This window comes from Bombina bombina, chromosome 6 (genome assembly GCF_027579735.1).
Source record: "Bombina bombina isolate aBomBom1 chromosome 6, aBomBom1.pri, whole genome shotgun sequence".
In the NCBI taxonomy this organism is placed as follows: Eukaryota; Metazoa; Chordata; class Amphibia; order Anura; family Bombinatoridae; genus Bombina; species Bombina bombina.
In genome coordinates, this window is record NC_069504.1 from 716877857 (window position 1) to 716949945 (window position 72089).

General features: G+C 38.4%; 1 protein-coding gene across 3 annotated transcripts; it reads left to right on the forward strand.

Moving 5' to 3' along the window:
• The first annotated feature begins 9471 nt into the window (after window positions 1-9471).
• On the forward strand, window positions 9472-38870 carry UBL5 (ubiquitin like 5). Of its 3 annotated transcripts, none has more exons than XR_008402876.1 (5): window positions 9472-9558; window positions 18493-18556; window positions 20309-20392; window positions 36498-36535; window positions 37439-38870. XR_008402876.1 is itself a non-coding variant. In XM_053717904.1 (5 exons), the coding sequence occupies exons 1-5, from the start codon at window positions 15353-15355 to the stop codon at window positions 37480-37482; spliced, it is 255 nt and encodes an 84-aa protein (XP_053573879.1). In that variant the 3' UTR covers window positions 37483-38870. The 3 variants fall into 3 exon arrangements, 1 of the variants encoding a protein (XP_053573879.1); XR_008402877.1 differs by lacking the exon at window positions 9472-9558 and adding an exon at window positions 9635-9709; XM_053717904.1 differs by lacking the exon at window positions 9472-9558 and adding an exon at window positions 15353-15377.
• Window positions 38871-72089: the final 33219 nt, after the last annotated feature.

The following is a 72089-nucleotide window of genomic DNA, read 5'->3' on the forward strand; positions in this document are numbered from 1 at the left end:
CACAAGAATTGGGGTGTACTAATAGAGGTGCAGTTAATGAGGTTTAGAGGGTTACGTGTGCAAGGTGTATGAGGTGTCATTTGGGGTAGTGATCTGAGGGAAGCAGAGGGTGGACCTGGGTTAGGCGAAACATCCCCAGCTGCAAGAAGAAGAAAGATGGTGAGTGAAAGGAGATGAGAATGTGTCTTATGTGAGTGTTTAAGTTTAGGATCAGTAAAGCATGGCTGGCTGAGGGATGTGAGATAGGAATAAAGTTCATGTGTGTTGTAGAGGGGGGAAGGTAGAAGGGAAGGAGAAATATGAATGTTCTGAGTGCTGTTTGTGAATGGAAAGATGTGACTTTAAAGAGAAGGGAGGAAAAGGTTAAAGCAGACATTAGGAAGTGTAGCATGTTTGCATTTAATTGTTGGAATTTGAAAGTACTTATTTCTGTTATCCACTCCTTTGTCTAACTTCGTTGTTATAACTCTCTCTACACTTATGAACTAGCACACTTAGGGAACTACACACAGTGCTGCTATGATCTAACAAGCTAAGCTTGATGTAACAAGCTGGGGATAGACTCATTACATGCAAAGCAAGATAGTTCAAGCCGTGATTTGTCATAATTGTGATGATTATGGCTTACAGCTCATGAAATCCCCAAATCCACAATCTCAGAAAATTAGAATATTACATGCAATCAATAAAACAAGGATTGTACATACCTGTAGAACAATATCGGACCTCTGAAAAGTATAAGCATGCATACTGTATGTACTCAGTACTTGGTTTGGGCCCCTTTTGCAGCAATTACTGCCTCAATGCGGTGTGGCATGGAAGCTATCAGCCTGTGGCACTGCTGAGGTGTTTTGGAAGACCAGGATGCTTCAATAGCGGCCTTCAGCTCTTCTGGATTGTTCAGTCTCATGCCTCTCATCTTTCTCTTGGCAATGCCCCATAGATTCTCTATGGGGTTCAGGTCAGGTGAGTTTGCTGGCCAATCAAGCACTGTAATCCCACTGTCATTGAACCAGGTTTTGATGCTTTTGGCAGTGTGGGCAGGTTCCAAGTCCTGCTGGAAAATGAAGTCAATATCCCCATAGAGCTCGTCTGCGGAAGGAAGCATGAAGTGCTCCAAAATCTCCTGGTAGATGGCTGCGTTAACCCTGGACTTAATGAAGCACAGTGGACCAACACCAGCAGATGACATGGCTCCCCAAATCAACACAGACTGTGAAAACTTCACACTGGACTTCAAGCATCTTGCAGTGTGTGCCTCTCCATTCTTCCTCCTACTCTGGGTCCTTGGTTTCCAAATGAAATGCAAAATTTGCTCTCATTAGAAAAGAGGACTTTGGACCACTGAGCAACAGACCAGGTCTGTTTTTCTTTAGCCCAGGTAAGACGCTTCTGACGTTGTTTGTTGTTCAGGAGTGGCTTGACAAGAGGAATACAACGTTTGAAGCCCATGTCCAGGATCCGTCTGTGTGTGGTGGCTCTTGTTAAAGTCCCCAACACTTTTGAATGGCCTTTTTCCTGACAATCCTCTCCAGGCTGCGGTCATCCCTGCTGCTTGTGCACCCTTTTCTTCCACACAACTTTCTATTAATGTGCTTTGATACAGCACTTTGGGAACATCCAACTTCTTTTGCAATTACCTTTTGAGGCTTTCCCTCCTTATGGAGGGTGTCAATGGTGGTTTTCTGCACAACTGTCAGGTCAGCAGTCTTTCCCATGATTGTGATTCCTACTGAACCAGACTGAGAGACCATAGGCTCAGGAACCCTTTGCAGGGGTTATGGCTTAATAAGCTGATTAGAGTGGGACACTTTGAGCCTAGAATATTGCACCTTTTCACAATATTCTAATTTTCTGAGATTGTGGATTTGGGGTTTTCATGAGCTGTAAGCCATAATCATCACAATTATGATAAATCACGGCTTGAACTATCTTGCATGTAATGAGTCTATCTCATATATTAGTTTCACCTTTTAAAGGGACACTGAACCCAATTTTTTTCTTTCGTCATTCAGATAGAGCATGCAATTTTAAGCAACTTTCTAATATACTCCTATTATCAATTTCTCTTTGTTCTCTTGCGATCTTTATTTGAAAAAGAAGGCATCTAAGCTATTTTTTGGTTCAGACCTCTGGACAACACTTGTTTATTGGTCGGTAAAATAAATCCTCCAATCAGCAAGAACAATTCAGGTTGTTTACCAAAAATGGGCCGGCATCTAAACTTACATTCTTGCTTTTCAAATAAAGATACCAAGAGAATGAACATTTGATAGTAGGAGTAAATTAGACATTTGCTTAAAATTGCAAGCTCTATCTGAATCACGAAAGAAAACATTTGGGTTCAGTGTCCCTTTAAGTTGCATTAGTGAAATAAATTAACTTTTGCACGATATTCTAATTTTTCGAGTTTCACCTGTATGTTATCTTAAAGGGACAGTAAACCTAAAAAATAATGTTACTATATTTTTGCACATAGTGCAGAATTATATAACATTATTTTACTGCTATAGTTATAAAACCCTTTTTTCCCTTTTAATATTTAAAAAACATACAGCTTTTACACACCCGCTCTCTGCTCTCTGCTGAGCGGGTCTGTTTTTTTTAGTCAGCGCATCGGGCCAGCTGTATAGTCACAGCCCGGCCCGACCGCGCCATAAGACTAAGTGCAGCTCGCTCCTGCTCTGTCTGACAGCAGGAGCGAGCTTCACTTAATGCTATGGCGCGGTCGGGCCGGGCTGTGACTATACAGCTGGCCCGATACACTGACTAAAAAAAACAGACCCGCTCAGCAGTGAGCAGAGAGCGGGTCTGTAAAAGCGGTATGTTTTTTAAATATTAAAAGGGAAAAAAGGGTTTTATAACTATAGCAGTAAAATAATGTTATATAATTCTGCACTATGTGCAGAATTATATAACATTATTTTTTAGGTTTACTGTCCCTTTAACCCCATGATTACCATACCACAAGATTGTGAAAGCATGACATTTTCATAACAGAAATAATACTATCCTTTAGTTTTAGGGCTGAACTATTCCACAAACCCAGTATATCCCCATAAAAGAGAATATTTAAAAAAAAATGCACATATCTTTAATACTATAAAATGCATCAAAAGGTGAGTTTAAGGCTTGGAGTGCGTTCTTCTGAGAGTGTATGCTAGATAACCTAGGGATTTGCATAAGGTTAAAGGGACAGTCTAGACAAAAGTAAATTTTCATGATTCAGATAGGGCATGTAATTTTAAACAACTTTCCAATATACTTTTATCATCAAATTTTCTTTGTTCCCTTGGTGGTATTTTTGAAAAGCTAAACCTAGGTAGGCTCAAACTGATTTCTAAAACCGTTGAAAACCGCCTCCTAGCTCAGAGCATTTTGAAAGTTTTTCACAGTTAGACAGTACTAGTTCATGTGTGTCATATAGATAACATTGTGCTCACTCATGTGGAGTTAAATAGGAGTCTGCACTGATTGGCTAAACTGCATGTCTGTCAAAAGTACTGAGGTTAGGGGGCAGTCTGTAGAGGCTTAGATACAAGGTAATCACAAAGGTAATATGTGTATAAATATAACAGTGTTGGTTATGCAAAACTGGGGAATGGGTGATAAAGGGATTATCTATCTTTTTAAACAATAAAAATTCTGGAGTAGACTGTCCCTTTAAAAGAGCACGTGGGGTGAGCATAACAGTGAGAAAGCACCTGAAGGTGTTTGGAGGAGAACCTGGGGCAGTGTAAGAGTAAGAGATAACATTAGGATGTGGGTTTAAGCGTGGGAAAGAGAGTCTGGATGTGTGCATAAGTAGGAGAGTGTGCATAAGATCAAAACTCCTGGGGGATATAAGCATCAAAAGAACGCATGTTTGTGCATTAATAAGGTAAGGAGTGCTTGAGGTTTTGCGAAAAAAGGTAAAGTATACTGTGGGTATACTTAAGAGAAGGGGCCTGATAATCTAAAACTCTCCACTCAGGTGAGATTATCTAAGAAGTCTCATCAGCGCTGTGAGGTCCCTCAAAGAATTTTTAGAAATGCAAATTTTAGCTTGAGAGATGTTTATCTTGCTATACACAGTTCTGGATGTGAAGGGGATACTTCTAAATTACAATATAAGGTGTAAAATAATCCCAAAGGTTTTGTATGATTTTTCCCCCTTGCCAGCAAGTTTTTCATCATCGGGAGAGTGCATAAAAGTGGGAGGAGTGCCTTCTTGTGTAGGAGAAAATGACTGAAGGTGGGAGAGCACCTAGGTTGTGTGAGAAGACTGGAAGGGTGCATGACAGTTGTGTGTAAGAGCAGAATAGCACCCAGGGGTTATGTAAGGGTGGGCAGAGTGCTTCTATGTAAATATGCTTGGGCCATTGTGCGTAAAGGGCCATAATACCCAAATGTTTAAACACTTGAAAGTGATGCAGTATAGCTGTAAAAAGCTGACTAGAAAATAACTCCTGAACATCTCTATGTAAAAAAGAAAGATATTTTACCTCAAAAGTTCCTCAGTAGTGACCTCCCATTGTAAAGGATTTCTAAGCAGCATTTTATTGTGTCTGTCCTGGGACATCTTAGGGGATGAGCCTCGTGCACTCTCATATTATTTCCCTATTCAGCTTACTATGAAATCTCATGAGAGTTAAGTGAAATCTCATGAGATCACAGTAAAAGAGTTCATGACCTCAGCACTGCTGATGCTGATTGGCTGCTGTTCATTTCTTCATTTTTTTTAAAAAAAATTTACCTACAGCTGGGAAGAGCTGAGTATAACTTTTTACACAGAACTTACTCTGCTGAGCTGAGGAAATTGTGAGGTAAAATATCTTCCTTTTTTACATAGAGATGCTCAGGGGATATTTTCCTGTCAGCTTTTTACAGTTATACTGCATCAGTTTCAAGTGATTTAGCATATGAGTATTATGTCCCTTTAAGAGTGGGGGAGCAACTTGAAGGTGTGCATAAGAGTGACAGAGTACTTGGTGTGCATAAGAGCAGTGTCTGAGGATGTGGGTAAAGATGGATGAGAACCTGATGTGTGTAATGGTGTGAAACTACCATGGGTGGCTGACTGCCGTGACAAGAGATTGTAAGGGTGGAAGAGTGGCATGGGATATCTCCCTAAGGGTGGGTGTTAGGTTTCATATTTTACATTGAGATCACCTCTCCCAGCAACATGTGTAGTTTTCGTACAATTTATTTTACTGTGATTGGCCCTGAAAGCCCAATTTCTGGAGCATGGTAAATTAACAATTTTAGCACTCTAGGGTTTAAACACTGGGAAAGTCATCATAAAAAATAGTAATCTGATTGTTTCACACCATTAAATACACATCTATTTAGTTTTTATTTGTAATCAGTAGCAATCAAGGCCTCTTCAGAGCACAGTGTGTATGGGTAGTTCATCTATTAGCAACATTTTGGGTATCATCATCTCAGAGGAATTTGAATTTGGGATTTCAGACCCTACTGCAATGGGGCTGACCAGATGCTATAGTAGAAAGAAACTGAGTGTTTACCAATAATTAGATATTGAAAACATGTATACACACACCTCAATATACAAAAAAAGGATATGTGCAAATCTGTGTTTTTCTTATTTCTAAAATCTCTAAAAGCCTCATTTAACCTTTCTTCATAAAATGCGTGTTTTTAGAACTTAAATTTCACTGGCATGCCTGTTAATAACAGACAGGCTCAGTTTCCCCATAGGCACAAACAGGAACACTAGGGAAAATCCTCTTTATTAAAACTACTTGACAATTAAAGATATAAATATATATATATAGTTTTTTTTAAATCACTGCTTAAAGGGCCATAATACCCAAATGTTTAAACACTTGAAAGTGATGCAGTATAGCTGTAAAACTAGAAAATATCACCTGAACATCTCTATGTAAAAATAAATAATAAAGATATTTTACCTCAAAAGTTCTTCAGTAGCCACATCCCATTGTAAAGGATTTCTAAGCAACATATCAATATGTCTGTCCTGGGACAGCCGAAGGGATGAGCCTTGTGCACTCTCATGTAATTTCCCTATTCTGTGTAAGGAAGTTTACAATGAAATCTCATGAGAGTTCAGTCAAATCTCATGAGATCACAGTAAAAGAGTTAATGACCTCAGCACTGCTGATGCTGATTGGCTGCGGTTCATTTCTTCATTTATTTATTTTTTACCTGCAGCTGGGCAGCAGCTGAGTATAACTTTTTACACAGAACTTACTCTGCTCAGCTGAGGAAATTGTGAGGTAAAATATCTTCCTTTTTTACATTGAGATGCTCAGGTGATATTTTCACTTTTTAGCTTTTTACAGTTATACTGCATCAGTTTCAAGTGATTTAGCATATGAGTATTATGTCCCTTTAAGTAAGTAAATAAAAAATATAATCTTATTGTACTGAGTCTATGGTGGGCATTTAAGAATCTGAAGGCAGACAATGTTTCAAGCTAAAGGACAGAGCAGCAAATACTTGTGGAGCCCCACTCCCTGCTCTTGCTCAAACAATTGCGTGAGAGCATGACTTGTCAAGCATCCCAGACAAATAAATCTGGTTTTATTTAAAGGGACAGTAGAATTTAATTTTAACACAATTGTACAGTATGTGCACAATAATAAGCACAGGTACTTAACTTTTAAAAAATAATTTTTCACTATATTTAGCTTCCCCCCGTTTAATCTTCATAGACTACTTGTCTAGTTCTGCAATAATAATAAAAAAAATCATCACAGGGTTGTTGTCAAATCACTACGCACTTAATTGCACTGTTCACCTTAAAGGGACATGAAACCCAAAAAAATATTTCATAATTTAGACAGAGCATACAATTTGAAACAATTTTCCAATGTGCTTATATTTTTTAATTTGCTTGCTTTTCTTGTTATCCTTCACTGAAAGGTTTATCTAGGTAAGCGCAGGAGCAGCAAAGAACCTAGGTTCTAGCTGCTGATTGTCATTGGCTCACCCATTGTGTTCAGTTAGAAACACAGTAGTGCACTGCTGTTCTTCAACAAATGATACCAAGTGAATTAAGCAAATTTGATAATGGAAGTAAACTGGAAAGTTGTTTAAAATTATATTCTCTATCTGAATCTTGAAAGAAAATATTTTGGTTTCATGTCCCTTTAATCTAGCTTGCTCCCACGATGGATAAGGCAGCCAATAGCTTTATCCACAGGAAGAGAGTACTACATTAAAGTGGCATGATTGAGTGTGTTGTGATTTGACAACCCCGTGAAGCAGTTAAAAAAACAACATAGAGCCAGAGAGGCTAACCTGGGTTTTTGGGGGCAAAACATAGTTTAAAAAAAAAAACTTCTTAAAAGGTGAGTCTCTTATTATGCTTATTAATTGTGCACATACTGCACAATTATGTTTAAAATCAATTAACATTTACTGTCCCTTTAACTCTGCCACCATTAGGTGGCAGAGAGGTTAGGAAGCTGCAGTCTTAAAGGGACAGTAAAGTCCAAATTAAACTTTCATGAATCAGATAGGGCATGTAATTTTAAAAAACTGTCTAATTTACTTTTATCATCAAATTTGCTTTGTTCTCTTGTTATTCTTAGTTAAAAGCTAAACCTAGATAGGCTCATATGCTAATTTCTAAGCCCTTGAAGGCCCCCTCTCATCTAAATGCATTTCACAGTTTTTCACAGCTAGAGGGTGTTAGTTCATGTATTTCATATAGATAACACTGTGCTCATGCACGTGAAGTTATTTAAAGGGACACTGAACCCAAATTTTTTCTTTCATGATTCAGATAGAGCATGAAATTTTAAGCAACTTTCTAATTTACTCCTATTATAAAATTTTCTTCATTCCCTTTGTATCTTTATTTGAAATGCAAGAATGTAACAACCTGGGTTGTTCTTACGGATTGGTGGATAAATTAATCCACCAATAAAAAAGTGCTGTCCATAGTCCTGAACAAAAAAACAGCTTAGATGCCTTCTTTTTCAAATAAAGAGAGCAAGAGAATGATGAAAAAATGATAATAGGAGTAAATTAGGAAGTTGCTTAAAATTGCATGCTCTATCTGAATCACAAAAGAAAAAAAATTGGGTTCAGTGTCGCTTTAAGTCATAACTAATTGCCTGAAATGCAAGTCTGTCAAAAGATCTGAGATAAGGAGGCAGTCAGTAGAAGCTTAGATACAAGGTAATTACAGAGGTAAAATGTATATTTCTATAACAGTGTTGGTTATGGAAAACTGGGGAATGGTAAATAAACAATAAGATTTTTGGTGTTTACTATCCTTTTAAGACCACACTTTCATAATTTGCCATTTGCAGCCTCATGTGAACAAACCTGTACAGCAAAGGCACCAGGCAGTTTTCTTGTCTTGATAAATGGAGACCTACATTTCAAGTTGCATTTGAAGATGGCAAGGGATTAATTTGCATCAATTGTTAAATGCCCAGACCTTTTCTGCAAAACTTCACACAACCCTACTTACAACTTACTTATGATGTAATGTCCCCTACAACAATAATTTCACCACTTACCTGGCATCTTTCTCGACTTTAGTATGAGATTTAATGTTTATTTCTGGTATTTTTGTTCGTGATTTAATTGAAACACTTACAGATATTATGGTGTTGCTTTTGGGAGCAGATTACACTTGATCCACACTGATGAGAGATTTGTCTGCATTTATGCTCTTTGGTACTAAATGGTTTTGTACTTTAATTAGTGGCTACTTGCTTGGTGGTAGCCTAACATCAGTGGTGTATATAAAATCCAGTCCCATCACACTGGTTGTGAGCTAAAGAAGCTGAAAAAGGGCAAATCTTTTCTGGCATCAGGGTATATTGTGCTTGACTTTCATAACATCCAGGCAGACATTACCAGCTTTATTGGCAGGATGGGGATTCATTTGTATAATGCAGGTTTAGACATATTTTGGACAATATCTGGGATTGTTTAAATTGTGTTACTCATGATGTGAAGTCCCACCTTTTGCGCTTTGCATTTTTGGGCATTTCAAACTTTAGTTGGATGGAGCAATGTGGTTTTTCAGCAGAAACACTTTATTTCGGTTTTGCCAGGCTTAATATTAGTCGTCCGTTGTTATAACCTCTATTAGATAGTATGCAACAATATTATTAAACAATATAATAAGCCTTTTAAACTTCCTTTTATATTGATATTTGTATTTCATATTTTATTTTACAAACATACACTACATAACCAAATATATATATATTTTATTTTTAGTAAGGGTAACCTGCAATGCTAAAACAGCTGGCGACTTTTAACTGAATCATGCGATAGCTTTAGCTTAGATGGATCTCATCTTGCTGATAAAATAAGACAAAAATATTTCAAAGATGCCATGTGACGAAACACTCCACAGTCTAAGAATACTCGCCATCCATTAGCCACTGCCAGTAACTAATCCAGCCCTACCCCTGTGCCTCCCACACACAGCCAGTCACACCACGCATGCGCACAATGGGGGAACTTCCTGCCTCTCACTACTAGATTGCTATTAGTAGCCTTTGTTCTGTACATGCGCATCGCTTGTTGCAAGGGGGAATGATTTAAAGACTGGACCAATTTCCGGTACGGAACTTCAACTGGCAAGTGGCAAGTATATTGTTGGATAGCTAGTAAATGCGTTTTTTTCTCCTACCAGATGTCGTTACACACGAGGTTTCATATTTCTCTGTGAACTCGCGTAGTGCTCTTTATAGATTGTCGTAGAGTTTAAGGGGTATATTTACCACCCCCTTCTAGTGTGCCTGCATGACCGTACTATCCGTTTGTTGACTGTAAAATAATGTTTTATATGATCCTGTTCTAGATCAATATGGTCCTCAACCCAGTGTATTTGTATTAGATGCTTTCACTTTTGAGATAACTTTGTTTTAAAGGGACAGTCAACACCAGAATTTTTGTTGTTTAAAAAGATAGATAATCCCTTTATTACCCATTCCCCAGTTTTGCAAAACCAACACTGTTATATTAATACACTTTTTACATCTGTGACTAGCTTGTATCTAAGCATCTTCTGACCGCCCCTAATCACATGACTTTTAGTTATTATCTATTGACTTGCATTTTAGCCAATTAGTGCAGTGTCTGCCACTAGCCACGGGCGTGATCACAATGCTATCTATATGGTCTACATGAGCTCACTCTCCCCTGCTGTGAAAAGTAAATAAAATAGAGGCGGCCTTCAAGGGCTTAGAAATGATCATATGTGCCTCCCTAGGTTTGTTTTCAACTAGAATACCAAGAGAACAAAGCAAAATTGTTGATAAAAGTAAATTGGAAAGTTGTTTAAAATTACATGCCCTATTTGAAAAATGAAATATTTTTTTTTGGACTTGACTGTCCCTTTAACGTTCTGAATTAAAGGGACAGTCTACACTAAAATTGTAAATGCTTAAAAAGATAGATAAAGCCTTTACTACTCATTCCCCAGGATTGGACATCCAACCTTGTTATATTAATATACTTTATAATATTTAAACCTCTAAATTTCTGCCTGTTTCTAAGCTACTACAGACAGCCTCTTATCACATGCTTTTTCATTTGCTTTTCACAACAGGAGACTTACTAGTTCACGTGGGCCATATAGATAACACGCCTGCAAAGTTATTTAAGATTTAGCACAACACAGTATTAAATGCAAGTCAATAGATGATAAAGTCATGTGATCAGGGGGCTGTCAGAAGATGCTTAGATTTATATACAACAGGTAATCGCAGAGGTAAAAAGTATATTAATATAATTGTTGGTTATGCAAAACTGGGTAATAAAGGGATTATCTATCTTTTAAAACAATAAAACTTATATTGTAGACTGTCCCTTTAATCAGCAGGTTTACTTTACATAAAATATATCAGGGGTTGAATACAGCGCTGGTCACAATCTTATCAAGGTTTAGAACAAGTGGCTGGCATAAGGTAACAAAAATCAGGTTTGTCAGATTTTGTCTCCTCCATAGACTTAGGTCAGGTAGGTATTTACGTGTAGATAGTGCAGCTTACTGTCTTAAAGTGAAGGTAAATTTCGATGACTTAGTGCCCGGTTTTTAATAATCCTATTAAAAACAAGGGTACTTTAATTCATCAAAATTGACATTTCACTTGTTTTCTTCAAAAACTTACCTTTTAATCCTGACAGCCGCTCCAGCGATTCCCCCGGCGGTCGGAAGCCTCTTCATACGTCATACAGATTTGTGAAAGGCGCTTGGAAGCTGAGGGATATGGTATGATCTGTCTATGACAATTTAAAATATTAAGTCTTTGACCAATTGAAAATATTAGAGATGAATTATTGTGTACCAAAGTATATATATATGGGTGTATATAAGCCCATACGTAGAATTAAAGCAATTTGTATAATGAATCCAATCACTGTGTTTAAATAATAAATCTAACAACTCTGTTAAAATAATAAATGGAATTTAATCAATATAAAAATACATGTAGATTTAAAGTTCAATAAAATAAAGTTGTGGCCACAACTAATAAAAATAAGCTTGTTGTAAAACGATAGGACAATTCTCTATATTAATTCATCTAATCCTTAGATAGTAATATATATTGGGCTCTTTATCAGATTTTACAATCTGCTCAAAAACGCATCCTGTCGAACTATAAATGACACTTATAGTGAAGATTTATTCATAGGGTGACACTTTCTAGTGATGAAAAACACTTTATAGTGAAGAATTTAAAAAGTCTCTTAAAAATGAAACAGCCGTGAATTTGTTATTTTGTAATTGGGTGATTGTATCAAAACATCACAAGTCTCTTATAAACATTGATACAAATTTTAGTAATGTGAAAAAGCTGGCTGTTCTCCAGCAGTATTGAAGAGAAAATGACAGGTGCAATAGATCCACAGAGCTTTATCAAGCTTGATAAAGGCACTGAGTGCTGAAACGCGTAGAAGTAATCTGTGGATCTATTGCACCTGTCATTTTCTCTTCAATACTGCTGCATACTGTAGGAGGAACCAGTCTATAAGTGACTTGCAAGGCTAAAGGTTGACAAATCCACACGGAAAAGACCACACAGAGACAGTGGAGGAAAAACCGGGCTACACCAGACAGTGAAGTGGCTGCGAGTACTTCCGCCGTGTAAGGACAACGCCGGCCAGGGAGCGCAGCAAGGTAAGTCTGTCATAAAGCCACAACATCGCATTATACTTACAAGTATACTAATACTTACAGAAGCGAATTGCCATACATATTTGGAAGATAATAACTGACTTTGAACACAATCACTGTTTCACGTAACATATAGTTGCACAAATACTATCATCGGATAATGAAATACTTAAGATCGGATAAAATACACATCGATCTTAGTATCAAACAAGTTGGAACATACTATAATATAACGTCAAAGTTGCAGTAACGACCATTCTTTTCTCTCACAAGGAAAACGGAAATAGGAGCAGCATTTATCTATATATTTTACACTTTTTATGTGAAAGGTGTTACAACTGAATTTGGGTACAAACTGCACTACTACACTTCAGTCACAGCCTAACACTGGAGAACAGCCAGCTTTTTCACATTACTAAAATTTGTATCAATGTTTATAAGAGACTTGTGATGTTTTGATACAATCGCCCAATTACAAAATAACAAATTCATGGCTGTTTCTTTTTTAACCCCTTAATGACAGAGGACGTACCAGGTACGTCATAGGAAAATCTCCCCTTAATGACAATTGACGTACCTGGTACGTCCTCTGTTGTTTGAAGTGCTGGAAGCGATCTTGATCGCTTCCAGCAGCTTACAAGGTATTGTAGTGATGCCTCAACATTGAGCCATCACTGCAATCCCATATTCTACCCCACCGATGCAGAGAGGGCCACTCTGTGGCCCTCTCTGCATCGGCAATTGCGGCTAATACATTTGTTGGGTGGGTGGGAGCAAATCCCTTCTAATTGCGTTTCCTTTTTGTTTTTTTTTCACTTACTTCTTGCCCGATCGGCTCCAAAGTATTACTCTCGGCGGTTTGCGGCGGGGGGGGCCTCTTAAAGATGCAGTTGTAGGAACTGCACGTAAGGGATCTGGGAGGGGGAGGGATGTAGGTTATTGAGGGGGGGCCAGCTACACTACAGAAACTAATGTTTTAAATAAAAAACTAAAAAAAAAAACCTATTTTTGGGGGCAAATTGGGTACTGGCAGACAGCTGCCAGTACCCAAGATGGCGGCAAATAGGTAGGGGGGAGGGTTAGAGAGATGTATGGGGGGGGATCAGGGAGGTTGTAAGGTAAGGGGGATCCATCACTGCAGACTGTATGAAGAAAATAATTAAAAAAAAAAAATGCTTTTTATTTCAGTACTGGCAGATTTTCTGCCAGTACTTAAGATGGCGGGGACAATTGTGGGGTGGGGGAGGGAAGAGAGCTGTGTGAGGGGGGTCAGAGGGGATCAGGGGGTGGGATGTGTCAGATGGGAGGCTGATCTCTACACTAAAGCTAAAAATTAACCCTACAAGCTACCTAATTAACCCCTTAACTGCTGGGCATATTACAAGTGTGGTGCGCAGCAGCATTTAACGGCCTTATTATTACCAAAAAGCAACGCCAAAGCCATACATGTCTGCTATTTCTGAACAAAGGGAATCCTAGAGAAGCATTTGCAACCATTTGTGCCATAATTGCACAAGCTGTTTGTAAATAATTTCAGTGAGAAACCTAAAATTGTGAAAAATGTAACAGTTTTTTTTTTATTTGATCGTATTTGGCGGGGAAATGGTGGCATGAAATATACTAAAATGGGCCTAGATCAATAATTTGGGTTGTCTACTACACTACAATAAAGCTAAAATTAAACCTAAAAGCTCCCTACAAGCTCCCTAATTAACCCCTTCACTGCTGGGCATAATACACGCGTGGTGTGCAGTGGCATTTAGCAGCCTTCTAATTACAAAAAAGCAACGCCAAAGCCATATATGTCTGCTATTTCTGAACAAAGGGGATCCCAGAGAAGTATTTAACACCATTTATACCATAATTGCACAAGATGTTTGTAAATAAATTCAGCGAGAAACCTAAAGTTTGTGGAAAAATTTGTGAAAAAGTCAACAATTTTTTTTATTTGATGGCATTTGGCGGTGAAATGGTGTCATGAAATATACCAAAATGGGCCTAGATCAATACTTTGGGATGTCTACTAAAAAAAATATATATACATGTCAAGGGATATTCAGGGATTCCTGACAGATATCAGGGTTCCAATGCAACTAGCACTAATTTTGAAAAAAGGTGGTTTGGAAATAGCAAAGTGCTACTTGCACTTATTGCCCTATAACTTGCAAAAAACATGTAAACATTGGGTATTTCTAAACTCGGGACAAAATTTAGAAACTATTTAGCATGGGTGTTTTTTGGTGGTTGTATATGTGTAACAGATTTTAGGGGTCAAAGTTAGAAAAAGTGTGTTTTTTTTTTTTTCAATTTTTTCCTCATATTTTATATTTTTTTTATAGTAAATTATAAGATATGATGAAAATAATGGTAACTTTAGAAAGTCCATTTAATGGCGAGAAAAATGGTATATAATATGTGTAGGTACAGTAAATGAGTAAGAGGAAAATTACAGCTAAACACAAACACTGCAGAAATGTAAAAATAGCCATTGTCATTAAGGGTAAGAAAATTGAAAAATGGTCCGGTCATTAAGGGGTTAAGAGACTTTTTAATTCTTCACTATAAAGTGTTTTCATCACTAGAAAGTGTCACCCTATGAATAAATCTTCACTATAAGTGTCATTTATAGTTCGACAGGATGCGTTTTTGAGCATATTGTAAAATCTGATAAAGAGCCCAATATATATTGCTATCTAAGGATTAGATGAATTAATATAGAGAATTGTCTATCGTTTTACAACAAGCTTATTTTTATTAGTTGTGGCCACAACTTTATTTTATTGAACTTTAAATCTACATGTATTTTTATATTGATTAAATTCCGTTTATTATTTTAACAGAGTTGTTAGATTTATTATTTAAACACAGTGATTGGATTCATTATACAAATTGCTTTAATTCTACGTATGGGCTTATATACACCCATATATATATACTTTGGTACACAATAATTCATCTCTAATATTTTCAATTGGTCAAAGACTTAATATTTTAAATTGTCATAGACAGATCATACCATATCCCTCAGCTTCCAAGCGCCTTTCACAAATCTGTATTTTGTTAAACATTTTTGACTAAGCGGAGAGATCTTAGTCCTATCTGAAAGGCTTAGAGGGTGAGATAGTGTCCAGACTTTTCTGTATAATTTATAAACCTCTTCATACGTCAGAAATGACGAATCCAGCTTCCTCCAATTGGACCCGCGAAGAGGGCTTGTGACGGGCGGAGGAAGTGATGCAGCGGCTGTCAGGATTAAAAGGTAAGTTCTTGAAGAAAACAAGTGAAATGTCAATTTTGATGAATTAAAGTGCCCTTGTTTTTAATAGGATTATTAAAAACCGGGCACTAATTCATCGAAATTGACCTTCACTTTAAAGGGGGCTTAGAACTCCCCCACCAATATTGTTCTATTTAAAATGTCTAAGGAAGATAGGTGACATGGTATACATTTTTTTTTTTTTTTATATATTATTATTTAAAAAGAACAGCCCTTCAAATAAATAAATATGCACCAACCAGCAGAGGCACCACCATTACTGTTGTAATGCCACTTGACCTAACACCCTAAGCCTTAAATAAACAACCATAATAAATATATATAGTGCAAGGAACAAATAAAATTGTCTCTCTTGTACGCTTCATGTCTTTATTCATGTAATATGCATGTACCTTTATCAAGTGAAGCGAGAAGACCTTTATCTAAACCTCTTTCATTACTGCTTTTACCCAAGCAAGCTCTTAAAGACTGTTCTCAACTTTCTATTCTGCCCCTATGTATTTCCTAGTAAAATATAGCAGATCATTTACAACTATAACCTTGTTTTGTTCCATACTTGTATGGCTATAGCTGTAGTGGCAAACCTTGGCACTCTTGCAAAGGTAGAACACACTTGTCTTGCAGTGCACCTTTTGGGCTATTGCTATGTTGCTTGCAAGACATTTATTCTTTTAAAGGGACAGTCAACCTCAAAATTGTTTTTGTTTAAAAAGATAGATAACGCCTTTACTACCCGTTCCACAGCTTTGCACAACCAACATTGTTGTTATATTAATATACTTAACATTTAAACCTCTAAATTTTTGTCTGTTTCTAAGCCACTACAGACAGCCTCTTATCACATGCTTTTTTATTTGCTTTTCACAGCAGGAGACTGCTAGCTCATGTGGGCCATATAGTAAGCATTGTCCTCACGCCCGAGGAGTTATTTATGAGTAATTGGCTAAAATGCAAGTCAATAGATAATAAATAGCTATGTGATCAGGGAGCTGTCAGAAGAGGCTTAGATACAAGGTAATCACAGAGGTAAAAAGTATATTAATATAACCATGTTCGTTGTGCAAAACTGGGGAATAGGTAATAAAGGGATTATATATCTCTAAACAATATATTTTTTGGAGTAGACTGTTCCTTTTAAAGACGATTATTGCTAACTTGGGCAAATATCCTCCCAAAAAGGTGCACCACACTTGGTCCAGAGGGTTTACTTTTATCTTTTGTTTTCTGTTTTGTACTCTGTCCACTCATAGCTACTCACCTTGCATGTGATCTGTTTCTGGAGGTCCCATATTTTTATTTTTGTAGTTATTTAGGACCCTACTTTAATTAAATGGACATAAAACCCCTAAATATTCTCTCATGTTTCTGATAGAGCATACAAATTTAAGCAACTTTCCAGTTAACTTCTATTATCTAATGTGTTTTGTTCTCTTTGTATCTTTTTTTATTTATTTAAACATACCTAGGTAGGCTTGAGCAGCAATGCACTACTGGGGACTAGCTGCTAATTGGTTACTGCAGTTATATACCTACTGTCATTGGCTCACCTTATATGTTCAGTTAATTCTCAGTAGTGCATTGCTGCACCTTCAACAAATGATACCAAGAGAATGAAGCAAATATGATAATAGAAGTCAATTGAAAAGTTGTTGAAAATTGTATGTTGTGTCCGAATCTTTCTTTCTTTCTTTCTTTCTTTCTTTCGCTCTTTTTTTTTTCGCTCTTTTTTTTTCGCTCTCTTTTTTTTTCGCTCTCTTTTTTTTTTCGCTCTCTTTTTTTTTCGCTCTCTTTTTTTTTCGCTCTCTTTTTTTTTCGCTCTTTTTTTTCGCTCTCTTTTTTTTTCGCTCTCTTTTTTTTTTCGCTCTCTTTTTTTCAATAACTTCACGTGCGTGAGCACAATGTTATTTATATGAAACACATGAACTAACGCCCTCTAGCTGTGAAACTGTCAAATGCAGAGGCGGCCTTCAAGGGCTTAGAAATTAGCATATGAGCTTATCTAGGTTTAGCTTTCAACTAAGAATACCAAGAGAACAAAACACATTTGATGATAAAAGTAAGTTAGACAGTTGTTTAAAATGACATGCCCTATTTGACTCATGAAAGTTTAATTTGGACTTTACTATCTCTTTAACTAGAGCACAGGTGAACTGATCAGCTGATGGGTGAACTGATTATTTCCATAAATAAAGAGAGAAGCGCTCAACCTGGGAACGAATAATAGCTTGTTCTATGGCTAGTTACCACCCTAGAAGCAGCCTCTTTTTGCTCAATATGTGCCTTCCACAGAGAAGAACTTTCCTGTAGCATATCAGTCTGATCCTGACTTCACAGTACAGTCCAGCCCCGAAATAACAGGCAATCCCTGTCTGAACAAGAGAAACAGCAAAACCCCAGACGTACGTTTTGGCCTATTGTGGGCCTCGTCAGTGAGATGCAGCCATATCCCTCTAGGCACACTGAGCAAGGAAGTCTCCCTAAGTGTGATGCCGGAATCCAGATGTGGACCCGTTGCTCAGTGTGCATAGAGGGATATGGCTGCACCTCACTGACGAGGCCCACAATAGGCCGAAACGTACGTCTGGGGTTTTGGTGTTTCTCTCGTTCAGAGAGGGATTGCCTGGTATTTCGGGGCTGTACTGTACTGTACTTAAGGAAAGTTCTTCTCTGTGTTGGGCAAAAAGGGGCTGCTTTTTGGGTGGTAACTAGCCATAGAACAAGCTATTATGCTATTGTTCGTTCTCGGGTTGAGCGCTTCTCTCTTTTTATTTATTTGAACTGATTATTTCACCTTTGCTCTAGTTAAGATAGAATGAATATCTGGCCTGTTAAGGGTCCTGAGGACTGGGTTTGGGAAACAACTGCTTTAAGCCTTAACTTTGCTCTAGTTAAGATAGAATGAATATCTGGCCTGTTAAGGGTCCTGAGGACTGGGTTTGGGAAACAACTGCTTTAAGCCGAAATAAAGGTCTTTTTTTAAAAATAAGTTAGGCTGAATTTTATTTAATTTGCAGCTTATCACAGTCTCAGCTGACACTTTTTTTTCTTTTTCTCTACGTGAAATTTAGTTGTGATAATGTAATCTGTTTCTTTTCAGAACTAACCATGATCGAGGTTGTTTGTAACGACCGCCTGGGGAAAAAAGTGAGAGTAAAATGCAAGTATCCTTTTATGCTGTTAATTTAGAAATTAAAGGGACACTGAACCCACATTTTTTCTTTCGTAATTCAGATAGAGCATGCAATTTTAAGCAACTTTCTAATTTACTCCTATTAATTTGTCTTCGTTCTCTTGCTATCTTTATTTGAAAAAGGCACCTAAGCTATTTTTGGTTTAGGACTCTGGACAGCACTTGTTTATTGGTGGGGGAATTTATCCACCAATCAGCAAGAACATCCCAGGTTGTTCACCAGAAATGTGCCGGCATCTGAACTTACATTCTTGCATTTCAAATAAAGATAATTAAGAACATTTGATAATATGAGTAAATTAGAAAGTAGCTTTAAAATTGCATGCTCTATCTGAATCACAAATGAGAAAATTTGGGTTCAGTGTCCAGTTAAAACTAATGCAAGATTGTAAGGCTTCACATTACTATGTACAAATTGATTCCAGCTTAATACAATCTCAATAAGAAGAAAACAAGACATTTACAGTGTTTGTACAAATACAATGGAGTTGGTGAAAACATGATTCTGCTACTATAAAATATCATTATATAAATTTGCCTTTAAATATGAACTAGAGTTTTTGGCGCCACTTCTCAATAAGGACTTTTCAGAATTTGAAACCATTTAGAGAAGGAAAACGAATGAAACCATAAAACATTTAAAGAGCCGTTATAATGGGAAAAAAGTAAGTGCTCTAATCTGTTACAGCGTGTCATTTAACGACTGTCGACCTAGCAGAACTGTGTGTTTAACCCCTGCAATGGGGTTAAACACACATTAGAAATACTGCTTGGGACTCGCAGGGCACCGCTAGTCCTGAGCGGAACTCACCACTGATCTAATTACAGGGAAACAAATTAAATTTCATGGAAACAAAATAAATAATTGCAATATACTTTTATGTATTTAATACACATAATGAAACATTTTATGTTACAATCTCAGTGTTTAATGTACTTTTAAAGTGATGTTAAACTCAAGCATATTACAAAGGCTAGGATTTACCATCACTAAAAATAAATGAGTTTCTCTCATCGTTTTGGAAAATACAGCCTTACACTCACCCTAGCTGTTAACCTTTTACCGCCGTTATAACGTATTTCGTCCAAACGGCGCTGGGCTTTAGCCGTTGGATGTCCTGAAGCCAACTGCGCTTCCTGGATTTGATCGCGATCTGGAGGGCATTCCTAGCGTCATAGGGAAGCCCCCCAGACCTGATCCCATAATTGAAATCTCGTGATTTCAATTTGTCTACATCGGAACGTCTTTCCGATGTAGACATTTATGACCCTGTCATGAAAGGGTTAAGAAAGCATATCGCAAACACAGTGCTTTCTTCAATGAGGTGACCTTGTCACCTCTAGACTAATAGCCGTGCGTGCCAGCTGACATCCTAGCACGGCTAGTGGTGTAAACGTTGCCTCGTTTGTGAAGAGCACTGTGCCGTGGACGGATGGATGGGCTGTGTTTGCGATATGCTTTCTTAATAGCTAGGGTGAGTGTTTGGGCTTTATTTTACAAAACGATGAGACAAACTTATTTATTTTTAGTGATTGTAAATCCTAGCATTTGTAATATGCTTGGATTTCTTATCACTTTAAGTCTCAAAGAAAGAAGTATTTTGGAGTTTATTCCTAAAGTTTCCTGCTATCCCTTCCTTGATACAGGGATTACCAAACCATTGGAAAGTTGTTGTGTGTGTTTTTTTTTTGTCTACTGTTTCCTTAACTAAATTGTTTTTAGCTCAGAAGACACTATTAAGGATCTGAAGAAACTTATTGCAGCGCAGACAGGCACACGTTGGGAAAAAATTGTGCTGAAGAAATGGTAAGTTAAAGGGACAGTCTAGTCAAAATTAAATTTTCATCATTCAGATAGGGCATGTCATTTGTAAACAACTTTCAAATTTACTTTTATCAAATTTGCTTTGTTCTCTTGGTATTCTTAGTTGAAAGCAAAACCTAGGTAGGCTCACATGCTAATTTCTAAGCTTTTGAAAGCCGCCTCTTATATGAATATATTTGACCGTTTTAAGAGCTAGAGGGCATTCGTTCATGTGTACCATATAGATAATATTGTGCTCATGCTGTGGAGTTAAATGCAAGTTCGTTTTTAAGGCACATGTAGGAGTTACAAACACAGAGTTGCAGGGTTGATAGTGATTAAATTACATGCTGTAATTGATGAGTGCATGCAATTTTTTTATTTGCCTTTAATATGTTCCACTGCATCATTTATTAAGATGCCTGTTCAAAACCAAGCAAACTTGCCAATTTGTGTGTCGTATATCTGTGTAGAAAAAAATTATATATATATATATACACACACACACACCCACCCCTTATACAGCGGGTTAGGGACCAGAGCCCCGCTGTAAAGTGAAACAAGACAGTTTTAGCTTTCTTTTCACTTGAAAACATGTTTGAACTAACATATATTAGGAGTGCAATAGTGCTACATTTAGTTTAACACTAGCACAGCACAGTATTCAATTAGTATTCAATGAAAAATGTACATGTAAAATAGTGGCATAAAATTTGCAAGACTATAGCACTGAGACACATATTGCACTGTAATGCTGTAAACAGAGTGAACTAAGCATAACAAAATGGTGCCATTCACTTTTCTCACAATGATTACAGCACTATTTCAAAATCCTTGGAGGTTGAACTCCAGCTCCACAAAGCGCTGTATTGGTGAAGCGCTGTAAATATATATATATATATATATATATATATATATATATATATATATATATATATATATATATATATTATATATATATAAAAGACCACTATTGTCCAGCACTAGATTATTGCTCTATCATAAAATACCCCACATAAAGAACAAGAGGGTGAAGGAGAGAAAAATATATGCCCCCAGTTAGTGCATAATACAAATTTATTGTTGTAACAAGAGGACAACATATATATTTGTCTACTGCTAGTCTGCAACAGGAACATATCAGTATAGAACATGTACATTTTCATATGGTTCATACATCTGACCATCTGTATAATGTTCCAAATATAATCACAACGTTTTAGCTTTAAAGCTGCAATATGTCCAACCAAGAGAAAAGTTTATTAGAGTTCACACACCACCATAATAAGTTCATATCCCGGATCACAGCATAAACAGGCTGTATTTGTAATCCAAGGGCATGGACATTTGTGGTATTGTCTCAACAAATGGCAGATATATACAGATATATATCAGATATATACAACTGATTATAGGTCATCCATCCAAACTGCTGATGTTGCAACAATTCAGGCGAAACTTTAACCCTTTCAACCTCGGATACATAACATGATAAACAGCAAACCGCTATATTACTTTTGTCGATGTAAGCTCTTCTGTATTGCCTTCACATTATCGCCATTTTCAAGTTGGCTGGGGTTTTAAGCTGTATTACCTTACGTCATGTATACTTGTCTCGTTCTTCCGGAGTTGGATGTTTGCACTGTGCCTCTGAAATGTTCGTAACCACTTTGGCATCTTAAAAGGAATACTTGTGGCAATATGATAGAGCAATAGTCTAGTGCTGAACAATAGTGGTCTCTCTTCTCTTTTGTTTAATCTATTCATATTACTACCACTACCGTGCACCCTTGATAATGTATCTCTAGTCTAGGGAATATTATATCTGTGACTACTCAAGTAGATTATACTTTCTGTGCTGATTTAACATTGTAATTTTCTGTCATGTAATTGGCAAGAGTCCATGAGCTAGTGACATATGGGATATACAATCCTACCAGGAGGGGCAAAGTTTCCCAAACTTTAAAATGCCTATAAATACACCCCCTCACCACACCCACAATTCAGTTTTTACAAACTTTGCCTCCTATGGAGGTGGTGAAGTAAGTTTGTGCTAAGATTTCTACGTTGATATGCGCTTCTCAGCATTGTTGAAGCCCGATTCCTCTCAGAGTACAGCAAATGTCAGAGGGACGTGAAGGAAGTATCACTTATGAATATGATGATTGCCCTAACGGGGGTCTATTTCATAGGTTCTCTGTTATCGGTCGTAGAGATTAATCTCCTACCTCCCTTTTCAGATCGACGATATACTCTCAATTTACCATTACCTCTACTGATAACTGTTTCAGCACTGGTTTGGCTATCTGCTATATGTAGATGACTGTCTTTTTGGTAAGTATGTTTTTATTATTTAAGACACCTCAGCTATGGTTTGGCACTTTATGCATTTATATAAAGTTCTAAATATATGTATTGTACTTATATTTGCCATGAGTCGGGTTCATGTATTTCCTTCTGCAGACTGTCAGTTTCATATTTTGGGAAAATGAACATTTTTTTTTTTTTTAAGAAATTTTTTCTTACCTGGGGTTTAGTCCTTTTTCTAATTGACTACTTCTTGCAAATTGCGGGCGGTATTAGGCCCGCGGGTGCGTCAAATGCTAGACTTTATTGCGTAATTTTTGGCGCAAAATTTTTTTTGGCGTGAAAAATACGTCTGACGCAACTTCGTCATTTTCGGCGTCATAGTTGACGCCGGAGTCTTACACAAGGTTGCGTCATTAGTGACGCGAGTGTGTCATTTCCGGTTATTATTGGCGCCAAAAAAGTTTTCAGTTACGTTGTGCGTCATACTTGGCGCCAAACTTTTTCATTATTTTAATACCCCATTGATGTTTGCCTTTTTCTCTATCAGAGGGCTATGCTTTTTGCATTTTTTCCCATTCCTGAAACTGTCATATAAGGAAATTGATAATTTTGCTTTATATGTTGTTTTTTCTTTTACATTTTGCAAGATGTCTCAATCTAATCCTGCCTCAGAAGTTTCTGCTGGAACATTGTTGCCTGACATCGGGTCTACCAAAGCTAAGTGCATTTGTTGTAAGATTGTGGAAATTATTTCGCCGAATGTCATTTGTAATAGTTGTCATGATAAACTTTTACATGCAGATAGTGTGTCCATCAGTAATAGTACATTGCCAGTTGCAGTTCCTTCAACTTCTAATGTACATGATATACCTATGAATTTGTTTCTGATTCTATCCAGAAGGCTTTGTCTGCATTTCCACCTTCTAATAAACGTAAAAGGTCTTTTAAAACTTCTCATTCAGTTGATGAAATTTCAAATGGCCAACAACATAATGATTTATCCTCCTCTGATGAGGATCTATCTGATTCAGAAGATCCTTCCTCAAACATTGACACTGACAAATCTACTTATTTAGTATATGCGTTCTTTATTAAAAGAAGTGTTAATTACTTTGGATATTGAGGTAACCAGTCCTCTTGACGTTCAGTCTAATCAACGTTTAAATGCTATTTTCCTATTCCTGAGGCTATTTCTGATATGATTTTTAAGGAATGGAATAAGCCAGGTACTTCTTTTATTCCTTCTTCAAGGTTTAAAAAATTGTATCTTTACCAGCAAAATCTATAGAGTTTTGGGAAAAAATCCCCAAAGTTGATGCGGCTATTTCTACACTTGCTAAACGTACCACTATTCCTATGGAAGATAGTACTTCCTTTAAGGATCCTTTAGAGATAGGAAGCTTGAATCTTATCTAAGGAAGGCCTATTTATATTCAGGTCATCTTCTCAGACCTGCAATTTCTTTGGCTGATGTTGCGGCTGCATCAACTTTCTGGTTGGAGAATTTAGCGCAACAAGAATTGGATTCTGACATATCTAGCATTATTCGCTTACTGCAACATGCTAATCATTTTATTTGTGATGCCATTTTTGATATTATCAAAATTGATGTTAGATCCATGTCTTTAGCTATATTAGCTAGAAGAGCTTTGTGGCTTAAATCTTGGAATGCTGATATGACATCTAAATCTAGATTATCTCTTTCTTTCCAAGGTAATAATTTATTTGGTTCTCAGTGGGATTCTATTATTTCAACTGTCACTGGGGGAAAGGGAGTTTTTCTGCCTAAGGGTAAATCTAAGGCTTCTAACCTTTTTCGTTCCTTTCGTCAAAATAAAGAACAAAAACTCAATCCTTCCCCCAAGGAATCTGTTTCCAATTGGAAGCCTTCCTCAAATTGGAATAAATCCAAGCCATTTAAGAAACCAAAGTCAGCCCCTAAGTCTGCATTAAGGTGCGGCCCTCATTCCAGCTCAGCTGGTAGGGGGCAGATTAAGGTTTTTCAAGGATATTTGGATAAATTCTGTCCAAAATCAATGGATTCAGAGCATTGTCTCTCAAGGGTATCGAATAGGATTCAGAGTAAGACCTCCTGTGAGAAGATTTTTTTTTCTCTCGCGTATCTCAGCAAATCCAGTAAAAGCTCAGGCTTTCCTGAAGTGTGTTTCGGGCCTGGAGTCTTCAGGGGTAATCATGCCAGTTCCTTTTCAGGAACAAGGTTTGGGGTTTTATTCAAATCCTATTAATTGTCCCAAAGAAGGAAAATTTATTCAGACCAGTTCTGGATCTGAAAATTTTGAATTGTTATGTAAGAGTACCAACTTTCAAGATGGTGACTATAAGGACTATTCTGCCTTTTGTTCAGCAAGGACATTATATGTCCACAATAGACTTGCAGGATGCATACCTTCATATTCCGATTCATCCAGAACACTATCAGTTTCTGAGATTCTATTTTCTAGACAAGCATTACCAATTTGTTGCTCTTCCATTTGGCCTAGCAACAGCTCCAAGAATCTTTTCAAAGGCTTTACAGGCTCCTCCATTTGAGCCTATGCATTCTTTGGACATTAAACTACTTTCTTGGAAAGTGTTGTTCCTTTTGGCGATCTCTTCTGCTAGAAGAGTTTCTGAGCTATCTGCTCTTTCTTGTGAGTCTCCTTTTCTGATCTTACATCAGGATAAGGCAGTTTTGCGGACTTCTTTTCAATTTTTACCTAAGGTTGTGAATTCTAATAACATTAGTAGAGAAATTGTTGTCCCTTCCTTGTGTCCTAATCCTAAGAATTCTTTGGAAAGATCCTTACATTCTTTGGATGTGGTAAAAGCTTTGAAATATTATGTGGAAGCTACTAAAGATTTCAGGAAGACTTCAAGTCTATTTGTTTTATTTTCTGGTCCTAGAAAAGGTCAGAAGGCTTCTGCTATTTCCTTGGCTTCTTGGTTGAAACTTTTGATTCATCAAGTTTATTTGGAGTCGGGTAATGCCCCGCCTCAAAGAATTACAGCTCATTCTACTAGATCAGTCTCCACTTCGTGGGCCTTTTTAAGAATGAAGCTTCAGTTGATCAGATTTGCAAAGTGGCAAATTGGTCCTCTTTGCATACATTTACTAAATTCTACCGTGTTTATGTATTTGCTTCTTCAGAAGCAGTTTTTGGTAGAAAAGTTCTTCAGGCAGCTGTTTCAATTTGATTCTTCTGCTTTTGATTTAATTTTTTTTTCTTTCATTTATGAGAATAAACTTTTTTTTTCTTTTTTTTTGGGGGGGTTGTGGATTAATTTTTTCAGCGGAATATGTTTTTTCTTTCATGTAATTAGCAAGAGTCCATGAGCTAGTGACGTATGGGATATACATTCCTACCAGGAGGGTCAAAGTTTCCCAAACCTTAAAATGCCTATAAATACACCCCTCACCACACCCACAATTCAGTTTTACAAACTTTGCCTCCGATGGAGGTGGTGAAGTAAGTTTGTGCTAGATTCTACGTTGATATGCGCTCCGCAGCAAGTTGGAGCCCGGTTTTCCTCTCAGCGTGCAGTGAATGTCAGAGGGATGTGAGGAGAGTATTGCCTATTTGAATGCAGTGATCTCCTTCTACGGGGTCTATTTCATAGGTTCTCTGTTATCGGTCGTAGAGATTCATCTCTTACCTCCCTTTTCAGATCGACGATATACTCTTATATATACCATTACCTCTGCTGATTCTCGTTTCAGTACTGGTTTGGCTTTCTACAAACATGTAGATGAGTGTCCTGGGGTAAGTAAATCTTATTTTCTGTGACACTCTAAGCTATGGTTGGGCACTTTATTTATAAAGTTCTAAATATATGTATTCAAACATTTATTTGCCTTGACTCAGAATGTTCAACTTTCCTTATTTTTCAGACAGTCAGTTTCATATTTGGGATAAATGCATTTGTTTCAATCATTTTTTCTTACCTTAAAAAATTTGACTTTTTCCCTGTGGGCTGTTAGGCTCGCGGGGGCAGAAAATGCTTCATTTTATTGCGTCATTCTTGGCGCGGACTTTTTTGGCGCAAAAATTTTTTTCTGTTTCCGGCGTCATACGTGTCGCCGGAAGTTGCGTCATTTTTTGACGTTTTTTTGCGTCAAAAATGTCGGCGTTCCGGATGTGGCGTCATATTTGGCGCCAAAAGCATTTAGGCGCCAAATAATGTGGGCGTCTTTTTTGGCGCTAAAAAATATGGGCGTCATTTTTGTCTCCACATTATTTAAGTCTCATTATTTATTGCTTCTGGTTTCTAGAAGCTTGTTTACTGGCATTTTTTTCCCATTCCTGAAACTGTCATTTAAGGAATTTGATCAATTTTGCTTTATATGTTGTTTTTTTCTTTTACATATTGCAAGATGTTCCACGTTGCAACTGAGTCAGAAGATACTTCAGGAAAATCACTGCACAGTGCTGGAGCTACCAAGCTAAGTGTATCTGCTATAAACTTTTGGTATCTGTTTCTCCAGCTGTTATTTGTATTGCATGTCATGTCAAACTTATTAATGCAGATAAAATTTCCTTTAGTACTGTTACATTACCTGTTGCTGTTCCGTCAACATCTAATTTTCAGAGTGTTCCTGATAGCATAAGAGATTTTATTTTTTAAATCCATTAAGAAGGCTATGTCTGTTATTTCTCCTTCTAGTATACATAAAAGTCTTTTAAAACTTCTCTTTTTTCAGATGAATTTTTAAATGAACATCATCATTCTGATACTGATAATGGTTCTTCTGGTTCAGAGGTTTCTGTCTCAGAGGTTGATGCTGATAAATCTTTGTATTTGTTCAAGATGGAATTTATTCGTTCTTTACTTAAAGAAGTGTTATTTGCATTAGAAATAGAGGATTCTGGTCCTCTTGATACTAAATGTAAACGTTTAAATAAGGTTTTTAAATCTCCTGTAGTTATTCCAGAAGTGTTTTATCTCCCTGATGCTATTTATGAAGTAATTTCCAGGGAATGGAATAATTTGGGTAATTTATTTACTCCTTCTGGACGTTTAAGCAAATTATATCCTGTGCCATCTGACAGATTAGAGTTTTATGTGGCTGTCTCTACTCCTGCTAATGTACTATTATTCCTACGGCAGATAGTACTTGATTTAAGGATCCTTTAGATAGGAAAATTGAAATCCTTTCTAAGAAAAGCTTCCTTATGTTCAGGTAATCTTCTTAGACCTGCTATATTTTTAGCGGATGTTGCTGCAGCTTCAACTTTTTGGTTAGAAGCTTTAGCGCAACAAGTAACAGATCATAATTTTATAGCATTATTATTATTCTATAACATGCTAATAATTTTATTGGTGATACCATCTTTTGATATCATTAGAGTTGATGTCAGGTATATGTCTCTAGCTATTTTAGCTAGAAAAGCTTTATGGATTAAACTTGGAATGCTGACATGTCTTCTAAGTCAACTTTGCTTTCCCTTTCTTTCCAGGGTAAATAATCATTTTCGTTCCTTTCCTCACAACAAGGAACAAAAGCCTGATCCTTCATCCTCAGGAGCGGTATCGGTTTGGAAACTATTTTCAGTTTGGAATATATCCAAGCCTTATAGAAACCTATAGCCAGCTCCTAAGTACCTATGAAGGCGCGGCCCTTATTCCAGCTCAGCTGGTATGGGGCAGATTACGTTTTCTTCAAAGAAATTTGGATCAATTCCGTTCTTAATCTCTGGTTTCAGAAACATTGTTTCAGAAAGGTACAGAATTGGCTTCAAGTTAAGGCCTCCTGCTAAGAGATTCTTTTCTTCCCGTGTCCCAGTTAACACAGCAAAGGCTCACCATTTCTGAAATGTGTTTCAGATCTAGAGTTGGCTGGAGTATTTATGCCAGTTCCAGTTCTGGAACAGGGGCTGGGGTTTTATTTTATCTCTTCATTGTACCAAAGAAGGTCAATTCCTTCAGACCAGTTCCGGATCTATCATTATTGAATCGTTATGTTAGGATACCAACATTCAAGATGGTTACTGTAGGACTATCCTGCCTTTTGTTTGGCAAGGGCATTATATGTCTACAATAGATTTACAGGATGTGTATCTGCATATTCCGATTCATCCAGATCACTTTTAGTGTCTGAGATTCTCTTTTTAGACAAGCATTACCAGTTTTTTGGCTCTACCGTTTGGCCTAGCCTCAGTTCCAAGAATTTTTTTTCAAAGGTTCTCGGTGCCCTTCTTTCTGTAATCAGAGAATAGGGTTTTGGTATTTCCTTATTTGGACGATATCTTGGTACTTGCTCAGTCTTCTCATTTTCGAAGAATCTCATATGAATCGACTTGTGTTGTTTCTTCAAGTTCATGGTTGGAGGATCAATTTACCAATCAGTTCATTGATTCCTCAGACAAGGGTAACCTTTTTAGGTTTCTAGATAAATTCAGCGTCTATGACTCTGTCCTTGTCAGACAGGAGAAGTTTAACATTGATATCAGCTTGTCAAAACCTTCAGTCACAATCATTCCCTTTGGTAGCCTTATGCATGGAAATGTTGGGTCTTAGGACTGCCGCATCAGATGCGATCTCCTTTGCTCGTTTTCACATGCGACCTCTTCAGCTCTGTATGCTGAACCAATGGTGCAGGGATTACTCAAAGATATCTCAATATCTTTAAACCGATTTTACGACACTCTCTGACATGGTGGACAGATCACTATCGTTTAGTTCAGGGGGCTTCTTTGTTCTTCCGATCTGGACTATAATCTCAACAGATGCAAGTCTTACAGGTTGGGGAGCTGTGTGGGGGTATCTGACGGCACAAGGGGTTTGGGAATCTCAGGAGGTGAGATTTCCGATCAATATTTTGGAACTCCGTGCAATTTTCAGAGCTCTTCAGTCTTGGCCTCTTCTGAAGAGAGAGTTGTTAATTTGTTTTCAGATAGACAATGTCACAACTGTGGCATACATCAATCATCAAGGAGGGACTCACAGTCCTCTGGCTATGAAAGAAGTATCTCGAATTTTGGTTTGGGCGGAATCCAGCTCCTGTCTAATCTCTGCGGTTCATATCCCAGGTATGGACAATTGGAAAGCGGATTATCTCAGTCGCCAAACGTTGCATCCGGGCGAATGGTCTCTTCACCCAGAGGTATTTCTTCAGATTGTTCAATGTGGGAACTTCCAGAAATAGATCTGATGGCTTCTCATCTAAACAAGAAACTTCCCAGGTATCTGTCTAGATCCCGGGATCCTCAGGCGGAGGCAGTGGATGCATTATCTCTTCCTTGGAAGTATCATCCTGTCTATATCTTTCCGCCTCTAGTTCTTTTTCCAAGAGTAATCTCCAAGATTCTGAAGGAATGCTCGTTTGTTCTGCTGGTAGCTCCAGCATGGCCTCACAGGTTTTGGTATGCGGATCTTGTCCGGATGGCCTCTTGCCAACCGTGGACTCTTCCGTTAAGACCAGACCTTTTGTCTCAAGGTCCTTTTTTCCATCAGGATCTGAAATCCTTAAATTTAAAGGTATGGAGATTGAACGCTTGATTCTTGGTCAAAGAGGTTTCTTTGACTCTGTGATTAATACTATGTTACAGGCTCGTAAATCTGTATCCAGAGAGATATATTATAGAGTCTGGAAGACTTGTATTTCTTGGTGTCTTTCTCATCATTTTTCTTGGCATTCTTTTAGAATACCGAGAATATTACAGTTTCTTCAGGATGGTTTAGATAAGGGTTTGTCCGCAAGTTCCTTGAAAGGTCAAATCTCTGCTCTTTCTGTTCTTTTTCACAGAAAGATTGCTATTCTTCCTGATATTCATTGTTTTGTACAAGCTTTGGTTCGTATAAAGCCTGTCATTAAGTCAATTTCTCCTCCTTGGAGTTTGAATTTGGTTCTGGGGGCTCTTCTAGCTCCTCCATTTGAACCTATGCATTCATTGGATATTAAATTACTTTCTAGGAAAGTTTTGTTCCTTTTGGCCATCTCTTCTGCCAGAAGAGTTTCTGAATTATCTGCTCTTTCTTGTGAGTCTCCTTTTCTGATTTTTCATCAGGATAAGGCGGTGTTGCGAACTTCTTTTGAATTTTTTACCTAAGTTGTGAATTCCAACAACATTAGTAGAGACATTGTGGTTCCTTCATTATGTCCTAATCCTAAGAATTCTAAGGAGAAATCGTTGCATTCTTTGGATGTTATTAGAGCTTTGAAATATTATATTGAAGCTACTAAGTCTTTTCGAAAGACTTCTAGTTTATTTGTTATCTTTCCGGTTTTAGAAAGGCCAGAAAACTTCTGCCATTTCTTTGGCATCTTGGTTGAAATCTTTAATTCATCTTGCCTATGTTGAGTCGGGTAAGACTCCGCCTCATAGGATTACAGCTCATTCTACTAGGTCAGTTTCTACTTCCTGGGCGTTTAGGAATGAAGCTTCGGTTGATCAAATTTGCAAAGCGGCAACTTGGTCCTCTTTGCATACTTTTACCAAATTCTACCATTTTGTTGTATTTTCTTCTTCTGAAGCAGTTTTTGGTAGAAAAGTACTTCAGGCAGCAGTTTCAGTTTGAATCTTCTGCTTATGTTTTTCATTAAACTTTTTATTGGGTGTGGATTATTTTCAGCAGGAATTGGCTGTCTTTATTTTATCCCTCCCTCTCTAGTGACTCTTGTGTGGAAAGATCCACATCTTGGGTAGTCATTATCCCATACGTCACTAGCTCATGGACTCTTGCTAATTACATGAAAGAAAACATAATTTATGTAAGAACTTACCTGATAAATTCATTTCTTTCATATTAGCAAGAGTCCATGAGGCCCGCCCTTTTTTTGTGATGGTTATGATTTTTTTGTATAAAGCACAATTATTCCAATTCCTTATTTTATATGCTTTCGCACTTTTTTCTTATCACCCCACTTCTTGGCTATTCGTTAAACTGAATTGTGGGTGTGGTGAGGGGTGTATTTATAGGCATTTTAAGGTTTGGGAAACTTTGCCCCTCCTGGTAGGAATGTATATCCCATACGTCACTAGCTCATGGACTCTTGCTAATATGAAAGAAATTAATTTATCAGGTAAGTTCTTACATAAATTATGTTTTTTTTATTTTTATCCCTCCCTCTCTAGTGACTCTTGCGTAGTGTTCCACATCTTGGGTATTGCTATCCCATACGTCACTAGCTCATGGAATTTTGCCAATTACATGAAAGGAAACATAATTTATGTAACAACTTACCTGATAAATTCATTTCTTTCATATTAGCAAGAGTCCATGAGGCCCGCCCTTTTTTTGTGGTGGTTATGATTTTTTTGTATAAAGCACAATTATTTCCAAATTTCTTTTGTTGATGCTTTTTACTCCTTTCTTTATCACCCCACTGCTTGGCTATTCGTTAAACTGAATTGTGGGTGTGGTGAGGGGTGTATTTATAGGCATTTTGAGGTTTGGGGAAACTTTGCCCCTCCTGGTAAGATTGTATATCCCATATGTCACTAGCTCATGGACTCTTGCCAATATGAAAGAAATAATTTATGTAAGAACTTACCTGATAAATTCATGTTTTTTCTCTTTTTCTCTCTCTTTCTCTCAGTCATGACTGTGTAATCATGTGTCTGCTACACTAATATAGTTAAATAGTGTAAATATAATGCATAAAGTGCAAATGTACGCAATTAAACATAGCAGCCATGTTGATTATGGAAAAATTGTAGTTTGAGCAACCTTGGTAGAGGACCTTGCAAGGAGCACTAAGCATTTTCAGAGAAGAAGATGTTTGAATATTTTTGCAAAATTCAAGATGGCTGCTACAGCATGGATGAGACACTTCTTTTGAGCAATAGCAAATCTAGGTCATAGCGGCACTAAGCACAGCAAGCTTCAAAGTTGTAACCAAAGCATTTCCAGTGCTAGAGATTTTTAAGCGTTTGTGAAAATTTTTTGCAAAATGCAATATGGCCGCTACACCATGTGACCTATGAGTTCAGTGTTGCATGAGATTTAGTAGAGCAATATAGTGTACCAGCATACTTTATTTCAAGTGATTTGCACTAGCAGTTTAAAAGTTATGGGCAATAGAAAAAGCAGCGTAATAATCAGGGCTAGGCAAAGGCAAAGGCTGTGGCGGACATTTTCCAAAATACAGACCTTGGTGAAGGACACCAAGGTACATTTGAAATTAAAATCATTATTTTATAGTGCTTGGTGTTATTATACTGATGCAGATACCACTGACCCTATAACCAGCCCTCCTCTGGCTATACCCATGTGCCAGTGTCACTACTGTGTCATTATATAGCGCTGGGTGTTATTATACTGATGCAGATACCACTGATCCTATAACCAGCCCTCCTCTGGCTATACCCATATGCCAGTGTCACTATTGTGTCATTATGTAGTGCTCGGTGTTATTATACTGATGCAGATACCACTGACACTATAACCAGCCCTTGTCTGGCTATACCCATGTGCCAGTGTCACTACTGTGTCTTTGTATAGAGCTGGGTGTTATTATACAGATGCAGATACACATCCAGTATTTCACTCAGACTTTATTTATTCCATAACTTATCACTCAATATTGCTAGCAGTCTCTTGACAAGCCACTAATTTTATTCACACTACATATTTTTTTTTATTCCTATTATTTAATCAGAAAGAAAAGATATACTAAGGTTGTGGCGGACACTGCAAGGGCTAGTCACGGACACCAGTGTTGGTGTACGGACACCTTGCCTATCCCTGGTAATAATAATAAAAAAAAAAATAATAATAATCCTGACTATTACAATAGGTTGTCCGGCAACTACGTTGCTTGACCCCCTAAATATAATTTGACAATTTTAAATTAATAACAAACCATCTTTAGCCACTTGTTTTAATTATTAAATGTATGGCATATTTTTATACCACCGCCACCTCTAATAATTTGGTGTAAATTCAGTTAAAGGGACACTGAACCCAAATTTTTTCTTTCGTGATTCAGATAGAGCATGCAATTTTAAGCAACTTTCTAATTTACTCCTATTATCATTTTTTTCTTCATTCTCTTGCTATCTTTATTTGAAAAAGGCATCTAAGCTTTTTTTTTTTGGTTCAGAACTCTGGACAGAACTTTTTTATTGGTGGATGAATTTGTCCACCAATCGGCAAGGACAACCTAGGTTATTCACCAAAAATGGGCCGGCATCTAAACTTACATTCTTGCATTTCAAATAAAGATACCAAAAGAATGAAGACAATTTGATAATAGAAGTAAATTAGAAAGTTGCTTAAAATGTCATGCTCTATCTGAATCACAAAAATTTTTTTGGGTTTAGTGTCCCTTTAAATTTCTTTTCATGATTCATGCATAAGTAGTAGTGTGCACATATATCGAAGAGTATTGCATTGAGCAATGATACTTTTTTTTTTTTTTTTTATTGGACTAACTATACATTTATAAGTTGACAAGCTTTCGGAAGAGTTCCTTCCTTTATCAAGTCTGAAGCAATACTGACCAATTCAATGGAATTTACAGATTATGGGCTAGATTTATGAAAGCCCTACGGCTGCAAGAACTTGCTCGCCGTAATTTATAAAGCAGCGGTTCCCTAACCTCTTTGCTACCTCTAAGGTGGCGAAATTCAATCTCCTTGGTCTAGTCAGACCGAGGAGATTGACAGCTCCTGCCCGCGCTTGATTGGCTGTGCGCGGGCAGGGGGCGGGATTGCGCTCGCGTGCAATGGCGAATACCTGCGGGTAATTTCTCCCTGCCACAGGCAAGCTGAGGCGTACAGGGGCGCGTATAAGCACCCCTGTACGCCTCAGCTTTAATAAATCTAGCCCTATATCTTAAAACACAGAATGGCTAAAAAGACAGACAGTGCAGGGAGAGGAGGAGGTGTCGTAAAAATCATGAGGGGGGCTTAGGTAACAGGCAGACAGTGTCCAGTGTAGGAGAACAGACAGGGGAAATATATAGCTATACATAGAGCATATACTGACAAAGTTTTATATATCAACATTGAATCAATATCTGTAAAGATGTGAAATTGTATATACATGGGGAATACAAAAGTTAAAGACAAAAGTGTGGACATAGGCTTACCTATGTACCTATGTGGAATATACAATGTAATTGACTAAATGAAAGTACATTTACAATTTTTTTTGATAATGTGTTAAGAATCCAGAGTCCAGATTTAGTCCAGAATTAAACAAGTTGAAGTGAATTATCATTTTCATTTCAAAGGTTTTTCTTTCCATGGTGTTTTTTGAAGTTGCCTCTGAGATTTTTGATTTTGAGATTTTGGATGGAGTGGTCAGGTTGGGTGAAATGGTGACCAACAGGGGTGCATTATTTTGTTTCACAGTGGTTTTTGATTGAGTGTCTGTGTAAGTTCATCCGAAGGTGCAGTTTTTGGCTTGTTTCTCCAATATAGCATCCCACTTCACATGCAGTGCAATGTATCATGTATACCACATTTGCAGATATACATGAATATGCCCCTTTAATGTTATAGGATTTATTATTGTGATTTGCTGTGCTGCTTTCACAAACGTATTGACACAGTTTGCAGAGAGCTTTATAGCAGCACTTGGTTCCATTCTGAGTGTTCTTTTTCTCAAGGGGTAGCTTCCTATGCACCAGTTTCTGCTTTAGGTTAGGTGGTTGTCTGAATGCCAGGATTGGGGGTTTTGGAAAGATTTTTTTGAGTGTGGGATCCTTTAGGAGTAGTGGCTGTAAGTCTTTTATGATTTTTCGTATCCCTTCCACAGCAGGGTTGTATTTGACTACTAGTGGGATACATGATTTGTTTTTCTTCTCCCTGTATTGTATTAAGTGTTCACGTGGAGTACTGAGGGCAGAGTTAATTTTTTTTAAATTTATAATCCTTGTTTTGTAACCTTTTTCTCTGAATGATTGGGACAGTGTGATGAGGTGTTTGTCACGGTCCTTGGTATCTGAGCAAATTCTGTGGTATCTTGTAGCCTGACTGTAGATTATGGATTTTTTTAAATCTGATTGGGGTGGGAGCTGGAGCTGTGGAGGTAGCTGCATCTATCTGTTGGTTTCCTGTATACAGATGAGTGCAGTTTGCCATTTGTGATGGATATTGTTGTATCCAGGAAGCTGACAGTGTCTCTAGAAAAGTTCATTTTAAGCTTGATTGATGCATGAAATAGATTAAATGTGCAAGTTCTTTTTTCTCCTTCTGTCCATATGATGAAAATATCATCTATGTAGCGAAAGTATTTGAAGGGTTTGTGAGGGTGAGTGGCTAGGAATCTCTGTTCTAAGTCAGCCATGAAAAGGTTTGCATACTGTCAACTTATAAATGTATAGTTAGTCCAATAAAAAAGTATCATTGCTCAATGCCAATACTCTTGTTGTTTTGATATCTAAATCTCTGGACTAACACGGCTACTCCAATATATTTATTCTCTATTTTCTTGTGACCCTTGCTGGTCATGCCTAATCTTTTAATACAGAGGGGCCGAATTATCAATGTGCGGACAGACATGATCCGTTGTAGCGATCATGTCTGCCATAGATCGATAAATGCAGAAATGCTTGTGTAATGTCGCCCCCTGCAGATACACAGCCAATTGCTCGCTAGCAGGGGGTGTCAATCAACCCGATCATATCCGATCGGCTGATTGCTGTCCGTTGCCTCAGAGGTAGTGGACGAGTTAAGGAGCAGCAGTCTTAACGCAATTTTCCAGCAAGCCTCAAGGCTCGCGCGGAAACTGATGCATTGGGGCCGATTGACTGCTTGATAAATCGGCACCAGAGTATGAGTATATGTTTTTTTTGGGGGAGGGTTTTACAGTGAGTTCCTATTAAATTTTGTTTTTCTTTTTCTTTCAGGTATACAATATTCAAAGACCATGTTTCTTTAAGTGACTGTATCCTTTTTATTAAATGTCTGCAATGTTGTCTCTCTAATCTATAAACAACAATGTTCGTCAAGCTTCTCATTTATATAGTATTTGTTTCTAAAATGTATCCTGCTTTTAGAGTCTAGATATAGTTATATTATCATATACACATAGATCACATATTTAATATTTATTTTGAGAATATTATGTACTATGGATATCCACCTATAAATAGCATTTTAAAAGGAAAGCAATTGATTTAGGCTCATACACATTGATATGTTTAATAATGATTCCACCAATGTCTTTGAAGTTTCAATATTTTCTTGCCATTTGGTACAAAGTCAGCGTCCATTTATTTAAACCTACCTGAGGTTAACTGAGAGCTTGCAAAATAATTGGTCACCATAGGCTTTAGTCGCTGTGCTGCTTAGAAACTTGTTTTATTGTTGTTATATCTGCTCTATAGAACTTACATTAAAGGGACATGAAACCCAATTTGTTTCTTTCATGATTTAGAAAGCGTATGCAATGTTATACAACTTTCTAATTTACTTCAATCATCTATTTTGCTTCATTCTCTTGATATCCGTTGCTGAAAAGCATATCTAGATAGGCTCAGTAGCTGCTGATTGGTGGCTGCACATAGATGCCTCGTGTGATTGGCTCACCCATGTGTATTGCCATTTCTTCCGAAAAGGATATCTAAAGAATTAAGCAAATTAGATAATAGAAGTAAATTGGAAATATCTTTAAAATTGTATGCTCTACCTGTATCATGAAAGAAAAATGTTTGGTTTAGTGTCCCTTTAAGTTATTAGCGATTTATTTGATTACAAAATGAAATTAATATTTTACCATGGAACATAATATGTGCCTGGTTTTTATAGGATGGTAATTCAGTTGGATGCCTTAACATTTTATTTTCAGATGAAATTCACGATGGAATGAACCTGGAATTATATTACCAGTAACTTGATGTGCCCTGTATTCTGTATGTGGTCTTACGTTGAGCATGAAACCATTTTTCCCTTCTCCGTTTGACAGTGGAAAGCCTACAATTCTTCAGACTGCAGACGATTTGGGCTTGTTGCGTTTTTGTTTTTTTTGTTGTTAAAATGTATTGGTCGCATTAAACAATTTATAAAAAAAATTCTAGTTTTGATTAATATGATTTTAATGTAGGGAAAAAAAATCCTCTCTTGGTAAGTTAGATCAGTTTCTAATTAAAAGAACCTCATGATGTATGAAAAAAAGATACGTATATGTGTAGTGTAATAAGACTCATGTGATGAATTTGTGAGCTATCTTTTGAGTTTGGATATAACAGGTGACTTTAGAGGTTTCATAAATTATGCTTAACGTTTCTATTTAAAAAAAACCCTGCTGTGCCATCAATCTGGAATACAGGTCATGGGGCCCATAAGTGTATTTCATTGGACAAGTAGATTACACGATAAGGAGGGTGGAGGTAATTGCAGAATCTTAAATGAACATTAAATACTAAATAAATCATTGCTTAAGAGATTAGCTTGAGAATAATTTTTACATGTATTTTCAAAAATTATATTGGTTGTTTAGCTTTGTCTGCACTTCCATGTTTAACATGAATTGGAAAGCCCACAATATTCAGAAATAAATTACAGTAAAGGAGAACAAAATAAATAATAAAAGTATATCGCAAAGTAGTTTTACTACACATAGTTAAACAATTTATATTAATATCTTGAGGTATTTAATGTCGCTTTAAAGGGACACCGAACTCAATTTTTTTCTTTTGTGATTCAGATAGAGCATGACATTTTAAGCAACTTTATAATTTACTCCTATTATCAAATTTTCTTTATTCTCTTGGTATCTTTAGATGCCGGACCTTGTCCTTGCTGATTGGTGGATACATTTGTCCACCAATAAAAAAGTGTTGTCCAGAATCTGAACCAAGAAAAAAAGCTGATGCCTTTTTCAAATAAATATAGCAAGAGAACAAATAAAAATTGATAATAGGAGTAAATTAGAAAGTTGCTTAAAATTGCATGCTCTATCTGAATCACAAAAGAAAAAAATTGGGTTCAGTGTCCCTTTAAGCTCATCCATTGATATAAACATGTAATTTTGAGAGTACTAGTCTTCCCTTTTAAATGAATTTATGTTCAAGCTGTACAAATTAAGGTGTTTAGTTTAATACAGTTGCATACATATTTAATAGTTGAAGAAAATGATGCACTCTATGTATTTTAGAAAAGTAATGTGTTCCTTTAAGAGACTATTCTTATATAATGCTGTTATAACAAGGTGTACAATTAGCCTATTATTTCTTTGTTTAGTGTAAAATAAACGTGTTTTCATGGCACTTTGAATCTCACATGCCTAAACTCATGTTCAATATTTTTTTTTGTGTTAATAAATATAATTTACTGAATTTATCTAAATGCATGAATAAGCACATTGCAGATATTGGTTAGATGAAATGGTGTCTGTTTAAATGAAGTGGAAGATTTCATTACAAAGAATCTAAGATGGGGTAGATGAGTATTGCATACACCCAGTCTTGTGAAGCTCGCTTTTTTTTTTTTTTTTTCTTTCTTTTTATGCATGAAAACTGGAGCATATGGACCAGGGGGATATGCACAGTTGCTTTAATTGCAATAAAATGGTACTGTCCAATCTGTCAACTTATCATTTTTTTATTTATTTACAGTGCTGCAGCCAAAACTACTGTATTCTTGAAATTTTCATATCTGACAATTCTGTTAACTATAGTTGGTTAAAATCCCAACACTTATTAATAAGAACATTTATTTTTCCAAAAAATGTTTTTTTTATAGAAGAGTAATTTGCAATATAGTTCCTTGGCTACAGGGAATGCTGGGTGTTTTGTCTGCTTACAAAGCTGTAATCCATAAAAATGGGACATTGTACTTTATTACTATTACTAGTTTGCTTGTCAAACCTTGTTTAGCATTTTCTCTGAATTCAAAGTAACTTCTACTCGCATAGTGACATACATTGGAGAAAACTGCTTTTTTTTTTTTTTTAAATAAATGAATCCCAAAAGATGTAATATATCCGTATCAGTGTAACAATATCAGGGGACTTACCCAGTCCTTGAGCACAAAGGGATCTGAGTTTATCAGTTTTGTAATACTCATATAGTGTAACATCCTTCACTTATATGGGTGTTGATCACAGTCTTCCTTTTGTCTTCGGCACATAACCATTTTTTTTAAATTTAGGCTGTTATTGTGGGGGTGTTTTTCGAGTGATCACAGTCCCAAAATGCACCTGCCATTATTGCAATGAAATATTACCCCCTGAAAATATGTAATTGTTTGCATTGTTAATCTTGAGCTTTCATAATATAAAAATGAAATGCACACGATTAACGACTGAAAAAAGTGCTGCCGATAAACAATGAAAATGGCAGATTGTGACCACTTTGACATCGAAAAGGGCTCAACTGTAGCTATTAAAGGTTAGAAAGGTCAAAAACATAATTTATGTAAGAACTTACCTGATAAATTCATTTCTTTCATAGTGGCAAGAGTCCATGAGCTAGTGACGTATGGGATATACATTCCTACCAGGAGGGGGCAAAGTTTCCCAAACCTCAAAATGCCTATAAATACACCTCCGACCTTACTCACATCTTACTTTAACAAATAGCCAAAAAGTGAGGTGTATAAAAAGGAGTAAAAAGCATACAAAAAGAGGAACTGGAAAAAATATTGTGCTTTTATACAAAAAAAACATAACCACAAAAAATAGGGTGGGTCTCATGGACTCCTGCTACTATGAAATAAATTAATCAGGTAAGTTCTTACATAAATGTTTTTTCTTTCATGTAATTGGCAAGAGTCCATGACCTAGTGACGTATGGGATATACAATCCTACCAGGAGGGGCAAAGTTTCCCACACCTCAAATGCCTATAAATACACCCCTCACCACACCCACAATTCAGTTTTACAAAATTTGCCTCCTATGGAGGTGGTGAAGTAAGTTTGTGCTAAGATTTCTATGTTGACATGCTTTTTTTGAAGCCCGATTCCTCTGAGTACAGCGAATGTCAGAGGGATGTGAAGGGAGTATCACCTATTGAATGCAATGATTTTCCTAACTGGGGTCTAGTTCATAGGTTCTCTGTTATCGGTTGTAGAGATTCATCTCCTACCTCCCTTTTCATATCGATGATATACTCTCATACAGGGAGTGCAGAATTATTAGGCAAGTTGTATTTTTGAGGATTACTTTTATTATTGAACAACAACCATGTTCTCAATGAACCCAAAAAACTCATTAATATCAAAGTTGAATAGTTTTGGAAGTAGTTTTTAGTTTGTTTTTAGTTATAGCTATTTTAGGGGGATATCTGTGTGTGCAGGTGACTATTACTGTGCATAATTATTAGGCAACTTAACAAAAAACAAATATATACCCATTTCAATTATTTATTTTTACCAGTGAAACCAATATAACATCTCAACATTCACAAATATACATTTCTGACATACAAAAACAAATCAGTGACCAATATAGCCACCTTTCTTTGCAAGGACACTCAAAAGCCTGCCATCCATGGATTCTGTCAGTGTTTTGATCTGTTCACCATCAACATTGCGTGCAGCAGCAACCACAGCCTCCCAGACACTGTTCAGAGAGGTGTACTGTTTTCCCTCCTTGTAAATCTCACATTTGATGATGGACCACAGGTTCTCAATGGGGTTCAGATCAGGTGAACAAGGAGGCCATGTCATTAGATTTTCTTCTTTTATACCCTTTCTTGCCAGCCACGCTGTGGATTACTTGGACGCGTGTGATGGAGCATTGCCCTGCATGAAAATCATGTTTTTTCTTGAAGGATGCAGACTTCTTCCTGTAACACTGCTTGAAGAAGGTGTCTTCCAGAAACTGGCAGTAGGACTGGGAGTTGAGCTTGACTCCATCCTCAACCCAAAAAGGCCCCACAAGCTCATCTTTGATGATACCAGCCCAAACCAGTACTCCACCTCCACTTTGCTGGCGTCTGAGTCGGACTGGAGCTCTCTGCCCTTTACCAATCCAGCCACGGGCCCATCAAGACTCACTCTCATTTCATCAGTCCATAAAACCTTAGAACAATCAGTCTTGAGATATTTCTTGGCCCAGTCTTGACGTTTCAGCTTGTGTGTCTTGTTCAGTGGTGGTCGTTTTTCAGCCTTTCTTACCTTGGCCATGTCTCTGAGTATTGCACACCTTGTGCTTTTGGGCACTCCAGTGATGTTGCAGCTCTGAAATATGGCCAAACTGGTGGCAAGTGGCATCTTGGCAGCTGCACGCTTGACTTTTCTCAGTTCATGGGCAGTTATTTTGCGCCTTGGTTTTTCCACACGCTTCTTGCGACCCTGTTGACTATTTTGAATGAAACGCTTGATTGTTCGATGATCACGCTTCAGAAGCTTTGCAATTTTAAGAGTGCTGCATCCCTCTGCAAGATATCTCACTATTTTTGACTTTTCTGAGCCTGTCAAGTCCTTCTTTTGACCCATTTTGCCAAAGGAAAGGAAGTTGCCTAATAATTATGCACACCTGATATAGGGTGTTGATGTCATTAGACCACACCCCTTCTCATTACAGAGATGCACATCACCTAATATGCTTAATTGGTAGTAGGCTTTTGAGCCTATACAGCTTGGAGTAAGACAACGTGCATAAAGAGGATGATGTGGTCAAAATACTCATTTGCCTAATAATTCTGCACTCCCTGTATACCATTACCTCTACTCATAACTGTTTCAGTACTGGTTTGGCTATCTGCTATATGTGGATGGGTGTGTTTTTGGTAAGTGTTTTTTATTACTTAAGACACCCCAGCTATGGTCTGGCACTTTATGCATTTCAAAATATATGTATTGTACTTAAAAAGGAAAAATTTCTGCAGAGCGCCAACTAAACAGACCTTTGGCTCTGATAGATTGGCACCTAGTTGCCAATAAAGAGTTAACAATAGATAATGAAGATATATCGGATCGCCAAACAAAGTAGGCTGGGTCAAGGATCAGCACAAAAAATACCAACAATGATACTAAGTGTGTAGAGGGAAATGATTTTAATAAAATGGATACAATCCTAAAAATTGTTGCTAGACGACTTGTTGCATTCCTTAAAAAATAGTAACATTTAAATAAAAACAGTCATTTATCATGGATCCATGTTAAAGATAAAAATACAGCATATATGTTTAATACATAAGATCAAATAACTAAGAGAACTCGGGTACACAATTGAACTAATACTCGCGAGTGTTTGGAGCTAATGTGTGAAGAGAAAAAAAAACGGATATGATCACCGCGGACAATAGCTGGATGTAATAATAATGATGTGAGAATAATGTAGTACAAAGTAGATGTTAGGTTTAATCCTATGACAGTGGATTTTGGGGAAAGAATGGTTCCGGTTCACACCAGAAATTTCCTTATGTATATAGGTGTGATAACTAAATACAACAAAAATAAGGTTTATGTGGCGATTGGTAAAGTAAATAATACGACAATAAAAATTTGTGAGGGAAAACTAATCCCAACTCACACCTATTGTTTTGTTTATGTGTTTAGCAAAACGGAGAAGAATCCAAAATTGATTGAAGGGTGAAAAAAAATACCTTAACAGGTGCTAGATGAAAAATAACTTGACCGTGTGAACTAAATCTTTTGAAAAAAATGTGGAAAACACTCAGCGTGTGTATATTGCATAAAAAAAACATGTTGGTGAATATTAAAAAGTGAGTGTGCACATAAAAAAGCAATTGTGGGCAATGAATAGAAAAAAAAACAAATATAACAATGCAGTGATAGTGGTCCTAGATCAGTAGGAACATAATTAATAAGTGACAACCAACAACAGCTAAAACAGAGGATCTCCGGTACCAGAGACCGCTGGGGTAACAGTATAGAAAACTACTGGATAATGTCCGTTAGTGGTTGGTGAAGCAAATATAAAATGAGTCCAGATTCCAGTTAAAACGTGAAATGTCTCCTTAACAATTTGTCCAAAACATAAATCCCATATCCAAAGAAAGTAAAAAAGTCAAATAGTAGTTTTCTTTAAGAGGGTTAGCCAAGTAAATAAATCCCAATGCGTGATTCAAGCTAATATCCTTTACCTGTTGGAAAAAAAACAAAGCATATATAGTGCAGAGGGTTTCTGTTTGCATGAAAAAATAATAAAATGCTCCTTACCAGTCAACGCGTTTTGGTCCTCACTGACCTTTATCAAATGGATAGCGCACGGCAAAGTAGTCAACCTTAACGTATATAAACTGTATTCAGTTAGTTTACTAACTAACAGATTGCACGAGGAGAGCCATTTAAATCACTAACTCTAATGTTTAGCTATATTACATATCATCCAATTAGATTGTAGTTTTTGCTCACACCCCCGGCCCAGCCAATGGTAAACTCGCTTTGGTCCAAGCCCTCTGAAACTCGGAATATATCAATATATTATAGTAAGTCACATAGATCGACATTTTAACAAATTGTGTCAAACATTTATACATAGAAAACTCCCTGAAGGAACAATATAAGGATTACAATTCCTATCAAAACAGATTTAACAATAAAAAATGTTTTTGTTTTCTCCTGTTAAGTGTAGTCAGTCCATGGGTCATCCATTACTTATGGGATTATAACTCCTCCCTAACAGGAAGTGCAAGAGGATCACCCAAGCAGAGCTGCTATATAGCTCCTCCCCTCTACGTCATATCCAGTCATTCTTTTGCACCTAACTAAAGATAGGACGTGTGAGAGGACTGTGGTGTGTTAAACTTAGTTTTTATTTCTTCAATCAAAAGTTTGTTATTTTAAACGGCACCGGAGTGTGTTGTTTGTTCTCAGGCAGCATTAGAAGAAGAATCTGCCTGAGTTTTTCTATGATCTTAGCGGTCGTAACTAAGATCCACTTGCTGTTCTCGGCCATTCTGAGGAGTGAGGTAACTTCAGAACAGGGGATAGCATGCAGGGCCCACCTGCAAGGAGGTATGTGCAGTAAATTATTTTCTAAGGAATGGAATTGACTGAGAAAATACTGCTAATACCGATGTAATGTAAGTGCAGCCTTAAATGCAGTAGTAGCGACTGGTATCAGGCTGTTAAGTATGTATGTATACTCTGAGGTATTTCTGGGGAATGGAATTTCACTAAGAAAATACTGTCAATATTAAAGTAATATTTGAGCCTGCACTGCAGTGAAAGCGACTAGCAGCAGGCTTATTAATAACACTTCATAATTTTCAATTTTAAAACGTTTACTGGCATGTTAATCGTTTTTTCTGAGGTACTTGGTGATAAAACTTTATGGGCATGATTTTTACCACATGGCTGTCGTTTTTTTCTGCATAAAAACAGTTTACTGAGCTTCCCCACTGTTGTAATATGAGTGGGAGGGGCCTATTTTAGCGCTTTATTGCGCAGTAAAAATGTAGTCACAGTCTTCCTATTTCTTCCTCCATGATCCAGGACGTCTCTACAGAGCCCAGGGGTCTCCAAAACTAATTTTGAGGGAGGTAATCAGTCACAGCAGACCTGTGACAGTGTGTTTGACTGTGATAAAAACGTTTATTATTTTAACTGTTATCCGTTTTGGGTATTAAGGGGTTAATCATCCTTTTGCTGGTGGGTGCAATCCTCTGCTAACTTTATACATTTTCTGTTAAAATTTGGTTGTTTTAACATATTTGGTTCATTGTTAATTCAACTGTGTCACATTTTTATGTTTCTTAAAGGCGCAGTAGCGTTTTTTATATAGCTTGTAAATTTATTTAAAAGTTTTTTCCAAGCTTGCTAGTGTTATTGCTAGTCTGTTTAAACATGTCTGACACAGATGAATCTGTTTGTTCACTATGTTTAAAGGCCAATGTGGAGCCCAATAGAAATTTGTGCACTCAATGTATAGATGTTACTTTGAATAAAAGTCAAACTTTATATGTTAAAAGAATATCACCAGACAACGAGGGGGAAGTTATGCCGACTAACTCTCCTCACGTGTCAGTACCTTCGCCTCCCGCTCAGGAGGTGCGTGATATTGTGGCGCCAAGTACATCAGGGCGGCCCATACAAATCACTTTGCAAGACATGGCTAATGTTATGACTGAAGTACTATCTAAATTGCCAGAATTAAGAGGTAAACGCGATCACTCTGGGGTAAGAACAGAGTGCGCTGATAATAGTAGAGCCATGTCTGATACTGCGTCACAATTTGCAGAACATGAGGACGGAGAGCTTCATTCTGTGGGTGACGGATCTGATCCAAGTAAACTGGATTCAGACATTTCAAATTTTAAATTTAAGCTTGAGAACCTCCGTGTATTACTAGGGGAGGTATTAGCGGCTCTGAATGATTGTAACACGGTTGCAATTCCAGAGAAAGTATGTAGGCTGGATAAATATTTTGCGGTACCGGCGTGTACTGACGTTTTTCCTATACCTAAAAGGCTTACAGAAATTGTTAACAAGGAGTGGGATAGACCCGGTGTGCCCTTTTCACCCCCTCCTATATTTAGAAAAATGTTTCCAATAGACGCCACCACACGGGACCTATGGCAGACGGTCCCTAAGGTGGAGGGAGCAGTTTCTACTCTGGCTAAGCGCACCACTATCCCGGTGGAGGATAGCTGTGCTTTTTCAGATCCAATGGATAAAAAATTAGAGGGTTACCTTAAGAAAATGTTTGTTCAACAAGGTTTTATATTACAACCCCTTGCATGCATCGCGCCTGTCACTGCTGCGGCGGCATTCTGGTTTGAGTCTCTGGAAGAGACCCTTAGCACAGCTCCATTGGATGAGATTATGAACAAGCTTAAAGCCCTTAAGCTAGCTAATTCATTTATTTCTGATGCCGTAGTACACTCAACCAAACTTACGGCTAAGAACTCCGGATTCACCATTCAAGCGCGCAGAGCGCTGTGGCTTAAATCCTGGTCAGCTGATGTGACTTCTAAATCTAAATTGCTTAATATTCCTTTCAAAGGGCAGACATTATTCGGGCCCGGCTTGAAAGAAATTATCGCTGACATTACTGGAGGTAAGGGCCATGCCCTGCCTCAAGACAGGGCCAAACCAAAGGCTAAACAGTCTAATTTTCGTGCCTTTCGTAACTTCAAGGCAGGAGCAGCATCAACTTCCTCCGCTCCAAGACAGGAAGGAACTGTTGCTCGCTACAGACAGGACTGGAAACCTAACCAGTCCTGGAACAAGGGCAAGCAGGCCAGGAAACCTGCTGCTGCCCCTAAGACAGCATGAAGTGAGGGCCCCCGATCCGGAAACGGATATAGTGGGGGGCAGACTTTCTCTCTTTGTCCAGGCTTGGGCAAGAGATGTCCAGGATCCCTGGGCGTTGGAAATCATATCTCAGGGATATCTTCTGGACTTCAAAGCTTCTCCTCCACAAGGGAGATTTCATCTTTCAAGGTTATCAGCAAACCAGATAAAGAAAGAGGCGTTTCTACGCTGTGTACAAGACCTCTTACTAATGGGAGTGATCCACCCAGTTCCGCGGTCGGAACACGGGCAAGGATTCTATTCAAATCTGTTTGTGGTTCCCAAAAAAGAGGGAACCTTCAGACCAATCTTGGACTTAAAGATCCTAAACAAATTCCTAAGAGTTCCATCGTTCAAAATGGAAACTATTCGAACCATCTTACCCATGATCCAAGAGGGTCAGTACATGACCACAGTGGATTTAAAGGATGCCTACCTTCACATACCGATTCACAAGGATCATTACCGGTATCTAAGATTTGCCTTCCTAAACAGGCATTACCAGTTTGTAGCTCTTCTCTTCGGGTTAGCTACGGCTCCAAGAATCTTTACAAAGGTTCTGGGCTCTCTTCTGGCGGTACTAAGACCGCGAGGGATAGCGGTAGCTCCGTACCTAGACGACATTCTGATACAAGCGTCAAGTTTCCAAACTGCCAAGTCTCATACAGAGTTAGTTCTGGCATTTCTAAGGTCGCATGGGTGGAAGGTGAACGTAGAAAAGAGTTCTCTATTGTCACTCACAAGAGTTCCCTTTCTAGGGACTCTTATAGATTCTGTAGAAATGAAAATTTACCTGACGGAGGACAGGTTATCAAAACTTCTAAATGCTTGCCGTGTCCTTCATTCCATTCAACACCCGTCAGTGGCTCAGTGCATGGAAGTAATCGGCTTAATGGTAGCAGCAATGGACATAGTACCATTTGCGCGCCTGCATCTCAGACCGCTGCAATTGTGCATGCTAAGTCAGTGGAATGGGGATTACTCAGATTTGTCCCCTCTGCTAAATCTGGATCAAGAGACCAGAGATTCTCTTCTATGGTGGCTTTCTCGGCCACATCTGTCCAAGGGGATGCCCTTCCGCAGGCCAGATTGGACGATTGTAACAACAGACGCCAGCCTTCTAGGTTGGGGCGCAGTCTGGAATTCCCTAAAGGCTCAGGGATCATGGACTCAGGAGGAGAAACTCCTTCCAATAAACATTCTGGAATTAAGAGCAATTGTCAATGCTCTTCTGGCTTGGCCTCAGTTAGCAACTCTGAGGTTCATCAGGTTTCAGTCGGACAACATCACGACTGTGGCTTACATCAACCATCAAGGAGGAACAAGGAGTTCCCTAGCGATGATGGAAGTCTCAAAGATAATTCGCTGGGCAGAGTCTGACTCTTGCCACCTGTCAGCGATCCACATCCCAGGCGTGGAGAACTGGGAGGCGGATTTTCTAAGTCGCCAGACCTTTCATCCGGGGGAGTGGGAACTTCATCAGGAGGTGTTTGCCCAACTGCTTCATCATTGGGGCAAACCAGATCTGGATCTCATGGCGTCTCACCAGAACGCCAAGCTTCCTTGTTACGGATCCAGGTCCAGGGACCCGGGAGCGGTGCTGATAGATGCTCTGACAGCACCTTGGGTCTTCAACATGGCTTATGTGTTTCCACCTTTCCCGATGCTTCCTCGATTGATTGCTAGGATCAAACAGGAGAGAGCATCGGTGATTCTAATAGCGCCTGCGTGGCCACGCAGGACCTGGTATGCAGATCTAGTGGACATGTCGTCCTGTCCACCATGGTCTCTGCCTCTGAGACAGGACCTTCTGATTCAGGGTCCTTTCAAACATCCAAATCTAATTTCTCTGAGGCTGACTGCATGGAGATTGAACGCTTGATTCTATCAAAGCGTGGATTCTCGGAGTCAGTGATTGATACCTTAATACAGGCTAGGAAACCTGTTACCAGGAAAATTTACCATAAAATATGGCGTAAATACTTATATTGGTGCGAATCCAAGAGTTACTCATGGAGTAAGGTTAGGATTCCTAGGATACTGTCTTTTCTACAAGAGGGTTTAGAAAAGGGTTTATCTGCTAGTTCATTAAAGGGACAGATTTCAGCTCTGTCTATCCTTTTACACAAACGTCTGGCAGAAGTTCCAGACGTTCAGGCCTTTTGTCAGGCTTTGGCTAGGATTAAGCCTGTGTTTAAGACTGTTGCTCCGCCGTGGAGCTTAAACTTAGTTCTTAACGTTCTGCAAGGTGTTCCGTTTGAACCCCTTCATTCCATCGATATCAAGCTGTTATCTTGGAAAGTTCTGTTTTTAATGGCTATTTCCTCGGCTCGAAGAGTCTCTGAGTTATCGGCCTTACATTGTGATTCTCCTTATCTGATTTTTCATTCAGACAAGGTAGTTCTGCGTACTAAACCTGGGTTCTTACCTAAGGTAGTCACTAACAAGAATATCAATCAAGAGATTGTTGTTCCATCATTGTGCCCTAACCCTTCTTCAAAGAAGGAACGACTTTTGCACAATCTGGACGTCGTCCGTGCCCTGAAATTTTATTTGCAGGCAACTAAAGATTTTCGTCAAACTTCTTCCCTGTTTGTCGTTTATTCTGGACAGAGGAGAGGTCAAAAAGCTTCGGCTACCTCTCTCTCTCTTTTTGGCTTCGTAGCATAATACGTTTAGCCTATGAGACTGCTGGACAGCAGCCTCCTGAAAGGATTACAGCTCATTCTACTAGAGCTGTGGCTTCCACTTGGGCCTTTAAGAATGAGGCCTCTGTTGAACAGATTTGCAAGGCTGCAACTTGGTCTTCACTTCACACTTTTTCAAAATTTTACAAATTTGACACTTTTGCTTCTTCGGAGGCTGTTTTTGGGAGAAAGGTTCTACAGGCAGTGGTTCCTTCCGTGTAAAGATCCTGCCTGTCCCTCCCGTCATCTGTGTACTTTTAGCTTTGGTATTGGTATCCCATAAGTAATGGATGACCCGTGGACTGACTACACTTAACAGGAGAAAATATAATTTATGCTTACCTGATAAATTCATTTCTCCTGTAGTGTAGTCAGTCCACAGCCCGCCCTGTTTTTACGGCAGGTCTAAATTTTAATTAAACTCCAGTCACCACTGCACCCTATAGTTTCTCCTTTCTCGTATGGTTTCGGTCGAATGACTGGATATGACGTAGAGGGGAGGAGCTATATAGCAGCTCTGCTTGGGTGATCCTCTTGCACTTCCTGTTAGGGAGGAGTTATAATCCCATAAGTAATGGATGACCCGTGGACTGACTACACTACAGGAGAAATGAATTTATCAGGTAAGCATAAATTATATTTTTCTCATACCCGGAAAGATTTAGTTTTAGCTTCCGGTTACACTGCACAGGTGTGATTTCACCTGGCAATTAGTAAGGTATATAATAACCTTACTTTACCCCCCAAAAAAACAGTCTTGATAAAGGTTAGTGAGGACCGAAATGCGTTGACTGGTAAGGAGCATTTTATTATTTTTTCACGCAAACGGAAACCCTCTGCACTATATATGCTTTGTTTTTTTCCAACAGGTAAAGGATATTAGCTTGAATCACACATTGGGATTTATTTACTTGGCTAACCCTCTTAAAGAAAACTACTATTTGACTTTTTTACTTTCTTTGGATATGGGATTTATGTTTTGGACAAATTGTTAAGGAGACATTTCACGTTTTAACTGGAATCTGGACTCATTTTATATTTGCTTCACCAATCATTATTATCTCTTTCAAACCACTAACGGACATTATCCAGTAGTTTTCTATACTGTTACCCCAGCGGTCTCTGGTACCGGAGATCCTCTGTTTTAGCTGTTGTTGGTTGTCACTTATTAATTATGTTCCTACTGATCTAGGACCACTATCACTGCATTGTTATATTTGGGGTTTTTTTCTATTCATTGCCCACGATTGCTTTTTTATGTGCACACTCACTTTTTAATATTAACCGACATGTTTTTTTATGCATTATACACACGCTGAGTTTTTTTCACATTTTTTTTCAAAAGATTTAGTTCACACAGTCAAGTTATTTTTCATCTAGCACCTGTTAAGGTCTTTTTTTCACCCTTCAAACAATTTTTGATTCTTCTCCGTTTTGCTAAACACATAAACAAAACAATAGGTGTGAGTTGGGATTAGTTTTCCCTCACAAATTTTTATTGTCGTATTATTTACTTTACCAATCGCCACATAAACCTTATTTTTGTTGTATTTAGTTATCACACCTATATACATAAGGAAATTTCTGGTGTGAACCGGAACCATTCTTTCCCCAAAATCCACTGTCATAGGATTAAACCTAGCATCTACTTCGTACTACATTATTCTCACATCATTATTATTGCATCCAGCTATTGTCCGGTGATAGTATCCGTTTTTTTTCTCTTCACTCACGTTAGCTCCAAACACTCCCAAGTATTAGTTCAATTGTGTACCCGAGTTCTCTTAGTTATTTGATCTTATGTATTAAACATATATGCTGTATTTTTATCTTTAACATGGATCCATGATAAATGACTGTTTTTATTTAAATGTTACTATTTTTTAAGGAATGCAACAAGTCGTCTAGCAACAATTTTTAGGATTGTATCCATTTTATTAAAATCTTTTCCCTCTACACACTTCCACACTTAGTATCATTGTTGGTATTTTTTGTGCTGATCCTTGACCCAGCCTACTTTGTTTGGCGCTCCGATATATCTTCATTATTTATGTAATTGTACTTATATTTGCCATGAGTCAGGTTCATGTATTTCCTTGTGCAGACTGTCAGTTTCATATTTGGGAATAAACATATTAAGAAATATTTTTTTTTTATTACCTGGGGTTTAGTCTTTTTACAAATTGATTACTTTTTACTTACAAATTGCGGGCAGCATTAGGCCTGCGGGTGCGCCAAATGCTAGACTTTATTCCGTCATTCTTGGCGAGATAATTTTTTGTCGCGAAACGTACGTCCGTTGATGCAAGTTCGTCACTTCTGGCGTCGTAGTTGACGCGGAAACCTTACACACGGTTCCTTCGTTAGTGACGCAAGTGTATCATTTCCGGATATTGTTGGCGCCAAAATATTTTCTCTTACGTTGTGTGTCATACTTGGCGCCAAATTTTTCATTATTTTTATACCCCATTGCTGTTTGCTTCTTGCCTTTCTCTATGTCAGAGGGCTATGCTGTTTGCATTTTTTCCCATTCCTGAAATTGTCATATAAGGAAATTGATAATTTTGCTTTATATGTTGTTTTTTCTTTTACATTTTGCAAGATGTCTCAATCTGATTCTGCCTCAGAAGTATCTGTTGGAACTTTGATGCCTGACATCGGTTCTACCAAAGCTAAGTGCATTTGTTGTAAGATTGTGGAAATTATATCTCTGAATGTAATTTGTAATAGTTGTCATGATAAACTTTTACATGCAGAGAAAGTATCCATCAGTAATAGTACATTGCCAGTTGCAGTTCCTTCAACTTCTAATGTACATGATATAACTATGAATTTTAAAGAATTTGTTACTGATTCTATTCAGAAGGCTTTGTCTGCATTTCCGCCTTCTAATAAACGTAAAAGGTCTTTTAAAACTTCTCATAAAGTTGATGAAATTTCAAATGACCGACAACATAATTAATTATCCTCCTCTGTTGAGGATCTATCTGATTCAGAAGATCCCCCCTCATATATTGACACTGACAAATCTACTTATTGGTTTAAAATAGAGTGTTTTCGTTCTTTGTTAAAAACATAATTTATGTAAGAACTTACCTGATAAATTCATTTCTTTCATATTAGCAAGAGTCCATGAGCTAGTGACGTATGGGATATACATTCCTACCAGGAGGGGCAAAGTTTCCCAAACCTCAAAATGCCTATAAATACACCCCTCACCACACCCACAATTCAGTTTAACGAATAGCCAAGAAGTGGGGTAATAAAAAAGTGCGAAAGCATATAAAATAAGGAATTGGAATAATTGTGCTTTATACAAAAATCATAACCACCACAAAAAAAGGGTGGGCCTCATGGACTCTTGCTAATATGAAAGAAATGAATTTATCAGGTAAGTTCTTACATAAATTATGTTTTCTTTCATGTAATTAGCAAGAGTCCATGAGCTAGTGACGTATGGGATAATGACTACCCAAGATGTGGATCTTTCCACACAAGAGTCACTAGAGAGGGAGGGATAAAATAAAGACAGCCAATTCCTGCTGAAAATAATCCACACCCAAAATAAAGTTTAATGAAAAACATAAGCAGAAGATTCAAACTGAAACCGCTGCCTGAAGTACTTTTCTACCAAAAACTGCTTCAGAAGAAGAAAATACATCAAAATGGTAGAATTTAGTAAAAGTATGCAAAGAGGACCAAGTTGCTGCTTTGCAAATCTGATCAATCGAAGCTTCATTCCTAAACGCCCAGGAAGTAGAAACTGACCTAGTGGAATGAGCTGTAATCCTTTGAGGCGGAGTTTTACCCGACTCAACATAGGCAAGATGAATTAAAGATTTCAACCAAGATGCCAAAGAAATGGCAGAAGCTTTCTGGCCTTTTCTAGAACCGGAAAAGATAACAAATAAACTAGAAGTCTTTCGGAAAGACTTAGTAGCTTCAACATAATATTTCAAAGCTCTAACAACATCCAAAGAATGCAACGATTTCTCCTTAGAATTCTTAGGATTAGGACATAATGAAGGAACCACAATTTCTCTACCAATGTTGTTGGAATTCACAACTTTAGGTAAAAATTCAAAAGAAGTTCGCAACACCGCCTTATCCTGATGAAAAACCAGAAAAGGAGACTCACAAGAAAGAGCAGATAATTCAGAAACTCTTCTGGCAGAAGAGATTGCCAAAAGGAACAAAACTTTCCAAGAAAGTAATTTAATGTCCAATGAATGTATAGGTTCAAACGGAGGAGCTTGAAGAGCCCCCAGAACCAAATTCAAACTCCAAGGAGGAGAAATTGACTTAATGACAGGTTTTATACGAACCAAAGCTTGTACAAAACAATGAATATCAGGAAGAATAGCAATCTTTCTGTGAAAAAGAACAGAAAGAGCAGAGATTTGACCTTTCAAGGAACTTGCGGACAAACCCTTATCTAAACCATCCTGAAGAAACTGTAAAATTCTAGGTATTCTAAAAGAATGCCAAGAAAAATGATGAGAAAGACACCAAGAAATATAGGTCTTCCAGACTCTATAATATATCTCTCTAGATACAGATTTACGCGCCTGTAACATAGTATTAATCACAGAGTCAGAGAAACCTCTTTGACCAAGAATCAAGCGTTCAATCTCCATACCTTTAAATTTAAGGATTTCAGATCCTGATGGAAAAAAGGACCTTGCGACAGAAGGTCTGGTCTTAACGGAAGAGTCCACGGTTGGCAAGAGGCCATCCGGACAAGATCCGCATACCAAAACCTGTGAGGCCATGCCGGAGCTACCAACAGAACAAACGAGCATTCCTTCAGAATCTTGGAGATTACTCTTGGAAGAAGAACTAGAGGCGGAAAGATATAGGCAGGATGATACTTCCAAGGAAGTGATAATGCATCCACTGCCTCCGCCTGAGGATCCCGGGATCTGGACAGATACCTGGGAAGTTTCTTGTTTAGATGAGACGCCATCAGATCTATTTCTGGAAGTTCCCACATTTGAACAATCTGAAGAAATACCTCTGGGTGAAGAGACCATTCGCCCGGATGCAACGTTTGGCGACTGAGATAATCCGCTTCCCAATTGTCTATAGCTGGGATATGAACCGCAGAGATTAGACAGGAGCTGGATTCCGCCCAAACCAGAATTCGAGATACTTCTTTCATAGCCAGAGGACTGTGAGTCCCTCCTTGATGATTGATGTATGCCACAGTTGTGACATTGTCTGTCTGAAAACAAATGAACAATTCTCTCTTCAGAAGAGGCCAAAACTGAAGAGCTCTGAAAATTGCACGGAGTTCCAAAATATTGATCGGTAATCTCACCTCCTGAGATTCCCAAACTCCTTGTGCTATCAGAGATCCCCACACTGCTCCCCAACCTGTGAGACTTGCATCTGTTGAAATTACAGTCCAGGTCGGAAGCACAAAAGAAGCCCCCTGAATTAAACGATGGTGATCTGTCCACCACGTTAGAGAGTGTCGTACAATCGGTTTTAAAGATATTAATTGAGATATCTTTGTGTAATCCTTGCACCATTGATTCAGCATACAGAGCTGAAGAGGTCGCATGTGAAAACGAGCAAAGGGGATCGCGTCCGATGCAGCAGTCATAAGACCTAGAATTTCCATGCATAAGGCTACCGAAGGGAATGATTGTGACTGAAGATTTCGACAAGCTGAAATCAATTTTAGACGTCTCTTGTCTGTTAAAGACAGAGTCATGGACACTGAATCTATCTGGAAACCCAGAAAGGTTACCCTTGTCTGAGGAATCAATGAACTTTTTGGTAAATTGATCCTCCAACCATGATCTTGAAGAAACAACACAAGTCGATTCGTATGAGATTCTGCTAAATGTAAAGACTGAGCAAGTACCAAGATATCGTCCAAATAAGGAAATACCACAATACCCTGTTCTCTGATTACAGACAGAAGGGCACCGAGAACCTTTGTAAAAATTCTTGGAGCTGTAGCTAGGCCAAACGGCAGAGCCACAAACTGGTAATGCTTGTCCAGAAAAGAGAATCTCAGGAACTGATAATGATCTGGATGAATCGGAATATGCAGATATGCATCCTGTAAATCTATTGTGGACATATAATGCCCTTGCTGAACAAAAGGCAAGACAGTCCTTACAGTTACCATTTTGAACGTTGGTATCCTTACATAACGATTCAATATTTTTAGATCCAGAACTGGTCTGAAGGAATTCTCCTTCTTTGGTACAATGAAGAGATTTGAATAAAACCCCATCCCCTGTTCCGAAACTGGAACTGGCATAATTACTCCAGCCAACTCTAGATCTGAAACACAATTCAGAAATGCTTGAGCTTTCACTGGATTTACTGGGACACGGGAAAGAAAAAATCTCTTTGCAGGAGGTCTCATCTTGAAACCAATTCTGTACCCTTCTGAAACAATGTTCTGAATCCAAAGATTGTGAACAGAATTGATCCAAATTTCTTTGAAAAAACGTAACCTGCCCCCTACCAGCTGAGCTGGAATGAGGGCCGCACCTTCATGTGGACTTAGAAGCAGGCTTTGCCTTTCTAGAAGGCTTGGATTTATTCCAGACTGGAGATGGTTTCCAAACTGAAACTGCTCCTGAGGATGAAGGATCAGGCTTTTGTTCTTTGTTGAAACGAAAGGAACGAAAACGATTATTAGCCCTGTTTTTACCCTTAGATTTTTTATCCTGTGGTAAAAAAGTTCCTTTCCCACCAGTAACAGTTGAGATAATAGAATCCAACTGAGAACCAAATAATTTGTTACCCTGGAAAGAAATGGAAAGTAGAGTTGATTTAGAAGCCATATCAGCATTCCAAGTCTTAAGCCATAAAGCTCTTCTAGCTAAAATAGCTAGAGACATAAACCTGACATCAACTCTGATAATATCAAAAATGGCATCACAGATAAAATTATTAGCATGCTGAAGAAGAATAATAATATTATGAGAATCATGATCCGTTACTTGTTGCGCTAAAGTTTCCAACCAAAAAGTTGAAGCTGCAGCAACATCAGCCAATGATATAGCAGGTCTAAGAAGATTACCTGAACACAGATAAGCTTTTCTTAGAAAGGATTCAATTTTCCTATCTAAAGGATCCTTAAACGAAGTACCATCTGACGTAGGAATAGTAGTACGTTTAGCAAGGGTAGAAATAGCCCCATCAACTCTAGGGATTTTGTCCCAAAATTCTAATCTGTCAGACGGCACAGGATATAATTGCTTAAAACGTTTAGAAGGAGTAAATGAATTACCCAATTTATCCCATTCTTTAGAAATTACTTCAGAAATAGCATTAGGAACAGGAAAAACTTCTGGAATAACCACAGGAGATTTAAATACCTTATCTAAACGTTTAGAATTAGTATCAAGAGGACCAGAATCCTCTATTTCTAAAGCAATTAGTACTTCTTTAAGTAAAGAACGAATAAATTCCATTTTAAATAAATATGAAGATTTATCAGCATCAATCTCTGAGACAGAATCCTCTGAACCAGAAGAGTCATCAGAATCAGAATGATGATGTTCATTTAAAAATTCATCTGTAGGGAGAGAAGTTTTAAAAGATTTTTTATGTTTTCTAGAAGGAGAAATAACAGACATAGCCTTCTTGATGGATTCAGAAACAAAATCTCTTATGTTATCAGGAACATTCTGCACCTTAGATGTTGAAGGAACTGCAACAGGCAATGGTACATTACTAAAGGAAATATTATCTGCATTAACAAGTTTGTCATGACAATTAATACAAACAACAGCCGGAGGAATAGCTACCAAAAGTTTACAGCAGATACACTTAGCTTTGGTAGTTCCAGCACTAGACAGCGATTTTCCTGAAGTATCTTCTGACTCAGATGCAACGTGAGACATCTTGCAATATGTAAGAGAAAAAACAACATATAAAGCAAAATTGATCAAATTCCTTAAATGACAGTTTCAGGAATGGGAAAAAATGCCATAGAACAAGCTTCTAGCAACCAGAAGCAATGAAAAATGAGACTTAAATAATGTGGAGACAAAAGCGACGCCCATATTTTTTTAGCGCCAAATAAGACGCCCACATTATTTGGCGCCTAAATGCTTTTGGCGCCAAAAATGACGCCACATCCGGAACGCCGACATTTTTGGCGCAAAAGAATGTCAAAAAATGACGCAACTTCCGGCGACACGTATGACGCCGGAAACGGAAAAGATTTTTTGCGCCAAAAAAGTCCGCGCCAAGAATGACGCAATAAAATGAAGCATTTTCAGCCCCCGCGAGCCTAACAGCCCATAGGGAAAAAAGAGTCAAATTTTTAAGGTAAGAAAAAATGTTTGATTCAAATGCATTATCCCAAATATGAAACTGACTGTCTGAAAATAAGGAATGTTGAACATTCTGAGTCAAGGCAAATAAATGTTTGAATACATATATTTAGAACTTTATAAACAAAGTGCCCAACCATAGCTTAGAGTGTCACAGAAAATAAGATTTACTTACCCCAGGACACTCATCTACATGTTTGTAGAAAGCCAAACCAGTACTGAAACGAGAATCAGCAGAGGTAATGGTATATAAATAAGAGTATATCGTCGATCTGAAAAGGGAGGTAAGAGATGAATCTCTACAACCGATAACAGAGAACCTATGAAATAGACCCCGTAGAAGGAGATCACTGCATTCAAATAGGCAATACTCTCCTCACATCCCTCTGACATTCACTGCACGCTGAGAGGAAAACCGGGCTCCAACTTGCTGCGGAGCGCATATCAACGTAGAATCTAGCACAAACTTACTTCACCACCTCCATAGGAGGCAAAGTTTGTAAAACTGAATTGTGGGTGTGGTGAGGGGTGTATTTATAGGCATTTTGAGGTTTGGGAAACTTTGCCCCTCCTGGTAGGAATGTATATCCCATACGTCACTAGCTCATGGACTCTTGCTAATTACATGAAAGAAAGAAGTGTTAATTACTTTGGATATTGAAGAAGCTAGTCCTCTTGACATTAAGACTAGTAAGCGTTTAAATGCTGTTTTTAAACCTCCTGTGGTTACTCCAGAGGTTTTTCCTATTCCTGATATGATTTCTAAGGAATGGAATAAGCCAGGTACTTCTTTTATTCCTTCTTCAAGGTTTAAAAAATTGTATCCTTTAACAGCAATTTCTATAGAGTTTTGGGAAAAGATCCCCAAAGTTGATGGGGCTATTTCTACTCTTGCTAAACGTACAACTATTCCTATGGAAGATAGTACTTCTTTTAAAGATCCTTTAGATGGGAAACTTGAATCCTATCTAAGGAAAGCCTATTTATATTCAGGTCATCTTCTCAGGCCTGCAATTTCTTTGGCTGATGTTGCGGCTGCATCAACTTTTTGGTTGGAGAATTTAGTGCAACAAGAATTGGATTCTGACATATCTAGCATTGTTCGTTTACTGCAACATGCTAATCATTTTATTTGTGATGCCATGTTTGATATTATTAAAATTGATGTTAAATCCATGTCTTTAGCTATTTTAGCTAGAAGAGCTTTGTGGCTTAAATCTTAGAATGCTGATATGACATCTAAAACTAGATTATTATCTTTCTTTTTCTAAGGTGGTAATTTATTTGGTTCTCAGTTGGATTCTATTATTTCAACTGTTACTGGAGGAAAGGGTTTTTCTCTTACAAGGTGTATCCAGTCCACGGATTCATCCTTACTTGTGGGATATTCTCATTCCCTACAGGAAGTGGCAAAGAGAGCACACAGCAAAGCTGTCCATATAGCTCCCCCTCAGGCTCCTCCCCCCCCGTCATTCTCTTTGCCGCCCTAACAAGTAGCATCTCCACGGGAGGGTAAAGTGAATGTGGTGTTAGATTTGTAGTTTTTATATCTTCAATCAAAAGTTTATTTTGAAATAGTGCCGGTTTGTACTATTTACTCTGTAGCAGAAAGTGATGAATAATTCTGCTGAGAGGAAAATGATTTTAGCATGTTGTAACTAAAATCCACTGCTGTTCCCACCAAGTACCAAGAAAACTTCAGTTGGGGGGAACAGTTTGCAGGCTTAACTGCTACAAGGTAGGTTCAGTCATCTTTTTCTAGTCAAGACTTAGTAATGCTAGAAGACTGACAAGAATCCCCATGTGGGGAAGGTAAGCCATATTCTGAGACTCAGTATAGAAGGAAGGCTTATTTAACAGGGCTAAATGACTGGTGGACACTGTTAAAGGGCAATCGATTATTTTTTTAGTAAAATATAATCACTATACATGTTTTTTATCACTTTTGGAGTGTTATTTGGGGGTTTTATTCCACATGGCAGTATTTTGGACACCTATTTAGGGTTTTGAAGGCCCCACAACTCCGGAGTGGAGAGGGAGGGGCCCTAATTTTTCACGCCTCAGTTGCGCTCTTCATTGTACAGACAGCTTCATGCAGCTTTAAAACTTCTTGAGGACTTCATAGAGGCTTATTTTTCATCAACTAATCCCCAGGGGCAAGGTAGGGCCACAGCAGATTGCTGTGGCATGGTGCTGTAGTTTGCTAACCGGTTGTCAGCTTTAGGTTGCTCCTGTTCGGGCATTAAGCGCTTAATTGACTTGATATTTGCTGTGCAACCATTACCAAGCATTAAGATCGTGTGGTGAAATTTTCAGAAAGATTGGATCATTTTTGAACATTTAGTAAAAAAGTGTGCGCTTTTATTATTTAAAGGCACAGTACCGTTTTTTCTCAAATTGTATTTTTCAGTCTTTAACTGCTGTCTAAGTCTGTTTAACATGTCTGAGCCTTTAGATAGACGTTGCTCTGTGTTTAGTAGCCATGGTGGAACCCCCTTTACATTTGTGTTTAAAGTGTGCGAATGTATCTATGCATTTTAAAGATAATGTTGTTTCACTTAAAAATGTAGCCCAAGATGATTCTTTAACAGAAGGTAATGAGGATAGTCCACCTTCCTCTCCCCATGTGTCGACACCAGTCACGCCCGCGCAAGCTATGCCTAGTACCTCTAGCGCAATGGTCCCTATTACATTACAACAATTAGCAGCAGTCATGGATAATTCCCTTGCGGCATTTTTATCCAAACTGCCAGTTTTTCCTAAAAAGCGTGATAGCTCGGTTTTAAGAACAGAGTATGAGCAATCGGAAGCTTTGAAAGGTTTATCTGTTGTACCCTCACAACACTCTGAAATGACGGCGAGGGATGTGCTGTCTGAGGGAGAAATTTCAGATACAGGAAAGATTTCTCAGCGGGCAGAATCAGATTCCTTAGCATTTAAATTTAAGCTGGAACACCTCCGCCTACTGCTTAAGGAGGTATTAGCTATGCTGGATGATTGCGACCCCATGGTGGTCCCAGAGAAATTGTGTAAAATGGACAGATTCCTAGAAGTCCCTGTATACACTGATGCGTTTCCGATACCGAAGAGGGTGGCGGACATTGTGGATAGGGAGTGGAAGAGACCAGGTGTACCCTTTGTTTCCCCCCCATCTTTAAGAAAATGTTCCCTATAACTGATCCCAGGCGGGACGCATGGCCGACGATCCCTAAGGTAGAGGGGGCAATTTCAACACTTGCCAAGCGCACAACCATACAAATTGAAGACAGTTGTGCTTTCAAAGATCCTATGGATAAAAAATTGGAAGGTTTACTAAAGAAAATATTTGTTCAACAAGGTTTCCTTCTCCAACCTATTGCCTGCATTATTCCTGTGACTACTGCAGCGGCTTTCTGGTTTGAGGCGCTGGAGGAGTCACTCCAGACGAGACCTCATATGACAAAATTATGGATAGAATTAAAGCTCTAAAGCTGGCTAATTCTTTTATAACAGATGCCGCTTTGCAATTAGCCAAGTTAGCGGCAAAAAATTCTGGTTTTGCCATCATGGTGCGCAGAGCGCTCTGGCTGAAATCATGGTCGGCCGATGTGTCGTCTAAAACTAAGTTACTGAATATCCCTTTCAAGGGAAAGACCCTTTTCGGGCCAGAGTTGAAAGAGATTATTTCGGATATCACTGGGGGAAAGAGCCATGCCCTCCCGCAAGATAGGCCTTTTAAGGCTAAAAACAAGGCTAATTTTAGTTCCTTTCACAACTTCAGGAGTGGTCCTGCTTCAACCTCTGCAACCGCACAGCAGGAGGGTAACACTTCACAGCCCAAGGCAACCTGGAAGCCTTTGCAGGGCTGGAACAAGGGTAAACAGGCCAAGGGGCAGACTCTCTCTCTTTGCTCAGGCTTGGGCAAGAGATGTTCCCGATCCCTGGGCATTAGAGATAGTTGCTCAGGGATATCTTCTAGAATTCAAGGACTCTCCTCCAAGGGGAAGGTTCCACATTTCTCGTCTGTCTTCAGACCAGAGAAAGAAAGAGGCGTTCTTACGCTGTGTGGAAGATCTAATCAAGATGGGAGTGATATGTCCAGTTCCAATTACAGAACAAGGACTGGGTTTTTACTCGAACCTGTTTGTGGTTCCCAAAAAGGAAGGAACTTTCAGACCAATCCTGGATCTAAAAATTCTAAACAAATTCCTCAGAGTTCCATCCTTCAAGATGGAGACCATTCGGACAATCTTACCAATGATCCAGGAAGGTCAATATATGACTACCGTGGATCTAAAGGATGCGTACCTTCATATTCCTATCCACAAAGATCACCATCAGTTCCTAAGGTTCGCTTTTCTGGACAAGCATTACCAGTTCGTGGCCCTTCCCTTCGGGTTGGCCACCGCTCCAAGAATTTTCACAAAAGTGCTAGGGTCCCTTCTAGCGGTTCTAAGACCGCGGGGCATTGCAGTAGCACCCTATCTGGACGACATCTTGATTCAGGCGTCTTTTGCCAGAGCCAAGGCTCATACAGATATTGTTCTGGCCTTTCTAAGGTCTCACGGGTGGAAGGGGAACACCGAAAAAAGTTCTCTGTCCCCACTCACAAGGGTTCCCTTCCTGGGAACATTAATAGACTAGGTAGAAATGAAAATATTTCTGACGGAGGTCAGAAAGTTAAAGCTTGTAAGTACTTGCCAAGCTCTTCATTCAATTCCTCGGCCATCTGTAGCTCAGTGCATGGAGGTTATCGGATTAATGGTAGCAGCAATGGACGTAGTCCCATTTGCTCGCATTCATCTCAGACCACTGCAATTGTGCATGCTCAAACAGTGGAATGGGGATTATGCAGATTTGTCTCCTCAAATCCATCTGGACCAGGAAACCAGAGATTCTTCTCTCTGGTGGTTGTCTCAGGATCACCTGTCTCAGGGAATGTGCTTCCGCAGACCGGAGTGTATCATTGTAACGACCGACGCCAGTCTGTTAGGCTGGGGCGCGGTCTGGGGCTCCCTGAAAGCTCAGGGCCTATGGTCTCGGGAAGAGTCCCTTCTCCCGATAAACATTTTGGAGCTGAGAGCAGTATTCAATACGCTCCAGGCTTGGCCTCAGCTAGCGGCGGCCAAGTTCATCAGATTTCAGTCGGACAACATCACGACTGTAGCATACATCAATCATCAGGGAGGAACAAAGAGTTCCTTAGCGATGAAGGAAGTAACCAAGATAATCAGGTGGGCGGAGGATCACTCTTGCCACCTATCTGCGATTCACATCCCAGGAGTAGACAACTGGGAAGCGGATTTCCTAAGTCGTCAGACTTTTCACCCGGGGGAGTGGGAACTTAACCCGGAGGTATTTGCCCAGCTGACTCAGCTTTGGGGCATTCCAGAGTTGGATCTGATGGCGTCCCGTCAGAACACCAAACTTCCTCTTTACGGATCCAGGTCCAGGGACCCCAAGGCGGCTTTGATAGATGCTCTAGTAGCGCCTTGGTCCTTCAATCTGGTCTATGTCTTTCCACCGTTTCCCCTTCTCCCTCGGCTGATAGCCAGAATCAAACAGGAGAAGGCCTCGGTAATTCTGATAGCACCTGCATGGCCACGCAGGACTTGGTATGCAGACCTAGTGGACATGTCATCTGTCCCACCATGGGCACTGCCAATGAGGCAGGATCTTCTAATACAGGGTCCATTCTTGCATCCAAATCTAGTTTCTCTGCAGCTGACTGCTTGGAGATTGAACGCTTAATTCTATCCAAGTGTGGGTTCTCTGAATCAGTCATAGATACTCTGAAGAAAACCTGTCACCAGGAAAATTTACCATAAGATAAGGCGGAAATATCTTTGTTGGTGTGAATCCAAGGGTTACTCGTGGAGTAAGATTAGGATTCCAAGGATATTGTCTTTTCTCCAAGAAGGATTGGAGAAAGGGTTATCAGCTAGTACCTTAAAGGGACAGATATCTGCTCTGTCTATCTTGTTACACAAGCGTCTGGCAGATGTACCAGACGTTCAAGCATTTGCACAGGCTTTAGTCAGAATCAAGCCTGTCTATAAACCTGTGGCTCCTCCATGGAGTCTAAATTTAGTTCTTTCAGTTCTTCAAGGGGTTCCGCTTGAACCTTTACATTCCATAGATATTAAGTTATTATCTTGGAAAGTTTTGTTTTTGGTAGCTATATCTTCTGCTCGAAGAGTTTCAGAATTATCTGCTTTGCAGTGTAATTCACCCTATCTGGTGTTCCATGCAGATAAGGTAGTTTTGCGTACCAAACCTGGTTTTATTCCTAAAGTGGTTTCTAATAAGAATATTAACCAGGAAATCATTGTTCCTTCTCTGTGTCCTAATCCATCCTCAAGGAAGGAACGACTATTGCACAATCTTGATGTGGTTCGTGCTTTAAAATTCTATTTACAAGCAACTAAAGATTTCAGACAAACATCATCCTTGTTTGTTGTCTATTCTGGTAAGAGGAGAGGTCAGAAAGCAACTGCTACCTCTCTTTCCTTCTGGCTGAAAAGCATCATCCGATTGGCTTATGAGACTGCTGGACAGCAGCCTCCTGAACGAATTACAGCTCATTCCACCAGAGCTGTGGCTTCCACATGGGCTTTCAAGAATGAGGCTTCTGTTGAACAGATTTTTAAGGCAGCGACTTGGTCTTCACTGCATACTTTTGCCAAATTTTACAAATTCGATACTTTTGCTTCTTCGGAGGCTATTTTTGGGAGAAAGGTTTTGCAAGCAGTGGTGCCTTCCGTTTAGGTTACCTGTCTTGTTCCCTCCCTTCATCCGTGTCCTAAAGCTTTGGTATTGGTATCCCACAAGGAAGGATGAATCCGTGGACTGGATACACCTTGTAAGAGAAAACAGAATTTATGCTTACCTGATAAATTACTTTCTCTTACGGTGTATCCAGTCCATGGCCCGCCCTGGCAATTAAGCCAGGTTAAATTTTATTGTTTAAACTACAGTCACCACTGCACCCTATGGTTTCTCCTTTTTCTCCTAACCGTCGGTCGAATCACTGGGGGGGCGGAGCCTGAGGGGGAGCTATATGGACAGTTTTGCTCTGTGCTCTCTTTGACACGTCCTGTAGGGAATGAGAATATTCCACAAATAAGGATGAATCCGTGGACTGGATACACCGTAAGAGAAAGTAATTTATTAGGTAAGCATAAATTTTGTTTTTTCTGCCTCAGGATCAAAAAAACCTATGGGTAAATCTAAGGCTTCTAACCGTTTTCGTTCCTTTCGTCAAAATAAGGAACAAAAATCTAATCCTTCCCCCAAGGAATCTGTTTCCAATTGGAAGCCTTCCTCAAATTGGAATAAATCCAAGCCTTTTAAAAAACCAAAGTCAGCCCCCAAGTCCGCATGAAGGTGCGGCCCTCATTCCAGCTCAGCTGGTAGGGGGCAGATTAATGTTTTTCAAGGATTTTTGGATAAATTCTGTCCAAAATCAATGGATTCAGAGCATTATCTCTCAATGGTATCAAATAGGATTTAGAGTAAGACCTCCTGTGAGAAGATTTTGTGTCTCACGTATCCCAGCAAATCCAGTAAAAGTTCAGGCTTTCCTGAAGTGTGTTTCAGACCTGGAGTCTTCAGGGGTCATCATGCCAGTTCCTTTTCAGGAACAAGGTCTGGGGTTTTATTCAAATCTATTCATTGTCCCAAAGAAAGAAAATTCATTCAGACCAGTTCTGGATCTGAAAATTTTGAATCGTTATGTAAGAGTACCAACTTTCAAGATAAGATGGTGACTATAAGGACTATTCTGCCTTTTGTTCAGCAAGGACATTATATGTCTACAATAGACTTGCAGGATGCATACCTTCATATTCCGATTCATCCAGAACATTATCAGTTCCTGAGATTCTCTTTCTTAGACAAGCATTACCAATTTGTTGCTCTTCCATTTGGCCTAACAACAGCTCTAAGAATCTTTTCAAAGTTTCTAGGTGCCCTACTCTCTGTAATCAGAGAGCAGGGTATTGCAGTGTTTCCTTATTTGGATGATATCTTGGTACCAGCTCAGTCTTTACGTTCTGCAGAATCTCACACAAATCAACTAGTGTTGTTTCTTCAAAAACATGGTTGGAGGATCAAAAAGTTTCTTGATTCCTCAGACAAGGGTCACCTTTTTAGGTTTCCAGATAGATTCAGTGTCCATGACTCTGTCTCTAACAGACAAGAGACGTTTGAAATTGGTCGCAGCCTGTCGGCACCTTCAGTCTCAGTCATTCCCTTCAGTGGCTATGTGCATGGAAGTTTTAGGCCTCATGACTGCAGCATTGGACGCGATTCCTTTTGCTCGTTTTCACATGAGACCTCTCCAGCTTTGTATGCTGAATCAATGGTGCAGGGATTATACAAAGATATTGCAGTTAATATCCTTAAATCCCAATGTTCGACACTCTGATGTGGTGGTTAAATCACCAGCGTTTAGTTCAAGGGGCTTCCTTTGTTCGGCCAACCTGGACTGTGATCACTACAGACGCAAGTCTTTCAGGTTGGGGAGCTGTTTGGGGATCTCTGACAGCACAAGGGGTTTGGAAATCTCAAGAGGCGAGATTACCAATCAATATTTTAGAACTCCATGCAATTCTCAGAGCTCTTCAGTTTTGGCCTCTGTTGAAGAGAGAACCGTTCATTTACTTTCAGACAGACAATATCACAACTATGGAATATGTCAATCATCAGGGTGGTACTCACAGTCCTCAAGCTATGAAAGAAGTATCTCGGATACTTGCTTGGGTGGAATCCAGCTCCTGTCTAATCTCTTCGGTGCATATCCCATGTGTAGACAATTGGGTGGCGGATTATCTCAGCCGTCAGACTTTACATCCAGGGAAGTGGTCTCTCCATCCAGATGTATTTTTCTCAGATTGTTCATATGTGGGGTCTTCCAGAGAGAGATCTCATGGCCTCTCATCTAAACAAGAAACTTCCAAGATACCTGTCCAGGTCCAGGGATGTTCAGGCCGAAGCAGTGGATGCGCTGACACTTCCTTGGTGTTATCATCCTGCTTACATTTTCCCGCCTCTAGTTCTTCCAAGAGTGATATCCAAAATCATCATGGAAAAATCGTTTGTGTTGCTGGTGGCCCCAGCATGGCCACACAGGTTTTGGTATGCGGATATTGTTCGGATGTCCAGTTGCCAACCTTGGCCACTTCCGTTAAGGCTGGACCTTCTTTCTCAAGATCCGTTTTTCCATCAGGATCTCAAATCATTAAATTTGAAGGTATGGAAATTGAACGCTTAGTACTAAGTCATAGAGGTTTCTCTGACTCAGTGATTAATACTATGTTACAAGCTCGTAAATCTGTCTCTAGAAAGATTTATTATCGAGTTTGGAAGACCTACATTTCCTGGTGTTCTTCTCATAAATTCTCTTGGCATTCTTTTAGAATTCTTCAGTTTCTTCAGGATGGTTTGGATAAGGGTTTGTTTGCAAGTTCCTTGAAGGGACAAATCACTGCTCTTTCTGTTTTATTTCACAGAAAGATTGCTAAACTTCCTGATATTCACTGTTTTGTACAGGCTTTAGTTCGTATTAAGCCCGTCATTAAATCAATTTCTCCTCCTTGGAGTCTTAATTTGGTTTTAAAGGCGTTACAGGCCCTTCCATTTGAGCCTATGCATTCTTTGGACATTAATCTACTTTCTTGGAAAGTGTTGTTCCTTTTGGCCATCTCTTCTGCTAGAAGAGTTTCTGAGCTATCTGCTCTTTCTTGTGAATCTCCTTTTCTGATTTTTCATCAGGATAAGGCGGTTTTGCGGACTTCATTTACTTTTTGCCTAAAGTTGTGAATTCTAACAACATTAGTAGAGAAATTGTTGTCCCTTCCTTGTGTCCTAATCCTAAAAATTCTTTGGAAAGATCCTTACATTCTTTGGATGTGGTGAGCGCTTTGAAATATTATGTTGAAGCTACTAAAAATTTCAGGAAGACTTCTAGTCTATTTGTTATATTTTCTGGTCCTAGGAAAGGTCAGAAGGCCTCTGCTATTTCCTTGGCTTCTTGGTTAAAGCTTTTGATTCATCAAACTTATTTGGAGTTGGGTCAGGCCCCGCCTCAGAGAATTACAGCTCATTCTACCAGATCAGTCTCCACTTCGTGGGCCTTTAAGAATGAAGCTTCAGTTGATCAGATTTGCAAAGCAGCAACTTGGTCCTCTTTGCCTATATTTACTAAATTCTACCATTTTGATGTATTTGCTTCTTCAGAAGCAGTTTTTGGTAGAAAAGTTCTTTAGGCAGCTGTTTCAGTTTGATTCTTCTGCTGATGTTTTAAGTTTTTCTTTTCATTATGAGAATAACTTATATTTTGGGTTGTGGATTATTTTTTTAGCGAGAAATAGCTGTTTATTTTTATCCCTCCCTCTCTAGTGACTCTTGAGTGGAGTTCCACATCTTGGGTATTGATATCCCATACGTCACTAGCTCATGGACTCATGCCAATTACATGAAAGAAAACATAATTTATGTAAGAATTTACATGATAAATTAATTTCTTTCATATTGGCAAGAGTCCATGAGGCCCACCCTTTTTATGGTGGTTATGATTTTTTTTTTTTTTGTATAAAGCACAATTATTTCCAAATTCCTTTGTTGATGCTTTTTACTCCTTTCTTTATCACCCCACTTCTTGGCTATTCGTTAAACTGAATTGTGGGTGTTGTGAGGGGTGTATTTATAGGCATTTTGAGGTTTGGGAAACTTTGCTCCTCCTGGTAGGATTGTATATCCCATATGTCACTAGCTCATGGACTCTTGCCAATATGAAAGAAATGAATTTATCAGGTAAATTCTTACATAAATTGTTTTTTTATGTATGTGGCAAGAGTCCATGAGCTACTGACATATGGGATATAATACCCAAGATGTGGAAATCCGAGTCACTAGAGAGGGAGGGATAAATAAAAACAGCTATTTCCGCTGAGAAATTAAAACCCGAACAATAATTGTTTTCTAACATTTTTTTGAAAGAACTTCAAATCAAAGGCATTAGAATCAAGCTGAGACAACTGCCCAAATAACCTTTCTACCAAAGGCTGCTTCCGAAGAAGCAAACAAAACATTTTGTAAAATTAAAAAAAAAAAAATGCAAAGACCAAGTTGCAAATTTGATCAACTGAAGCTTCATTCTTGAAAGCCTAAGAAGTGGCAACTGATTTAGTAGAATGAGCTGTAATTCTCTGAGGTGGAGACTGCCCCGCCCCCAGATAAGCTTTATAAATCTAAAGTAAAAAAAAAAAAAAAACTGAGAAATAACAGAGGCTTTCTGGCTATTCCTGGAGCCAAAAATATCAAAATAGACTAAAAATCTGAAATATTAAGTAGCCACAAAATATTTCAAAGATCTTACCACATCCAAAGAATATAAAGACCCTTCAAAAGTAATCTTAGGATTAGGACACAAAAAAAGGAACAACAATTTCCTTATTGATGTTAACAGAATTCACAGGCAAAATTCCTTAGGCAAAAATATAAATGAAGACCACAAAACAACTTTATCTTGATGGAAAATCAGATAAAGAAACTCACAAAAGAGAGCAGACAATACAGAAACTCTTCAAGCAGAAGATATAGCCAAAAAGAAATAAAGCTTTCCAAGAAACTAATTAATGTCCAGAAAATGCATAGGCTAAAAAGGAAGAGCCTGTACAATCCTAAAACCAAAATTAAGACTCCAAAGAGGAGAAATAGATTAAAAAACAGGTTTAATATAAATCAAAACCTGAAAAAAAACAGTGAATATCAGGAAGTTTTGCAATCTTTATATAAAATAAAACGGAAAGAGCAGAAATTTGTCCTTTCAAAATATTTGCAGACAAAACCTTATCCAAACCACCCTGAAGAAACTGTAAAATCCTAGGAATTATAAAAGAATGCCAAGAATAACCATGAGTTGGACATCATGAAATATAGATTTTCCAAACCCGAAAATAAATTCTTCTTGAAACAGCACTATGATACAGGCTCGTATGTCTAATAACTGAGTCAGAGAAACCTCTATGACTAAGCACTTAACCCCTTAATGACCACAGCACTTTTCCATTTTCTGTCCGTTTGGGACCAAGGCTATTTTTACATTTTTGCGGTATTTGAGTTTAGCTGTAATTTTCCTCTTACTTATTTACTGTACCCACACATATTATATACAGTTTTTCTCACCATTAAATGGACTTTCTAAAGATACCATTATTTTCATCATATCTTATAATTTACTATAAAAAAAAATATAAAATATGAGGAAACGAATGGAAAAAACACACTTTTTCGAACATTGATCCCCAAAATCTGTTACACATCTACAACCACCAAAAAACACCCATGCTAAATAGTTTCTAAATTTTGTCCCGAGTTTAGAAATATCCAATGTTTACATGTTCTTTGCAAGTTATAGGGCCATAAATACAAGTAGCACTTTGCTATTTCCAAACCACTTTTTTTCAAAATTAGCGCTAGTTACATTAGAACACTGATATCTTTCAGGAATCTCTGAATATCCATTGACATGTATATATATTTTTTTTAGAAGACATCCTAAAGTATTGATCTAGGCCCATTTTGGTATATTTCATGCCACCATTTCACCACCAAATGCCATCAAATAAAAAAAAATCGTTCACTTTTTCACAATTTTTTTCACAAACTTTAGGTTTCTCACTGAAATTATTTACAAACAACTTGTGCAATTATGGCATAAATGGTTGTAAATGCTTCTCTGGGATCCCCTTTGTTCAGAAATAGCAGACATATATGGCTTTGGCGTTGCTTTTTGGTAATTAGAAGGCCGCTAAATGCCACTGTGCACCACACGTGTATTATGCCCAGCAGTGAAGGGGTTAATTAGGGAGCATGTAGGAAGCTTGTAGGGTTAATTTTAGCTTTAGTGTAGTGCAGTAGACAACCCCAAGTATTGATCTAGGCACATTTTGGTATATTTCATGCCACCATTTCACCGCCAAATGCGATCAAATTGAAAAAAACGCTACATTTTTCACAATTTTATATTTCTCACTGAAATTATTTACTAACAGCTTCTGCAATTATGGCACACATGGTTGTAAATGCTTCTCTAGGATCCCCTTTGTTCAGAAATAGCAGACATATATGACTTTGGCGTTGCTTTTTGGTAATTAGAAGGCCGCTAAATGCTGCTGCGCATCACACGTGTATTATGGCTAGCAGTGAAGGGGTTAATTAGGTAGCTTATAGGGAGCTTGCAGGGTTAATTTTAGCTTTAGTGTAGAGATCAGCCTCCCACCTGACACATCACACCCCCCCTCCCAAACAGCTGTCTTCCCTCCCCCACCCCACAATTGTCCCCGCCATCTTAAGTACTGATAGAAAGTCTGCCAGTACTAAAATAAAAGGTTTTGTTGTTTTGTTTTAAAAAAAAAAAAAATTCTGCTGTGTCGGACCCCCTCCTCTGCCTTATTGTGCACCATATTGGGTACTGGCAGCTGTCTGCCAGTACCAAGTTTGAAATCAAATGTTTATTTTAAGTTTTTCTGTAGTGTAGCTTACCCCCCTTAACACCCAACCCCCCACCCTCTCCCAGATCATTAATATTTTTTATTCCCACCCTCTCTCTCACTGAGTCCCACCTTGTGCCTCTTGCACTTCAATGCTAACTTCTGGCCAGTTTCACACGTGCACATGCGGGCGCTCCCGTGCACGTGCGCGCACGTCCACACGCGATCCCGCCATCCCGCCCCCCTCCTCTACTGATGGCCACCCACTCGCCTCCCTGGACATGCTCCCACCCACCAACGATCATAGCCATCAATAGCCGATGCAGAGAGGGCCACAGAGTGGCTCTCTCTGCATCGGACTGCTTAAAAAAGTTATTGCAGGATGCCTCTATATCGAGGCATCACTGCAATAACATGAAGCAGCTGGAAGCGATCAGGATCGCTTCCACTGCTTTCAAAGACCAACGACGTGCAGGGTACGTCCTTGGTCGTTAAGGACATTTTTTTGGAGGACGTACCCTGCACGTCGTTGGTCATTAAGGGGTTAAGCAATCAATTTCAATGCCTTCAAATTTAGAGATTTGAGATCCTGATGGAAAAAACAGCCCCTGAAACAGAAGGTCTGGCCTTAAGGGACACTGTACCCACATTTTTTCTTTTGTGATTCAGATAGAGCATGCAATTTTAAGCAACTTTGTAATTTACTCCTATTATCAATTTTTCTTCGTTCTCTTGCTATCTATATTTAAAAAGAATGCATCTAAGCTTTTTTTTTTGTTTCAGAACTCTGGAAAGCAGATTTTTATTGGTGGATGAATT

Excerpts from the sequence above, each read along its gene's own strand:
- UBL5 (XM_053717904.1), top strand. The coding sequence starts at position 15,353 with ATGCAGCGGCTGTCAGGATTAAAAG. Across the intron at positions 15,378-18,492 it reads GCGGCTGTCAGGATTAAAAG|AACTAACCATGATCGAGGTT; the intron begins GTAAGTTCTTGA and ends GTTTCTTTTCAG. Across the intron at positions 20,393-36,497 it reads AAAATTGTGCTGAAGAAATG|GTATACAATATTCAAAGACC; the intron begins GTAAGTTAAAGG and ends TTTTTCTTTCAG.